This window comes from Ochotona princeps, chromosome 8 (assembly GCF_030435755.1).
Source record: "Ochotona princeps isolate mOchPri1 chromosome 8, mOchPri1.hap1, whole genome shotgun sequence".
NCBI classification, from domain to species: domain Eukaryota; kingdom Metazoa; phylum Chordata; class Mammalia; order Lagomorpha; family Ochotonidae; genus Ochotona; species Ochotona princeps.
Window position 1 is genome coordinate 29094761 of NC_080839.1, and position 72089 is coordinate 29166849.

The 72089-nt window shown below is 36.9% G+C and overlaps 1 pseudogene; it reads right to left on the minus strand.

Moving 5' to 3' along the window:
* Positions 1-12954: 12954 nt before the first annotated feature.
* LOC118760807 (U2 spliceosomal RNA) lies at positions 12955-13100 on the minus strand (annotated as a pseudogene).
* Positions 13101-72089: the final 58989 nt, after the last annotated feature.

Here is a 72089-nt window from a genome sequence, read left to right on the forward strand (position 1 = left end):
AAAGCATATGTATTTGACCAGTATTTATGGTATCTCTAAAGAGGTTTATCAATCTAATACTTTAGAAAATAAAGAATTCTTATCAGAAGCAAGCAGGCTGGTATTGTGGAACACTGGGTTAAACTGCTGTTATCACAGAGCAGAGCTCTGGTTCCAGCCCTAATTGCTCCCATTCGGATCCAGCTTCCTATAAATATGTCTAGGACGGCAACCATTACTCGGGTCCCTACCACCCAAATGGAAGACCCAGATGACATTCATAACTCCTGGCTTTGTTCTGGCCCAGTTGTGACTTTTGCTGTCTTTTTGGGCATGAACCAGCTGGCAGACAATCTCCATGTCCATCTCTGTCGCTAATTCTCTCTCTCTGTAGCTGTGCCTTTCAAATAAACATTTTGAAAAAAGGATTGGAGAAAGAGGAAAGGCAAAAAAGGAAAACAGCTACTGTTTTACTTAAAATACTTAAATATCTGTTAATGGATATAGATTTTCTCTTTAATTTCTAGGGGAATATGGATTGGCTCCTATACCAGAGGGAATAGACATTAGTGATAATTTAATGGGAAGAGAGAAATTTAGAAAGAAAATTAAACATTAGCCGGCAGCATTATGTAAAATTGTAAGACAAAATCATAAACGCAAATCTACTTTTCACATTTTATTGCCCAGGAAAAGTCATCACTGCTTATAAAAATATGACTTCACGTCAAGGCAACAGTCATTTTGAAAATAATTTGCCAATAACTTAAAGAAAAGAAGATTTAAAAAATTATAGCAGTGGCATTTCATTAGAAGTTATAGCGATGGGCATCATTTTAAGGAATAGGAAATTTTGCTCATTCTAACTTAGCCTGTTCCCATCAGTGGGAAATGACTAACTAGCCCAGCCTTAAGACTAGCTGCATGTTAAATTAAGAAACCCCTTCAATTATTACTGCTATCCATATTCTTAACACAGTTTATTAACTGCATATTTCTAAGTTCAATATCTATATTTAGTACTGCAATCTTCTTTATTAACCTTTATTTTAGTAAAGTAAATGAACATGTCACTAAACAATAGTTGTTAGGATCATCCCAGTCCATTCTCTTAAATTATTTATGAAGTGAATTTTTAGAGATGTAAGGAATGGAAAAAATCTACAAAGCTGAGGCTTGGTTAGGGCAAAAAGAAATGTAACAAAACATGGCAAACGCTGCTGCTTTAAATGAAAGCCTCCTGTTTCCTTGGAAGTCCTTGAGAATATTGCTTAGTATTACTAATTCAAAATGCTCATTAGCATTGAGAGGCTTTAATTAAATACTTAGTCCCCTGTGCTGGGCAGCACTTGAGTGTGAGATTTGGTAGGTCATAGCCTCTGAGTTACATCTAGCTGGAGAGAGCTCGTCTTGGAAGTGTCTACCTCGCAATTGTCATGCTTCACCAGCCTCTTCCTCAATCACCAATTATCTTAGAGTTCCCAAACACCTATCCTCAACCCCTGTAATTGTGAAGTACTGTTTCTAGCCTGCCATTCTTCTCTCTGCTCTTCTTCTGCTTAGCTGCTGTTCTATGTTCCCAACTCACAGCAAACAGTGTCAATGACAGGAAGCTGTACTTGACCATACCTGGGTTATCATCTCACCTTTCTGCTTAACCTCCTGCAATTTGTGTTTATTTATAACATAGCCTTTGTACTAAGATTGACTTTTTCAGTAAATTTTGTTCATATAAAACATATAATCAGCAACCACTGTAATTTATTTAATAAATAGGATCATAAATGATAACTAAGTGAAAACACTACTAACTACAAAACATGGAAATTATGCATTCCTAAACAAAATGACTAAAAGAGTCCTATTACCCTAGCAGCAAATTCACAGACAACAAATCTGTCTTCATATTTTCCCATTTAGTTTTACTATATTAGATGTTTTTATTTGTATTCCCATTAGTTATGTTATCCCTTCAAATCCTTGTTTTATAAATCTTTTCAGCAGTTATATTAACATTAGACTATACTTATGAGACCTGAAAAATCTATGTATATTTAGCACTAGTTTTTCTCTAAAACATGCAATCCTGAAGTAGCACTGTGCCCATGCCCGCAGTTGATAACACTGTCTTTACGATGCTAGTCTAGACAAATTGGGCAATTGTGTGAGAATTGGCGGGTCATCCCACATTTTCTCAAATAGTCTGTATTATGTATTATTAAGAGCAAATTTAATTTAAAATCCTAGAGTTGGGTTGTCAGGAAGCTTTGAGGCCACCTACACTAGCTAGAACAATTCCAGTCCATCTGGCAATCTGCTTCCACCTTCAAGACTGTTTTGAGTTTCATAAATCTAAAGCATAGCCTGACTCAGGGCCAAGGAAATGAAAAAGAAAACTGTGTGCACCTAAGAGACATTTGCTGGCATATTTGACACTCATCTCCCTCCCAGCTGACTTTATTTAAATTCTTCAGACAGGCTGATGCTTAATTTTATTTTTCAACCTCTACAACATCCAATAACCTGACAATTCTATTTGAACAGAAAAGAGTACATTTTTGCCTCTTGATGTCATCAACATTTTCAAAACTGGCAATGACAGTATTTGCTTAACTTTCTGTCTGTTTTTGCCCTGATGGTTTTTATTTGCTTTAGTCTTTTTAAAAAATTTGCTTATTGTTAATTGATTGAAGGAGAATCTGGTGTGTTAAATCAGTTTCCATATGGTAGATTGAAACACTAGTTTGATTTTAAGTACAAATTTGGAAATTTATTACTTAAAATAATTTTAAGTATGATGTAATTTTAATTCTAAAATAATTAAAAGGAAGCACACAATATTTTCCCTTTTAATTTCACTTTAGATCATTGAGAGTTGATTTAAAGGCTTATCATTTCACTTAGATTTTTGTCAGACACTTATAGCGTTAAGAATTATAAAATGTTAATAACATAGGCTTTTTACTGGCACAAAAAGATGCTACTTGAGTTTAATTATTCAATTAGTGCACTAATAATGCTTTGAAATATCCCAACAAATATGGCACAGGCTGCTTTTCTTCTAATTAGGTAGTAGAAAGTGGAAGTCATGGAGTCTTGGTCCATTACAAGTTTTGAGACTCTGGAAAGTCACTTAAACTATTTAAGTATTGGTTTTCTTTGGCCCGGTTCAGTGCTTGCAAACACCAGGATTTCATATAGGTGCCAGTTCATGTCCTGGCCAGCTTCCTGCTTGCGTCCTGTGGAAGCAGTGGACAGCCCAGAGCCTTGGGGTCCTGCACCCTCATGGAAGATCAGGAAGAAGCTCCTGGCTCCTGGCTTTGGATTGACTCAACTCCGGCTGCTGTGGTCACTTGGGGAATAAGGTGGCAGATAGAAGATCTTTCTGTTTCCCCTTCTCTTTGTATATATTTCCTTGCAATAGATATGAATAAATCTTTTTTAGTTTTTTTTTTAAAGTATTGGCTTTCTTCACTACAACATGGAGAAAATGACACCATGCCGGTAGAATGCTCATCTTAATTGTAACATATGAAATTCACAACAATAATTGTACCCCAGATAAACTTTGTTGGCTATGAGTTGCACTGCACAACCTTAACTGAAGTCTTTAAGAGTAGCTTGAACACAGGTTTTTATATACAATGATTATTATCACTATTGTAATATTAAAACAGTGTTAAGTGTGCATTATAAGGTTACCTGAAATATAATTGTTTTGTCATATTTTAGAAGCATTCATGAGACAGAGTTCAGAGATCTTGCACTCAGAGACTTAGGAAATTATATCCAGCATTTTAATCTTTAAAATACATCTGAAGTGATCTTCTGTTATATGGCATTCATGTACTAAAACCTATAACTGTCCCAATAGGATTAATAAAATGTGTGTTATTACATGGTGATTATCACATCTGAACCTCTGTTTGTTTTCAGGAGATTATGCGTGCTCATGAAACCATGTTGTAAACCAGTGTTTCCAGTGATGACAAATTGTAATGTGGAAACAGCAAATCACATTGTGATGGATTATTTTAAAAAATTACTACAGAATTCTTATAATGTATTGACTTGTACAATGCAAGAGCAGCATTAACTTAAAAAAAGAGACAGAGGTTTGAGTGTGTTTGGGGACTTATAAGATACATTTTTAAAGTGTATTTTAATCTAAATATGTTAGAATTCTTGTTTCTGAGACCCTGGAGGCAATCAGTTTAACAGAGGTGCCATTTGGAATAGCTAATCTGTATCTTTCACTACAGAAGTTTTTGTCACCTCATTGGGCAGAAGGGACTCAAATGAGAGAACTGCACACAATCATCCTACATTTATAGACCTTTCTATAATGAAATTCAGAAAGCAATTATCCATTAGCACATCTGCACTGGTTCTGGGAAGACTTAAACAGTTAACATTAATGAAATTTGTAAGAATTGATTAATCTTTCCTTTTGGAGTCACATTTGGTTGCAATAATTGAGAAGTTAACTGTTATCCAATTTAATAAGGGGCTCCTCCCCATGCTGGTTTTGCTGTTATTATTATTAATTTTGAAGCCCTGTTTGCACCAGCTAACTTGAGTTTCAAGTAGCTCAGCCTTCCAAAGCAATTGCAATGTAGATGTGTTCAGCTGAATGTACAATTAGCCTCTTGTGTGAAACTGCAGTGCAGAGCCTATGTTAATACAAAGAAATCTGGATGTTTCTCTCCCAATGCTCATCAAACCTTAAAGGTTAGTAGTGAGTTTAGGAAGTTTCTAACACCTTTCCTTTCTCTCCAATTAGCTGCAGTTTGAAAATATCCAAGGGGATTTACTGTATTAATTTTAAAGATATTTTAAGGGAAATGGGGATTTTTGAGACCAAACCCAGATCAGCTCTTTTCAGTCTGTGGTCAGCCAAGCAGAATGATTCAAGAGGTTGTGTTCCAGGGCTTGGTCATGCCAGGATACTACTACTGATTTTTGAACAAAGATGATATTATCTAAAAGCAATCTTTTGGGGTATCTTAAATGCACCAGTGAAACTTACTTTGAGACTGAGTGATGTGACAGTTAAGATACTACCTGTGACGCTGCATCACATTTTGAGTGACTGTGTTTAATCGCTGGCTCTGGCCCTAATTCCAGCTTCCTGCTAAAGACAAGTGAGGGAGCTCAAGTGTTGGTGTTGGTGCCATGCACATGGGGGACCTGACTGAGTTTCTGCTTCCTGGGTTCCTCCTGGCCCATCCCTGGCTCTTTTGGGCATTTGGGGAATGAACTAGAGGATGGATAATCTGTTTCTGTCTGCTTTTTTAAATAAATAAAGCAAAACAAATTCATTTTAGTAAATATTTATGTCACACTCCTCTTTTTATAGTTGGATCAAAATTAGAATCCAAAGAGACTGTATTTTGTCCATAGTTTTTTAAATATAAAACTTCCTCAGCACTGATTCTTTAATATTCCTTTTAAAATCATGCAATCACGTTAGAAAAACTTGTAAGTGGTGAAAAACCCTTTGATTATCAAAGCAATGTTTTAGGTTTCCTTCTATTCTCTGTGTAAGTTTAGTGAAAAATTATGAGGCTCTATTTGGAAATAATATGAAGGAGTTCCTCTGGGAACTTCCAAAGGCTGTAAGCGACCTTAAAATTTTTCTGAGCCCAACAATAGCCCTTGTTTTTGTGTGTTTTACATTGTCAATTTGTGTAATAGTCACATTAGCTAAATGTGCTAAAGGTAGTCATGATTAAAATATCAGCTCCAGCTGAAACTTAAAAAAAGTTTTGTTATCTAGATCAATAGTGTATGATGGTTTCAATATCACTACCTATTTACCTAAATATTTCTACTTTAGCAAAAACATAATAGCACTTAAAAAACACATTAAGACAGAGAATTCTCATTTGCTTGTTAACTGTCCAAGAGTTGCAAGAGCTGGGGCTGGGCAAGACCAGAGTCAGGAGCTGGGAACATAATCACCATCTGCCACATGAGTAGCAGGAACCCAAATATTTGAGCCATTATTTCTGCCTGTTAGTGTCTGAGTTAGCGGGAAACTAAAATAAGGAAATGGAGCTGGGAGTCAGACCCAGGCTCTCTAATACGGGCTCCCTTAACTACAAGGTTAAATATCTGCTCCAATAATTCTTTGTACTATACACAGTTTTTGTAGGATAAAATATAATCACAAGATACAATTTATAATGCATACTTAAAATTACATGAATATTTATTTGTACATGCATACAGATAAGCACATTCCAATATCTGCTAAAAGAAATCTTAAACCCAGGAATTAGAAGTTCAGGAAACAAGTCATGTGGTTTAGAAAAAAAAGGCAGGAAATGGTCTCATACAATGTAAGCATTAGAGGAAGTCTCATGTACCATGTAAGGCTGCCAAAATATTCTGATGGATGTGATGTGCCAGAGATGGGTGGCAAAGAGATACGCACAACAAAGGGAAGATATATCTGTACTTTCACATCTGTCTTTATAGTTAACTATGAAATGCACTCACAGCAATTGAAACAACAATAATAAACACCTCCATAATTTCCTAACAAGTAAATAATGGCATTTGTCATTACTGTCCTAAAAAATGAGGAATCTAGTTTTATAACCCATTTTTCCATTTTATTTCTTGGTTGGTTGATATTAAGCGACCAATCTTTTCATACCACTATAAGTCATTAAGTCATCTCATAGGTCTTCAACTCACTTTCAATTTCCATTGGAATACACATCAATAAAATTCTGTAATAGATTTCTCCATCTGTTCAACGCCCCTGCACCATGTGTTTTGTCACATCTAGAATGAAAGACATGTACATTGCCTTGACAAGCCTCTGTGGAGTAGGTAGGACTGTGCTTCTTCTCTGAGCCCATCCAATGACCTGCCACCATGCCCATGCTGATCTTATCTAAGTCAGCTTGTCCCTGTCCGTCACACTAAGCACATTCATGTTTCAAGGCTTCTACAACGGCATTCTCTTTCCTTTGACCTTGAGAGAAAACCAGTACAGAAGATAAGAGACCACATTCTGGAAGCAGGGGATCTGATTTCACATCCTGACTCTACTAGTTAGTGTTTGTCACAACTTGTGAGATGATTAAATTTCTTTAAGCCTCAGGTTTTTTTCTGTAAGTAATTCCTAATTTATAGGATTAATGGAATAGGAGTGGGGGGAATGATACACTTGGGACAGTAGCTGACATATATTAAGGATTTGATAAATAATAGCTAGCCCTTCCGTTGCTATTGCTATTAATATTATTGGCTTTTATACAAACCATATTTCCTTCTAGTCATTGATGCCTCAGCTTAAATGTCACCTTGTAATTCATATGTTCCCTTAACACCCAATTTTAAATGGACTCTGTTACTTTGCACATCTTCATAGGAATTACTACTTCCTGATATTATTTGTTAATAATTTTATTTTATTCACTCCCTACACAAAAAGGAATATATTATGATAGTAAAAATCTTGCCAACCTTGTACACTGTTGATTCTGGATGTCTTAATATCTACCCCATATGTTAATGATTCGACAAATATTTGTAGAATCAATGAACCTTGTGCATTATCTCTTCACAATGTCCATCATAAGATTTCATAAACTTGTAGGGACTAACAAAATGGATTGGGTTAAATTTAGTTTCTGCAAATTAACCACTCTTGATCCCTATAACCAGGTGATACAGACCCTATTTGCACATCTAGAGAAAAGACCATCAGCCCAGTGGCGTGGCCTAGCGACTAAGGTCCTCGCCTTGAACGTACCAGGATCCCATATGGGTGCCAGTTCTAATTCCGCAGCATCACTTCCCATCTAGCTCCCTGTTTGTGGCCTGGGAAAAGCCGTCGAGGACGGCCCAAAGCCTGGGGACTCTGCACCCATGTGGGAGGCCTGGAAGAAGTTCCTGGATCCTGGCTTCAGATCGGCATAGCACCAGCTGTTGCGGCCACTTGGGGAGTTAATCATCGGATGGAAGATCTTACTATTTCTCCTCCTCTCTGTATATCTGACTTTGTAATAAAAATAAATAATTCTTTAAAAAAATGAAAAGACCATCAACTCTTTTTGGCAATTTCTTCTGATTTCTTTTTTTTAAAATTTATTTATTTTTATTGAAGAACAGATACACTGAGAGAAGGAGACACATAAAAGATCTTCTGTATGCTGGTTCACTCACCAAGTAGCCTCAAGGGCCAGAGCTGATCTGTAGCCAAGAGCCAGGAGCTTCTTCCGGGATTCCCATGCGAGTGAAGGATCCCAAGTTTTGGGTCATCCTCTATTGTTTTCCCAGGTCACAAGTAGAAAACCAAAAGAGAAGTAGAGCAGTCAGGACATGAACCATCACCCATATGGGATCTTGGCGAATTCAAAGCAAGGATTGAGCCACTAGGCTATCGTTCTTGGCCCCTCTGGTTCCTATTGTTTCTATTTGGCATAAGAAAAAGAAGATGAATTTAAAGTGAATGAGACCTTGTGATAGCCTAGTGGCTGAAGTCCTTGCCTTCATGGAGCACAGGTCATGCTGAGCCAGGCCACTATGCCTACTGGTCTGCATGAGCCAGGGATGCTAAGCCACAGCATTTAAGGCAGAAGCCAAGACAGGTGGGGGGGGCTATGCCAAGCTGGGTCAGAGCAACCACTATGGCTGGGAACAGGCCCGGTTGGGGAGCTAAGAGGACACCCTGGCTGGGTTGGGGTTCCCACTGGTGAGTACATGGGCCAGAGTGGGGGCTGTGTTATGGTCTGGGTATGGCTGCAGTCTCCCTTGGCACAAGTGTGGACTGGGACTGGATGCACCAAGCTGGGCTAGACTCCAGCACCATCTGGTGCTCTGGAGGATCAGGGTAAATGTAGGATGGACTAGGCCAGGTCTCTTCTCCTACTGAGCCATGTGTGAGCTGTGTCTGGGTATGGACGAGAGCCTTGGCTGGGCTGAAACATGCAACAGTAAGAACCAGAATGGGTTGAAGGCCAGCCAGGGAAGGACAGGAGGTGGACTAAGTAGGGCTGTCTCATGGACCCACACATGTGCGCGAGATCTGGCATTGGGAGAGGTTCTGATGGAGGAGACTTGGCAACTCCTCTGGCAGGACACAGTCCCTGCAGGTGAGCACAAGAGCAACAATAAGGAGCAGCCCAGACCAGGCCAGGAAAAGGTACCCACTAGTATGCATTTGGCATAGGTTGGGGTGGACCAGGCTGACCAGTACATATCACCCGCTGGTGAATCCAAGCACTGGAACAGTGTGGGGCAGGCCAAGTTTGGTTGCAACACATACCAGTACACATTACTGCTGGGATTGGGTGCCTTCTGGGCTTAGCTAGACTGTAACCCTCACTAGCGTCAGCTGGAATTGGGGTTGGGCCAGGCTGGTATAGGCCACAGCTCCCACTTGCAAATGTCGAGGCGAAGGGGGCCATGCCAGACTGGGCCGTAGCCCCCAAACAGCATACGTGAGAATCAGGGAGGGGGAGGGTGAAGCTGGTAGGGGGTATGTGGAGGGCTCCCCTGCTGGAACACCATTCCCACTGGGAGAGCGTGAATTGGGATGGGGCAGACCAGAGCAGGCATAGCTACAACACCTGTGGGCGTCATGTGAGCTAGATCAGGGTAGAACCAGGTTGGTTGACTGTCCCTAATGATGCAAGCATAAATCAGAATGGGTGAGGGTTGGTTGAGCTTTGCTGCAGCATCAGCTGGCACATACTGGCATTGGGGGCTAATACTGTCAAGTTAAACTGCAGAACTATCTGAAGAGTGCATGATCCTGGAGTGGGCCCAGGAGGGAAAGAGTGGGCACCTCCCTCATGGGTTATCACTCCCAATGGAGAGCACGAAAACCAGGACTGAGGCAGACCTGGCTGGACAGAACAGCACCCAACAGCATGTGCATGGGCTGGATAGTGAACTCGTTGGGTTAAACTAGGCTTCAATGCCCATTGATATGTTGGAGAGCTGAATGGGATGTGGGACAGACTGGACTAGTATGCTGTACATACTGGCAAGCACAGGAACCAGGGCAGGGGGTGGGTCTGGTGGGGATTATTGCGGGTTGCTCTGACTAGGCTGCAGCACCTACTGGTTTATATTGGGGCCGAGTGTGTGCTTGGCAGGATCAGACTGGACTACAACACCCACTGGTTCCAGTGGAAGACAGGGCTGGAAACAGAACTGACCAGGTAATTGCAACCACCAGGTGGTTGGGGCAACGGACTGTGCCAGACCCTGTACTGGCAAAAACACACAAAAATCACGTCTGGGATCACCTGTAAGAGGAACTCTATAAGCCAGAAGAGAATGGAGTGATATATTCCAGATTTTAAAGAGGAAAAACTGTCAGCCCAGAAAAATGTACCCAGCAAAGCTTTTCTTTGACTTTGAAAATGAAATAAAATTCTTCCACAGTAAAGAAAAGCTCAAAGAATTTGCTTCTTCTAGACCTGCCTACAAAGGATACATAAAGATGTTCTCTTCACAGAGAGATAGAATATTACCTACCAAAACCAAAGGGAAACAAGGAGACTACTCCAATAAAACTCAAGACAAACTCAAACAATGAACAACCCATTGCTAAAATGACAGGACAAAATTACTACCTATCCATATCCTGAATGTAAATGGATTAAGCTCATCAATCAAACATCATAGATTAGCAGACTGGATCAAAAAAACAAAACCCATCTATCTGTTGACTACGGGAGACACATCTTACCAACAAAGATATGCTGAAACTGAAAGTGAGAGAATGGGAAAAGATATTCCAGGCTAATGGAAAGGAAAAATTAGCTGGTGTGGCCATTCTTACAGCAGATAATATGAACTTTGATGTTCATTTATATTTACCAAAGAGGTGAAAGCCACTCTAAATAGGGACTTGTTTCTTGGGTACAGATTCCTATGGAACACAGATAGATGGAAACACATTTAGAAAAGAAATTGAAAACATCCCCTTACTATGGGGGGATTCATAATATTAGGCAAATTTTTAAGAATATTTGATTCCCTTCATTATAGCAACTCTCTGCTCTAATGCAAATTCAAATATGTCACAGACATCAATATTCTGAAGTTATTCACAAACTCAGTTTATATAGGTTGATGTGAATTTCAGTAAGTCAACAATGGGACCTCAGCTCCATTTCTAGATTTTCTCTTGCCTTTTTATTTTTGTGACTGTTAGCAATAATTAAGATTATGAGTCTCTTGGTCACTATAGACTATACATACTTAAAAATAAAGACCTGAAACTTGATTTCATGTTACCAGAATGGATACTTTGTCTCACACCTTCAGATTAACTTTATAGTAGTACTCTACAAAGTGGTGGGAAGAGACAACATGTAAAGAAGTGATTTCAAAAATGTCTCCAGATTTAATTAGAAAAATTGATTGAAACATTTAAAGTACTCTATGAGCCCCAAGATATTTAAAGATAGTTATATCAAAATATTGCACATTAAAAATCTCAAAACCCATAGAGTGCTAGACAAAAAGACATGTGCTGTAATGTACCAAAACCTAGGATGGCAATAGACTTCTTGTGAAGCACAGAATTTTATAATTTGTTGGCTTCAACTTTTGGAAATTGACTATGTTGTTTTAAGACATTCATCTTGTGGGATGTTGTCGCACAACACAAATCCCAGCCAATATTCCAAAATGCACATTGGAGAAAATGTTGATTTCTAAAGCTCATCTGGCCAAGTAAAGCACCTAAATTAATTAAGACATCTTGGAACAAGAGGGATGAAGTTAGAGGAAGAATACCACCTTATTTCGTAGCTTTTCAAAGTTGTTTTCCATATCGCTGTTGTTTAGTGTATCCGTATGAAACAAGAAATTATAATCTTTACGTTCATAAAAATTAAAAAGTCTGTAGCCTTAAAAAAGAAAATAATATAAATAATTTGAAGAAGGTATTTCAAATTATGTATTTATAAAGAACATATATCTAGAATATATTTGATAGCAATCTATAGACTTTACAACGCAAACATCAACAATTTGACAGCAGACGAAAGATTTATACAAGCACTTCATCACATGCGATGTGGTGACGGCTATCAGGCACATTTAGATTGAGAGATGCTCAACATCATCAGTTATTTGAAAAATACACATTAAATCTACAACAAGATATCACTGCACATCTCTTAAGATGACTAAAATCAAGGACTAACTATTCCAAGCATTTGCAAGGCCATGAAAGAAAAAGAAATCTGACAATACTGTGTGGAAACGGCTTGAAAATCAGCTTGAACATTTCCTGAAATTAAACTTCTGCATATTGCATGATCTAAGTATCCCACTCAAATGGGGATCACAGTTTATTATTATTTTTAAATTAAATTGTTTGAAAGGTAAGAGAGGAAAGAGAGAGAGAGAGGGAGAGAGAGAGAGAGAGAGAGAGAGAGAGAGAGAGAGAGAGAACCAAAGAACTTTCATCTGTTAGATTGCGCTTCAAATGGCCACAGCAAGTCTGAGTCAGGTGGAAGAAAGGATCCAGAAATTTCATCCTCGTCTCCCACAAGCCCAAGCTCTTGCACCATCTTCTGATGCCTTTCCAGGCTCATTACAAGGAAGCTAGGATGTAAGCAAAGCAGTGAGACCTTGAACAAATATTTCAATATGGAATGCCAGTATCGCAAGTCGTGGCTTAACCTGCATATTGTAATGCCAGCCCTGGTTCGGAGTGTTTCTTTATAGTCAGTAAATTAAAATTCACATGGGTTCTAGACCTATTACATCTGTAAGTTGGTAATGCTATGAAGATAGATTTCATATCATAAATTAACCACAGTAAAAAAATGTGATATTAATGCATAAAGAACTGAAATGAAGCTGAATTTTCCTGAGATTCAGGTTCATTCATCGATGTAAACACCCACTACACATATACCAAATGTTTTCCCCAACTCAGGTTTGGTGTTAGCCTCTAAGAATAACACATCTGACAAATATGGATACAATCTTTAGCCACATTATCTTATAATAAAATAAGAAATGCAAACAATAAATACACAGATTAGGGATACTTCCTTTAACCAGATAATCATACTATGAATTCTGAAATTATACTACACTTGATCTTAGCCAAAAGGCCGAGAACCGATGAATTCTGAAATTATATCTGGAAAGTTGTTACAAAAGAAATATATTCTTTGCTATGAATGTTTAAAACAGAGACAAATTTTTATTAATCAGGGCTTTCAGGGAAGGATTTCTTGAATGAAGGGAGCTTGAGCAGAGATCTTGATAATAGAGTTAACTAGGCCAACACGGGGTGCAAGACATCTTCAGGCTGAGAAAACAGATATATGGGCACTGGAATGAGTGTGCAACAATGCAGCCTTTCCAGACTAACCTTCAGCAGTTAATGTTGGGAACAAAGATTCTAATAAGGTGTGCTGGGGCCCTTAAGGAGGAGTCATTAATTCTCTGTATCTTCTCCGAGAAAATTCCAATACGTACCCCACTTACTAAATTGCTCTTTGATATATGTATTATTAACTTATATCTTTTTCAGATACTGTGTACGGACATTTTAAAGGAAATAACATTTAATACTCTGCTAATTGCTGTGAATGGATCAATTTATCTCAAAATCCTATTCAAATTCAAAATGTTGTGATTTGATTTTCTATTTGAATATAAGTAGTCTCTATTGATTTGTTTGTTTGTGTTTATTTCCCAAACAGAATTGTAATTCCTTCCTAGGTAATTTCTGCCTTTTATTCTTTTTTTTTTTTTAAAAAATCTACCTTATAAACAATTAGGTAAAAAAGCAGATAGTCAGTAAATGTTTGCTAATTTATCAATCAAATGTCATTATCTGTCAAATAGGAATATTCTTCTCTAAATTGAATTATGGTACTTTGCACTTAAAATTTTCAAATTTGCTGGAAAAAATCACATTTGTACCTTGTAAAAATCATTTCCTATGTATATGGGCTACAAGTGAATTTTCTTGAGGTTTATGATGACAAAAATCTGCAGTTAAGATTATTTCATTAACATTTGCATTGTTAATAATTTTAATAATGTTAGTAGATTGCTAATGACATCAGTATCAGGATATGAACCCAAACAGCTGGTCATAATCACTATCTTGGAAACATTGTGGCTTTAAGTTGCATGTCTGCCTAATAATGCCTAAATTGTCTCAATCTAAAGTATTAGGAAATTTACAAAGAATTATAATGGTAAATGAGAAAGAAAATCTCCATATTTGTGACTGTACCAAAAATTTGAGGGAAAGTATCATGTTATCTTAATTATCTGATATAAATATCTAGCTACCAATTTTAGAAATACGAATCTTTTAGGAAATCTAAAGGATTTTATGTCTAATAAAAGAACAAAGCTTAGCATTAACTGATCTTTGGTAATATAATCATTTATATTGAAAAATAGAATAAGTCTTATTTTTCTTAAATTGTAGCAAAATACAGTTAAAGCTATACTACCTTAACCAAGTCCACAGATCTTGATGTGCAATTGATTTCCCGAGCTCTTTATCTTGCAAAATGAAAAAACAAAAATCTATACTCATTAAACAACTCCCTATTCTCCATTATCCCAGACTCCTGGAAAACACCAGTTTTTGAATCTGTTTTAAGTGTCTGGTTTTAGTGGAATTAGACACTTTGTATTTAGAACAAGCAGTTTTTGAGATTATTAGTGTGTCTGTACTTGGCAAAACTTTGCCTTACAGTATCTGTAAGAACAAGTTTTTAGCTTACTTTCACTAGCATAAAGATGTCAAAGGTAAAATCTACCATGACTACTATGGGGGAAAAACATATTTCTTTTCTTATGATGCTTTGCATTGACAAATTTGGTCAAGTGCATGAAAGAGTAATGAGTCATACTTACATAAGTTGGCATTGTTGGATATCTTTCAAGAGAAACTGACTCAGCCAAAAAGTTCCTTTTAAGATGCTACCCTTCTTAAATTTCTTGATACTAACACAAATATGATACCTAAAGGCATAACTGGGAATGAGCATTTGCTAAGTGGCTGCCGAATAATGTCTAACCCAAGAAAAATGTGAAGCCATCATACCTGTACACGATTATCTACCTTTTATAATAATGTAATAATTCTTCACTAATTTACCACTTCAATCAGCCAGATTCATGTGAAATTGAATCTTCAAAGAGAATACATAAGCAATCCTTTGAAAACAATCTAATACATAAACAATCCTTTCAAAAGTTTCAGGCATATAGAGGTACGTATCAATTAATAAAGCATGGGTGTTCCTTGAATTGCATTGTCAGGTAATTTTTTTTAAGATTTCTGTATTGATCTATTTGAAAGGCATGAGAGAGGGTGGAGAGGAGAGAAAATGGAAAAGAGAGAAAAAGAGAGAATGTGGATACAGGGAAAAGAATGATCTTTTAGGCCCAATAAACAAAAAAGCCAGAGCTGGTATAGGCCTTTAGCAGGCTTCAGAAACTCCACCCAGACCTCCCACATGGAGGCCCCCTACGTGTACTTAGGCCATTACCTCCTGCCTTCTCAAGCACATTAGCAGAAAACTGACTCAGAAACAGAGGGCTAGGAAAGGAGCAGATCCCTGACATGGGGTGCCGGTGTAATCTAATCCACTGAGTTATAACACCAAGTCCCGTTCAAGCAATTTTATAGTCACCGTACAAATCTCAGGGTGTACTTATACAAACCTAGGAAGTATAGCTCACTAAACATCAAAGCTATAAGGTAAACATCATCTCGTGTGTGATCTGTTGTTTAAAAATCATTCTGAGACATATGACTGTCTATACATATATAGATAGTCTATGTATAGCTATTCAATTTACAATTTTTAAACATGTGGAGGTATAAAAGTGACATGCATTTGCAGAAACTACACTGCGAGTTTTAGATTTTGTAATCTCAAACTAACAGGATACAGAACAATGCCCTGTGATTCAGGGCAGAATAGTGATCAATAGCACACGGAGAGCCCGACAAACATCAAAGTAAACAACCAATATGCAACCAGGTACTTCAGTGCTAATGTCTGATTTGGTAGGTTCAGTGTATCAATGGAAACTATATGTCATGGATTTTGATTCTTTTTTGTTAGTTTTATCCCTTCAAAACACTTTCTTCTGATTAAATTCTTCAATGACTCATAGATCATGCAGTAGCATCATTTTCTTCAAGAAGGTTCTTGATTTTCTTTCTCATTTCTTCAGCAACACATTAGTCATTCAGTGACATGTTGTTTAACTTCATGGTGTTGTTAATTTCTTTTTTCTTTCTGTTGTTGTTGGTTTTGTTTTGTGGCTTTTCATTTAAAAGGATGTATAGTAACTGTGTAATAGAGACTATCATATCCAGGATACAATGCAGTATGCATCTCTACTTCCAGACAAAGATGGACTCCCAATGAAACTGTTCACTATATCTTGACAATAGGATGCTGGACTCTCTGCCATTGTCCGTGCCCGCAATGATGGACATATGAGAGTGTATGAAGAACTATACTATAATAATGATATAGAGGAACTCAGTGAGGAGGGGAGGGAATTGGGGCTGGGATAAGGGAAATCCCAGGGCCTATGGAACTGTATCATAAAACGATAATAATAAAAACAAGCAAAATAAAAAAATAGTAGGGCTTCAAACAATATAATCTTTTTTGTTTGATCTATTTCAGGTAAATTAAAAAAAATAAAATGAATGTGTTAAAAAATTGTATACTGGATCATTTTTCAGACAAAGCAAAAGAAACACTGGAGAAGTTGGCATTGTGGTACAGGGATTAAACTGTTGCTTGCAACCTTGGTGTTCCAAATTGGAATGCTAGTTTGACTTAGCTACTTCATCTCTGAGTTAGTTTTTTGCTAATGCACATGGGCAGCAGCAGATGTCCTAAGTAATTGAGCACCTGAAACCCAGGTGCTCCTGGCTACAGGCTTTGGTCTGGCCTAGCAGATGTGACTGTTGAATCCCTTTGGGGAAGGATCCAGTTTATTGAAGACCTCTGTCTCTTTCTCTCACATACTTTCTCTTTCCTTCTCTCTCTGTTATTCTGCTATTAAAATGAAATGACAAATTTTACAAGAAAGAAAATGTAACAGAAGATTAGCCAGCCATGCCATGAGGCATATAGATCTATCCGGAAAGCTTTTTTTTTGTTTGTAAAAGGAGACACTAAAAGGTATAGTGGTTTCATACAAATCCTTAACTCTGCTTCACTCTAAACTAAAATAAAATGAACATGTGTTTGAAATCACTAGTGTCTGTGTAGGAAATTATATCAGGTACTATAGAGGAAATGCAGAGGGGGCTCAATATGTGTCATCATATTACTTACACTCTAAGTTAAAATCATGAGATCAGTGGAAGTAATGTTATATGGAAGGTATTTAATCAAGGTTCTCAGAAACTATTATTCAAAAAATGACATTACAATACATACTTATATTTAGTTGTTTTCCATAAAAGTTTATAGATTTAAAAAAATTCCAAATATAAAAATTGCTCCAGGCAAGTAGAGGGGGGAGCGAATATCTTTCCTAAGAGATCAACAATTACTGATGTTTGAACTAAGCTTGAATGTGATAGGGACAATTAGAGACCTTTTGTTAAAGTGGGGGCAGAAAAATTTTGATGGACATTTCAGACTTAGAACTGGCAAAGATTTTTAAAGATGAAAGACATATTTCAAGAATGCCAAATAGTCCCTTGGAACTAGAGATTATCCTGTATTAGGAGGTGAAGATTTAAAGGTATGTTGAACATGGTATGTTCTTGTATGAGAAGCTTGGGTATTATTTTCTAGAAAGCAGGAAATTGCTATTTTTTTTATAAATTGAAGAGTGACCTGATGCTTCCAAGCATTTGTGCATTAATAATATTTTTGATTAACTGATATATATTTCAGTATATAATTTAAATATGGTGAATATAGCAAGTAAAAGTTTAATTGATATTCTTATTTTTTAATAATAATTTTTTTTTAAGATTTATTTATTTCCATTACAAAGTCAGATATACAGAGAAGATCTTCCGTCTGATGATTCTCTCCTCAAGTGACTGCAATGGCCGGTGCTGTGCCGATCCGAAGCCAGGAACCCGGAACCTCTTCCAGTTCTCCCACGTGGATGCAGGGTCCCAAAGCTTTGGGCCGCCCTCGACTGCTTTCCCAGGCCACAAGCAGGGAGCTGGATGGGAAGTGGAGCTGCCGGGATTAGAACCGGCGCCCATATGGGATCCTGGGGTGTTCAAAGCGAGGACTTTAGCTGCTAGGCCACGCTGCCGCTGGTCCCAATATTCTTGTTTTTACCGATATAAAAGGGCCTGGCATGGTAACCTAGTAGCTAAAATCCTCTCCTTGCACGTGCTGGGGTCCCATATGGGTGCTGGTTCCAATCCCAGCCACTTCACTTCCTATCTAGCTCTCTGCCTGTAGCCTGCGAAGGCTTGGGACCCTGCATTCATGTAGGAGACCTGCAGGAGGCTCCTGGCTCCTGGGTTCAGATTGGCTCAGCTTTGACTGTTATGGTTGCTTGGGGAGTGAACCAATAGATAGAAGATCTTCCTCTCTGTCTCTTCTTCTCTCTGTATACCTGCCTTTTCAATAAAAATAAATACAAATTTATAAAAAGGCTTTAGTTTGAAAACATTTAAGAATTCTTGTTATAAATTATATATAGGTATGGCATTTAAATCTTATGGCTTCTCTGTTAGGCTTGGGACATAGAAGGATCTGTATTGTTTGAGATTCAACTAATATTTGAGACTTACAGGTCACATATAAACAGGTTATTTGACTCTTTTCTGTTTCAATCACATCATTACTTCAGTGTCAATAAAGCACATTGTTGTACTAGTGCTAACAAAACTAAGAGTTATTTCATACAGTAGTATAGTAGATATGGCCCACCTTGGAGCAGACAAGAAATGGATGTCTGCTTTGTAGAGAAAACTCAGCAAGAAACCTAACTACTGTATGATTTTTACTACCAGTTAAGTAGCACTAATTATTTAAAAAATAGCAAAAAATTATTTATTTCTCCAGACATATTTTGCTGGTCCATTATTTACAGCTTGAACTGTCCCAGCCCCCAGTCACACAGACAACAATGTGGGTCTTAGATATGCTTAAGAGCAGAGCCTCCCCAGGGGATCAACATCTAAGGCTTTGGGCAAAAATGCATCATGGTTGAATCTTTCCTACTGTTCTACTGCAGCTCCCTTACTGCCTTGCAGAAGTTCTTCCCTAGAGCACATTTGCTATGTCATGCATGTCAAATTACTGCACAACTTGTTTCTTAGGAAATTTGATATAAACAAAGTAACTTCCTCACCGTCAAACAATGGTGAGTTGCAGCTCCAGAAATCAAAATGCTTGCCAGTTTGACAACATTATACCCTAACTGCAACTTCCTAAAAGAGCTTACCTTTCTGCCTCCCTGCTCATACTCCCTGTCTCAGTTGTTTTTTGAAATGTATTTTAAGGTGTTTATTGCATTTCTGGCTCCATTAATGTGACTATCGTTAAGAATGTATTCTGTCTTTTAAAAACTGCTAGAACAGTGCTTGATACATGGTTGATGCACAATAACTGTTAATGAGCATGTGCTTAAGAAAAAGACAGACAATAAATTAAGGATCTATATTTTGAGAAGCTGGTTAGAAGTTTGGAGCCAGGGGCTAGTCCTTTGGCTCAACTGGCTAACCATCTAACTCCAAAGTGCCAGGATCCATGTAGGCACCAGTTCGTGTCCCAGCTGCTCCGCTTCCTATCCAGCTTCCTAACTTGGGATTGGCTCAGTTCTGGCCATTTGGGGAGTGAAGTAGTGAGTTGAAGATCTTTCTCTCTGTCTCTCTTTCTCTCTTAAGTATGCCTTCCATTAAAAATAAATAAATTGGTAACAACAACAACAAAGCTTGGAGCAAAATACAATGCTTTTTTCCTATTTTATTCTACACACTTTTACTTATTGCTCCTTCTTTACCAGGAAATATGTTAAGTACTGGATTGAAGATGGCAAAGGAAGCAGATCCAACACCTGCTCTGAAAAACACCATGGAACACAAGTCAGTATATTCTTTTTTTATTTTAAAGATTTATTTATTTTTATTACAAAGTCAGATATACAGAGAGGAGAGACAGGAAGATCTTCCGTCCGATGATTCACTCCCCAAGTGACCGCAACGGGCCGGTGCTGCACTGATCCGAAGCCAGGAACCTGGAACCTCTTCTGGGTCTCCCACGCGGGTGCAGGGTCCCAAAGCTTTGGGCCATCCTCGACTGCTTTCCCAGGCCACAGGCAGGGAGGGAGCTGGATGGGAAGTGGAGCTGCCGGGATTAGAACTGGCGCCCATATGGGATCCTGGGGTGTTTAAGGGGAGGACTTTAGCTGCTAGGCCACGCTGCCGCTGGGCCCAAGTCAGTATATTCTTTAAACCATATTTATGTTGAATTATTGGAATTTTGGGTGAAAATTTTACATCATTTGGGTGGGTGTCTATGGTACTTGACATCATCATTGAGGTAGCATTTAACACTGAGATTAACATTAATAAGTGCAAGTTCAGGACATAACATGAAGTGACACAGTATCTTTAGTACCCTAACCCTTACTGTAAGGATAACAGACAAGCACATATTATAATCCGTGATTACAAATCTAAGCAAAATTAGAAATTGTAAGTCACAACAGAACTTGATTCTCTGTAGATTTAAATTCAAGTTAAATTCAAGTATATTCTACCATATAGCAAAAGCATGGAAAAGTGACACTGCCCTCAACAAGCACATTTTAATGCCTGAGGAGAAGAGTTACTCCACCGAGCCAAGACCTGATGGTGCTACAGGTGGGGCCTTTGCGCTTGGCTCACCTACAACTTTCATTAACCATAACTTTGATCAGTTGGAACATGTGTTCAGAAGTTATTTTCAAAGTACACAAAAGGCAACCTCTCCAGGAAAAAGACTTGTCTGCTGTAGAAAGTAGTTCTGAAATGAATGAGATGTTTGACCCACAAACTGAGACAGCACTGTGAGCTCAGAAGAATTCATGAAAGGAAAGGGGAGTGTAGTGGGAAGAAGAGAAAAACAGCTGGACGAGCACTTTTATCAGTATTCAGATGCAAGGAATATGAGCTAAATAGATTTATTTTCTTAATCATAGTTATTATTCAGTTTGAAATAATAGCAACAGCTAAATCATATCAATATGTGATTTCAGTGCAGTTAAAATATATTACTTTCCATTTTTGTAAATTCAAAATCTACTAGATTATTTTTATGAAATGTCATATTAATAATAAACTGATAAATACCGAAATACAGTTTTTCTTATTTCAATGTGTTTACATTAATGAAAGTCATTTAACTTCAAATTTTAAGTATTTAAATTATTGTGTAAACATATAAACAGCTTCTACCATATTGGCTTATTTTTTTAATTTATATTAATAAGTGAGCAAATCATAGTGAATGAGATTGTTAACTCTGCAGCTAAACTCACTGACTTCAAATTCCATCTGGGCATTTAATAGTTCTGTTAATTTGAATGAGTTAATTCTCTTCTCTAATTTGCTCATCTACAACAGAATGTGTAATAACGATAATTTTATCTTAGACACTGCATAAGCATTCTAAAAATGCACAACTGTATGCACAGTTGCGTGTAAATCTACTATTTTGTGTCTATATATGTAAATGTGCATGCAAAAATATAAAAATAAATGTATATAAATATGTTTTAGAACATAGCACTTAAAACACATATTTTAAAACATAATTGGCACTTAGTAAATACTTTCATAGTAACACATATATATTCACAAAATATTTCACATGTATGCATGTATTTCTTAAAATAGACTGCTTGTCATATAATGCATGCTAGATATAATAACTTGCTATTTTAAAATATATATTTTTATTTTATTATGAATACAGTAATTTATATGTATCCACATATATTATGAAATACTACAGTGTATTAATCTCACATTATCGGACACCTAATTAATACTTTTATATTATTTAACAATAGTAATGAGACTAGCAATTCTGAAAAGACTCCATTTTTAAAGCATTTTTTGAAAATACAATGTAATTTGTTTTCAATATACTCAGGATTGTTCTTATACCTCCTGTCCTAGTTGATTTTAGAAACTTGCAATAGGAGAAGTTCATTTTCATGCTAATGATTTTATTTTATTTTAAATTATCTATTTGACAGCAGAGGAAGTGATCTTCTGTGCTGTTTCACTGCAATGGCCAGAGCTGGGCTAGGTTGAGAACAGAACCTTCATCCAGGTCTCACACATGGGTGAAAAGGGCCCGAACATTTGGGTCATGCCATCTGCTGCTTTCTAAGGCACATTAGCAGGGAACTGATAGGAAGTGGAGTAGCCAGGAATCAAATAGCTGTTCATATTGGATGCTGGTGTCACAGCTGGTGGTTTACCGTGCTGTGCCACAATGGCAAACATACTTATATAGCCATATCAAGCTTTCCTGAGGCATAAATATCCACCTGATTATTAGATACCTGCACAAGACGTGTGACAAACATCTCAAAATTTGTTTGTATTAAATTGAACCCTTGATTCTCTACTCTTGACAGCCCGTTCTTTGATATTTTTTGTACTTTTAATTACCACCACCAAAAATCTGGCTGATCAGGTCTGAACTATTGGCTTGTTACGGAGGCTTTTGTATGTCTAAGCCAGTCAATCATGAATAAAATTGTGTTGGCTCTACATTCAAAAGCTGGCAATGTAGCATGTAAAGCTGCCACCAGCAACACTGGCATCCCATATAGAAAGTTGTTTGCATCATCACAGATGCACTTCTGATCCAGTTTCCTCTTTGTGGCTTGCTGAAAGATGGTCCGGGTGCTTGGATTCCTGCCAGCCATGAGCAAGGCCTAGAAGAAGCTCCTGGAACTTGGCTATGCCCATTGTATCCATCTAGGGGCTAAGCAAGGAGACAGACGATCTCTCTCTCTTTCTAACTCTGACTTTAAAATAAGTAAATCTTATAGAAAAAGAACAATATATAGAAAATGCATACACCTCTCTCATCCCATTATGAGCCTGGTACATGTCACTAGCACCTACACCTGAACCTGCTGGATCACAATCACAGTATCTCCCTGTTCCCATGCATGTCTTTCTTTAGCTCCACAAGCAATTACAGTTCTCATCAGGATTTATTTTCCTGTAGCTTTAGAATTAACTAACAGTGAGCATGAAATTAACTTGTAAAAACATATCCGTAAGATGCAGTGATACATTCCCTATAGTTCACACCTTTTCCTTTAAGATTAAATGGAGAGAAATTAGTGAAAACAATGTGGATAGAAGCAATGATAATAGGAGCTGTTTTATGAATGTATCTACTACTGGAGTAAATACATTTAAGATATTTTTTCATAATTAATTAAAGTTTAAATCATTTAAATATCTGATTGTGTTGAGATTGCTAGTAATTGGGACAATTAGCCATCAACATGATCACTTTTGTAATCAACACACTGTTTGAAATGTCTTTCCATGTAGGACATATAAACGTACAGGATATCCATACAGGTTTTATAATTGGACATACAAGCTTTGATGACTGAACCTGAAAAACAAGTTGTGAAAGAGAAGGTGACAAAAAAAAAATCACATGAAACTTACAGGCCAGTAGCTTATGCACAGTTGCATAATAGAACAAAGGTGGAAAGTTAGCAAGTGTCATCACTGACTTCAGATGTTATTCTGTTTCCTTAGAAGAGAAAAAGAAACTATTATCTATTTATGTTCATATATATAATGAAATATTTGAATGATGTCACTATGAATGAAAATGATTCAAAGAGGCAATTTCATGTGCCCAGAAATAATTCAAGAGAAAGGTAAGACTGAAGCATATTTCTGCTGAAACACATAGGTGCATATAAATATTTCACACAGGAATATTTTCACCAGATACTGAATCTAATTTGAAGTATGGCACTCTTTCTTCAGAGCATGGGGTTTGCGGTGCTCAGAAGTCACTTCCCTCAAAGCGGTGACACATCACAGCCCCAGGTCATCAGACAACTTTTGTATACCCCTCTTTTCTCATTTTAAATTTTAAACTGACTCAATAAATGTCCAAGAGGTTTAAAATATTGTGATATGATCTTATATAAAAGAACTATGCAGGGATTACCAATACAATGATCATTAATGGGGATAAAATTTTTCACAGCATTTTATTGGTAAATACTGGAATCTAACACTATAAATGTTTTGCAACTCAAACGATTCTTTTGCAGATTACATGCGTGACTGTTGAGAAAATGTGTATTAAAGAAAAGCACTGAAAACAGCAAAAACTCCAAGTGTATATTTTTTGCAAAAAGGATATTTTTGTTTTCATTTGACACTATTTATGTAGCTTTTTTCTGTAAATTTTTCTTTTTATTCATACTTTGTGTTCAATGGAAATCAATCCCACAACAGGAGAACTTACTATGAATTAAATCATAAATGTAAAAACACCTATACAATCCAAAATAGATGTATAACATTTAGATAGGAGGCTAAAAGTAGTACACAGTAGCTTCAGATTTGTTCAACCTGCTTGTCAACCTGTTTCTATGTAGGTTGCAAACGATGGCATCAAAAAAAGGCAGAAACTTTGACTATCAAAACTCCTATGGCCACAATTAGATTTTGAAATGTCTAAGCATTAGTGTATGACCACGCGAACAAACCGTTTTGGCAAGTGTCTGGTTCTGAAGAGGTCTCTGTGCATTGAAAGTTGTGAAGTATCAGACTGAAGATGACTTAAACCTATTGGGTTTCAACTATCTAAAAATATTGATTGTTAACACAAAGTGTACCAAAAGAAGATATTCTAATTTTTTAGCTGCTGGATTTTTGAAGCTACTTACATAAAGACTATAAACTGTTTTTGTGTATGAATTTAATGTAACTTAGCTTCCAGCCATCACTTCCCAAATACTTGATTTTCAGTTTTGGCTCCTTCACGTATTTTCCTTTCTATTTTTGATTTCAATTTTGTTTTACTTCACCTTTAAAACATACCTTTTAAAAGACTATACAAAACACTTAGCAAAGGCAGAAATGAAGATCCAACATTTTGAAATTAGTTGAGGTCACTGCAGTTTTACTCTTTGGAATTATTTAAATTAAATGATTATGACACTCTTTTTATTTGAAAAGCAGATTTACAGAGATGGAGAGACAGAGAAATCTTTCTTCTGCTGTTTGACTTCCCAGATGGTTGCAGTAGCTAGAGCTGAGCTGATCTGTAGCCAGGAAGAAAGGATTTCTAAACTTGGGCCATCCTCCACTGCTTTCCCAGGTCATTGGCAGGGAGCTGGATTGGAAGTGGAACAGCAGGGACAAAAATCATTGTCCATGGTATCGCAGATGGAGTATTAGCCTGCCATGTCATTACGCTGGCCTCACATCTGACAGTCCTATTGATCGAAAATCCATGATGGAAAATGTCTATTATTTGACTTTATGAGGATAAGTGAGATTTAGTCAAGCTTGGTTTTTGAGGGATAGATTCCAATCCAACATTGCCCTGGTATAAGTCGAGAAATGATCAAATGCAATGAGACTTCTCCCAAGCCTCAGAAAAAAATGAAGTCAGTTCTTAAGGAAACAGTTGTAGCTACTTGAGAAGTGAATCAGCAAACTGAAGATCTCTTTCTCTCTCTAACTCTGATTTTCAAGATAAATAATTTTTTTTCAAAAAAAATTTTCTATCCTAAGAACTTAAAAAAATGTATGTTCATTATGACAAAATATGGACAATCCACAATTTTGATAAGCCTGCAGGTTGGAGGATAACAAAGATGATTAAATACATGTTGAATTGCTTCTGACTGCTAGTTATATTCGAATAAGTAATAGGGACATTTATAATTCAAAAAGTGTCACACAGTTGTCACATAAAATTAATGTCTGTCATTTTTGGAAAAATCACTATTTATATGGTAATGATCAGGATTTTTATTGGCTTTGTTCTGCCTAAAGTATGACATGAAAAATTTTTAAATTTGTGATACTATCTGGATTGTATACAATGTGAAACTTATACTATAAAATACATATTTAAAATATTGCTTCAAAATTTTATTGTTTCATGAAAACAAAAAAGCATGCTAATAATCTCAATGTCACATAACGAATATAAAGACTTTAAAATAGTTATTTAAAGATAATTCAATATTTAAATCTTACTAAATATATTTTCATATTGTATATGGAAGCAATTTCAAATTTATATCATCAGTTGCAAAGTAAAAGCAGTAAAAAATCTCATGTACTCCACACATAGAAATGTCTATTGCTGGCATTTTTCCACATTTGCTTTAGCATTTGATCTCTTATTTTCTTCTCTATGCAAATATGAATGCACACACACTGTGTTCTGAGGATATTTATGGATACATTATGCGAAATGTATCTTTACAACTGAACACCATGTTGTGGGGTAATTGCTAAAATCATTCTCTATTTCTTTTTTTTAAATTGTTATTTAGTTTTATTGTAAAGTCAGATTTACAGAGAGAAAGAGAGACAGAAGATCTTCTATCCATTGTATCACTCTCCAAAATGCTGCAACAGCTGGCGCTGAGCCAATCTAAAACCAGGAGCAGGTACCTCCTCCAGATCTCCCATATGGGTACAGGGTCCCAAGGCTTTGGGCCATCCTCTACTACTTTCCCAGGACACAAGCAGGAAGCCTGTTTGGAAGTGGAGCAGCTGGGACACGAACTGCTACCAATATGGGATTCTGGTACTTGAAGGGGAAGATTAGCCAAATGAGCTATTGCACTGGGCTCTCTATTTCTTGCATGATTTAATCTGGTAGGATTGTGTCTCTTTCTGTTTTTTAAGAGATTAGTTTTATTTGAAAGGCAGAGTTGTAAAGAGAAGGAGAGACAAAGAATGAGAGAGAAAGAGATAGAGAGTGAGAGAGAGAGAGAACTATTAGGTGATTCATTTCCTCAAATGGCTGTGGTAGCTGTAGCTCAGCTGATCCAAAGTCAGGAAGGAGCTGGAAGTTTAGTTCAGGTCTCCCATACGGGTGCCAGCAACCAAGGGCATGAGCCATCCTCCACTGCCTTCTCAGGCCATAAGCAGAAAGCTGGATAGAAAGTGAACAAATAGGGGTCCCCGCATGGGATGCCAGCACCACAGACAGAGGCTTACCATACTATGCCAAGGGGTGGGCATTAAGGCTCACTTTCTGTACTAAATTTTGTTAAGCTCTCCACGTAGTCCTAGCTGAATTTAAAAAGGAATAGTTCCCTAAATAATTATATTCTATTTGTAATTTTTTATTTTCTGTATTTTTGATTTCTTCCCCCTTTTCCCGAGTATATTAGCTAGTCATTTTTCAATTTTGTTAAACTTTTTAGGTATCAGAATTTTATGGATAAATTAAATGCTTTGATTTTTTCAGTTTTCTACCTCATATATTTCTATGCAGTTATTATCTGTCACTTTGAACATTAAGTTATCTTATTTTGTTTTTATCCATTAGAAATTTAAGTTACACTTTAATTTTACTAATATGAATTTTTAGAGATGGAGTTTCCTTTGAAGAGTGAATCTATTCTATGGTTTCTAAAATGGTATTTTAAAAAATTTCAAGTAATATTAAATATTACTTCTTACAGTGTAAAAATGAGGGTTTTATATGTTTGTGTTCATTGGAAATTTCTAGCTTCATTTTATTTTCACAGAGAAAGTTGATTGTGGCATTACTGATTCTATTTTTGTTACATTTTATTTATAATATTAGAATTATAAATATTAATGCTATATGTTTTGCTTTATACTTCCAATTTTAAATGGCTGTTACAACTTCCTGATATTCACTTTTTCCCCTTAAATTTCTTGACTGTCAATGATTATGTGTGTATACGTGTAAATACATACATTTACATGTAGGTATAAGAGCACTTTAACATAACATGTATTGGAACAGGGAAGTAAAATATGCTATTTTGGCGAAAAAAGTAAAAATCATCTACTTTTTTATAGCATTGATTTTTCATGAACTTTTCAGAGACATTTCATATATATGCATGCATATATATGCATACTAACTTTTTATTCCAGCCAACATATATCTTTTTTTAAAAAATTTATTTTTATTTTTTTAATTATTTATTATTTTTAATTCATTAATTACATTGTATTATGTGACACAGTTTCATAGGTACTTGGGTTCTCCCCACCCCTCCCCAAACCCTCCCACCATGGTGGATTCCTCCACCTTGTTGCATAACCACAGCTCGAGTTCAGTTGAGATTCCCCCATTGCAAGCGTATACCAAACATAGAGTCCAGCATCTTATTGTCCAGTCAAGTTCAACGGCTTTCTTAGGTATACCCTTTCTGGTCTGAAGACAGAGCCAGCAGAGTATCATCCCAGTCAATTGAAAGCTCCAACATACCATCAGCAAAAATTTACATCATTGTGGAATTAATTGACATAGTAATGAGTAACCAATATGTTAAAAGTAAATGCGAGTTCCTAGCCACCTTCTGTGACCACCTCATTGACATTTCAATTTTAGTTTATACACAACATATAACATTCATAACATAACATGTTATACATAACATCATATCATCTTAAATTAAGGCAAACATGTGGTATTTAACCTTTTGGGATTAGCCAACATATATCTTAATGGATGCCACATTTCCAAATATTTCAGAACTAATAAAAAAGTTAACTAATAATGTGTTGATTTAGCAAAAATAACTAGCAATAATTGATGAAAATTGTATCAAATCACAGTCTAAATTTACAGCATTATTTATTCTGGTCAGAAATAATACAATCTTCCCAACTGGGTACCTTTACAGATTACATGTTAACCTGTGTTTGAAGACCAGGAAATTTATGAACAGTATATCTACATCCAATAGAAAGGTGCATTTCCACCTATGAGACACTATGATTTATCTGTGAAGCCAGTATATGTATTGGGCATATTTGACTAATCAGTATTAGATAATATATTCAGGTAATTAGTTATAAAAGAGTTATACATTCAACATGACCCCTATAGAAAAATTTAAAGGAGCAAGGAAAGAAAAAGCAAATTAGTGAACTGACCCATGAAACTGAGAGGCTGGTGTTGTGGCACACTGAATTTGGCTGCTGGCTGGGAGCCAGCAACCCTTATGTATAGCAGTTCACTTTGCGGCTGCCCAGCTTCCAATCCAGTTGCCTGCTAATGCATGTGAGAGAGCCGTAGGAGATGGCCCAAGTATGCGGGCCCTTTTTTAAAGGATGCAGACCCTGATGAAGCTCCTGTAAGGAGTGAACCAGCAGATGAAAGATCTCACACTCTCCCTTCTCTTTCTGTTAACTTAGACTTTCAAATAAACACATGTTTAAAACAAATTTAAACATTGTATTTATTTTGAGTTGTATACAATCACAAAAGTAATACTTAAATACATTCACCTAAAAATATATGTAGATTTAAGAACGCATATTCACTATAAATCCCACTCTTCCAGAACTTGCCTAAATACTGAATTAGAAATTACAAATATGTAATGTTATTCAGTTTACAGCTACATGAGCTAAATGACAACATTTAAATCAATAATTGCATTATAACTTAATTATGTCATGATTACATACTTTATTTGCTTTCTTTTTTTCCCTTTTATAATCAGTATTATAATCAAAATGTTCTTGCTTTTGCTTTAAGGGCTGTCCAGGCTTATGCTCTCTTATAGAAATATCCTATATATAGAAATGCTGAATAAACTTGCAGGTGCACTTTAAAAGCTTTTACTATATAATCATATGACCAAAGTCATTATTGATGCATTCACAAAATATTGATTGAGCACTTCCTTCAGAAATTGTGTGCAGCATTCAGGATACAGTTATAGCAGAAATATAGTCCAAAGCCTTACAAAGCTTAAAATCTAGCTGGGATATATAGATATTAATTGGATAATAGTAGATATAAAAAATCATGGTGTAAATTTATCTATCTTTGCCTCCTCTTGGGATTAATCTGGGCATTTTACACATATAAATAATTACTAATTTTCACAGAAACCTCATGAAATAGAGTAATTCTATTTTTACAGTTGAATAACTAACACAGGGAGAGGATAAATAAATGTGCAACTTGGCAGAATTGGTAAACTGAAGAAAAAAAGCCCAAATTCATTTGCAAAGTTTGTGTTTTTACTAGAAAACATAGAGAAAATTATAAATTTAAAAGGGAAAACAGAAAAACGCTAAGAAAGCAAAAAACTATAAAATAATCATTTAGTGATTGCAAGTCACTCAGTTAATTTCTAAGGGCTTAAATATGCATATGTTGGGCCCAGCGGCAGCGTGGCCTAGCGGCTAAAGTCCTCGCCTTGAACGCCCTGGGATCCCAAATGGGCGCCGGTTCTAATCCCGGCAGCTCCACTTCCCATCCAGCTCCCTGCTTGTGGCCTGGGAAAGCAGTCGAGGACGGCCCAAAGCCTTGGGACCCTGCACCCGCATGGGAGACCTGGAAGACGTTCCTGGTTCCCGGCATCGGATCGGCGCGGACCGCACCGGCCCGTTGCGGCTCACTTGGGGAGTGAATCATCTGATGGAAGATCTGCCTCTCTGTCTCTCCTCCTCTCTGTATATCCGGCTTTCCAATAATAATAAAATCTTTAAAAAATATGCATATGTTTCTTGCATCAGAAATCCTGAATGGGAAATCATAAAGAAGTCTTTTAATAAACACAACTCAACTATTTATAATTGGATTATTCTGCTTGATGAGTATAGATTCAGCTGAAACACTTCACCTGTTCTGTCTGTGTCATCAAGCCAGCCAAACTCTTAACAGTCCTCTATTGGAATGGACCAAACACTTTATTGCTTCATCAGATAACTTTGCACACATAATTGTAGGTCATGCTCTGTAAAGTGGATGGATTTTCATAGTGCACATTAATCAACAATCATTATTGCCTTGAGGAATAGTAAACCAGATGGAAGCAGTAATCATACAAGAGAATGACTTTGCCTCAACAGTCTGGGTGGATGCCCAATCAAGGAAATTAGTTTATTGTGATGATGATTCATTTGAACTCACAAATGCTGTCTCCATCTACTAATCTAAGAAAGAAGAACTTTGAAACATCCTTAGAATTTTTCACTCAATTGCTATTGCAAAAATGGCATCTTTAGTTTACATTTTTAAACAACAAATACTTTAACTTTCTAGACTATGTCTCATTGGCATTAAGTTTCCAACTGCTTTGTGGGTATACATTATAATTCTCCTAGATGTCATTTGTCTATAAGCATGCTTTAGTAACCATCACTGCTGTGTCTCCAATTACTCTTTAATCTGAGTCTATGTTCAGTTCATCTCCTGTATTATCCTAAACAACTATTTTTAATTCAGTTCAGTTTAAATATTAGCTGTGAAAAAGCATCACGTTTATATTTTCTCTTTCAATGTCTTATTGTTTGGAAATTAACTAAAGCAAAACAAAACCTACTCTAGTTTAAATGTGTGACCAGACTACTTTCCTTAGGTATACCTGTTGCTTCACATTGAGATGACTTCAAGGGAAAAACAAACATATGGAGAGAGAGAGAAAGAAAGAGAGAGAGAGAGAAAAAGAGAGAGAGAGAGAGAGAAGGAAAACAGAGGGAGAGAGATTGAGAGAGTGAGCTATAATAAAATCCAAATAGAAAAAGTCAAAGTTGTCACCTGTATTAAAAAAAAAAGAAATAAAGACAATGACACTAGGTTTGTAAGACTCATAGCAATCAAGATAGATTTTCTGCCCAGAAGATGAAATAACATTGTCAGCAAATACCTCAGAAATGAGAGGTCCATAGTTACACAAAGGAAGATTTTTAGCAGTAAACATAATCACAGTCTCTTAAATGTTACTAACTTCATAGGACTTCTGTCCTTGGAATCTTCAAAAATAGATTTGATGTGGTGTTTTCAGAATTGATATCCAAGTGTGCAGGTGAACAGACCAGATGGACCTTGGTTCCATCCAATTACATAATTCTATGGTCCTGGAAGTGTCCAAATCCCACTCTTATCTTGGCATCTTTGATTGGTTTTTGACAGGAAAGCAGCTGGTGTTTGGAGTTGTGTAATGGAACTTCAATCGCCAATTGTGCTAATTGTAGCAAAATATGAAGGAAAGCATTCTGGTAGGGTGATTTTCCTTTAACCAGTCCCCTTGGATGTTTATACCTCTTTGAGTTGGATTGTAGATCTCTTCTTGTAACCCAGTCAGAACACATCAACAAAATCTGGGGCACCATACACAGACTGGGTAGAGAAGGGCAGAATGTATGTGTACGGAGTCTTGCTCTGGCAGAAGTGAAATCCAGAAAATCTTGTCATCTTAGACTAGGTCGCTAATATAGAGGAAGAGTGTATATTCTAACATAAAAGTAAAACAACAGCAACAACAGAATAAGAAGAGCGATTATCTGAGAAGCTGTGAACAGAAAATCCAATTGGATAACTCAGGCGAAGGTCATTCTGTAGGCAAATTATAGGGAATGAGACATTGATACATTGGTATATGAGCTTTGATAAAGAAGAACTGCATGACAGAGACTTAGACTTCATTTTATCAAAGTCATGGCTGAGAGACCAAGAATGTGACTGGCACAGGCAATGAGTCATAAACCCATTTTCCAAGAGTAGGCCCTCGTGTGTGCAGTAACACTCTGTTACAGAGTGAAAACTCACTATTCAAGGGGTAATTTTCAGGGTAAGAAGAAGGTATTTTTGTGGAGTCCCTTAAATCGCTTAATTTTCCTTGCCTGACTTTATTATTAGTCCTGGGAATTGAAATTGGCCTAGACTACAGGTGAAACGCCAAGACAATTCAGTGTAGAGGAAATTTTGGTACATGGCAGTGTCCAATAACAGTCAGCTAGAGACCTGAGGTCACCCTAGGCACACCCACTCACACAGTGGCAGTGCTACCGCACACGGGGAAGATGAGAAGCTTTGAACCAGAATAACAACTAAGATTATGATTCCTGTCTCAGCTGGGACTGCCAGATACAAGAAATATGGACTCATTTGAGTGCAGTGGGATAGAGAGAGTACAGGATTAATTTATCTCCAGTTTATTTCACATCTTTGGTAGAGAGAAATGTGTACTATGACAGAAGCGGCCACTGGTGTTAGCGGAGGAGTCTTTACAAGCTGTTCTATGAAACATTTCAATATGTGGACATAAGCTCCAATATCAGGATCAGTGAGTATTTTTAGAACTATATTCTCCCCTCTGAGCTTAATGATTGTTTTAAATTATTACTTTGCAAATAAATTCCATAAAGACAGTAAAAAGCCCATGATAATGACATGCCCCAGGAATTAAAGAGAAGTATTTTCATTGACACTGGTTATGATGGAGTTCTCCTTGCAGATGGTTGTACCGTGCAGCTACACCATTCCTTACACGGATTAACTAATAAACCCAAATGAATATTGATTTGCATTATACAGATCTTTCATGTGTAATTTTTTCTCATTGGAAGCAGAGCAAAACATTTTGTAACAAACCATCTTCTACTGAAGTATTATTTTTTCTCAGTTTGGTTTATTATTATCACACAATGAAATGTATGTTTTTTAAGATTCTATTTATTTTTATTACAAAGTCAGATATACAGAGGAGGAGAGACAGAGAGGAAGATCTTCTGTCCGATGATTCACTCCCCAAGTGAGCCGCAACGGCCGGTGCTGCGCCAATCCGAAGCCGGGAACCAGGAACCTCTTCCGGGTCTCCCACGCGGGTGCAGGATCCCAAAGCTTTGGGCTGTCCTGGACTGCTTTCCCAGGCCACAGGCAGGGAGGGAGCTGGATGGGAAGTGGAGCTGCCGGGACTAGAACCAGCGCCCATATGGGATCCCGGGGCATTCAAGGTGAGGACTTTAGCTGTTAGGCCACGCTGCCGGGCCCAGAAATATATGTTTTTAAGAAAAACAGTAAATATAATGGAAAGCCATTTGATATTTTCCTATTTGTAAGATTTTCCTATTTTTCATACATATTCTCCAAATCAATAATTATTTATGTGCAATAAACTGAAGATTGAAATCCCTGGGTATAGTTGTGATATTTAGTTGCACCAAAGTAAAATATAGTACTATACACAATGCAAAAAAAAGTCAATAATTTGTTACTTTTTCAATCTAAAAAAGTCTACTTAGTCAAGCTCATTGAAACTATTAAAAATAGTACTATTAGACATTTTAAGTATTTGATAATATTTAAAGGAATTATGGGTCCAGTGCAGTAGCCTAGTGGCTAAAGTTCTCACCTTGCATTTGTCAGGGTCCCATATGGGCGCAGGTTCTAATCCCAGCAGCCCTGCTTCCCATCCCTACTTGTGGCCTGGGAAAGCAGTCAAGGACAGCCCAAAGTCTTGGGACCCTGCACCCATGTGGGAGACCCAGAGGAGGCTCCAGGCTCCAGGTTCCAGGCTTCAGATTGGTGTAACTCTGGCCATTGCAGCCGCTTGGGGAGTGAATCATTGGACGGCAGATCTTCCTCTCTGTCTTTCTTCCTCTTTGTATGTCTGACTTTACAATAAAATTAAATAAATCTTTTTTAAAAACAAATCGTTTTAAATAATTTCTGTAATTCTATTTATGCAAAAGGCACACATAAAAACTTACAGAAGAGGAGAGAGAGACAGAGAGATTTCAGTTAACTGGTTCATTCCCCAAATACGACAGTAAGAGAATGGGATCAGACTGAAGCTGGGATCCAGGAACTCAGCCTAGCTCTCTTGTGCACACTTGTTGCCTCCAAGATACGCATTATCATGAGTTTTGAATTGGGCATGTGGCTGGATATCAGCAGCCAGGCACTGTAATGTGGAGAGGGAAGAGGGACAGGCCAAGTATCATCAAACCACTGCACATATGCCTGTCCCATGTTTCATAGCAACACTACAATGAGGATTAATTTGAGTGTAATAGATGCTTCTAAACTAGAAACATTCATTTTTCTTTAGAATTAACTATATAGTCACTTTATAAAGATTAAAATAATAAAGAGATAACCCTTACGATGCTGCAAATGAATGAGATCACTTAGAGGATAAGAATTTTTAATGAAATATGTGTCTGTATATACATAAATAGATTCCTATATTTGTATGTTTTCACATTGCAGGTTTTGAGATTTTTGGAGAATTTTTTTAAAGGTTTGCAATATTTTCAGAAGACACATGAATATTACGTGACCTAGGACAAAATGATAAGGATGCAGTGTTTAAGCATGTCTAATATTTAGGTTAATAATCTATCATTAGATTAATGAACAATTGAGAGAACATTACTGTTGTTTTATCAGAGTCTTGTTATAAATGTGGTAAATCTGATTTTAAAGACATACTGGAGATGACAGTGTTTAGTACTACATAGAAACTTTGACTTTCTGCTCATTAGTAAGACTTCCTTTGGAAATTTACTCCCACACATTGAAAATGTGTTTTCAGATGTTCTGGACTGCATGTTATAGTTTCAATTATTCTGAATTCTGAATAAGGCCTCTGAAAGCACATAGATTTCGAAATCAAAAACCACTAAAATGGAAGACACTCCCTAGATTTTTCAGCCACGGTGCTCTGTTAGAATGGTTTCTGAAAGACTTTTATTCATTCAGTGGAATTTTCAGTGGCTTGGAGAGTTCCTGTATATCTATTTTTTTAGTTAAAAGAGGAGCTCATTCTAAACAAACACGGAGGCTTATGGTTCTGCTTGTGTGACAACATTTCACTTTGCCAATCATTATTGTTTGGTGTGTCATTAGAGGTCTGGTAGGAAACGACTCAACAATATAAAAGGAGAGAATTGCAATTTAGTCTGCAGTAATTAAATGACTTGATAGCCAGTGAGGTTGGACTGGAACAAGAAATGAATGTTTTTTAGAAGCTACAATACAGCTTCTACAATGTTAGTTCAGCTGTCAGCACACACTGTTTGAATAAATCAGGTATCCCTGGGCCTCCGCACTGCAGAAAAGCAAATAATCTCAGTGTGTTTGACAGAAAAATGCCCTACAAGAAAAATATGGTCTTGATCTAATGTGCTCAAAATGCATGCAAATAAAATTAAGTCAGTTTTCTTTTTTGAACAAAATTAGGAAACATTAAATATGTAACTGTGAGAACCAATATTTGAACATGTTTCTCAGAATTGGCGGTTGTCCCTCTTGTCCCACTAAACTTTCATGATATTGAAGGTTCGGAGGAGTCATCGTTTATGTTCTTTTGTAGTGCTATTAAGATAGTAAAGTGTGTCTGTTTGAACAGTGTAAACTTTTTGCCTCCCCTCTTCAGACACAAACTGTCCCATAAAACAAATGATCTGAACTTATCAGTTCTCTGTGGCTTTCCTTCTCTGTAACTTTTTTCATTGCTTTGTGTTTGTTGCTCTAGTTCTAACTTTAAACTCTGTGACCTTGTCAGAATGTCAGAATTTCAGGGTCAATGGAGGAAACTTCTGCTGTCTCTCCTAGAAGCCCTGTAAAATGACTGGATCTGTACCCTTGGCTTCTTACTCGCCACAGTGCTCCAAAAGAATTTAACTTAAATGAGTTCAGCTTGGGTATCAGAAGGACAAATAACAAAAAGAATTTGTAGAAGTAGGAAAAAGACAGTTGAAAAAACATTAACAACATCAATAACAACAATATTACTGCTTGCTTTCATAGGAAAGCCACTTGTTTGTCAAACATATGTATAGTAACTGAAGCAGAAAATAAAGGAACACAATAAAAAATTCTGTCAAGCTACGTAACAAAAACATACCAAAGCAATACAGCAAGAGAAGAAACGGGAAAGCTTTTCTGGATGGAGAAGCAGGAAGAAGTGCAGTATTTACATACAGGCCTCAGTTAAACCTCTGGAACCACGAGAGAGATGAGATAATTGAGGGTAAGAGTAAAGGTAATTTTGAGATCTCACATAATGAAAGCTGAGATAACTTGTTAATTACTTTCAGTTACTGGGCTATTTTTCCAGAAGTGAATGTAATTGCACACAAGAACTACGCCACCATCCATCTTGTCTTCTATTCACCTGTGTGAATTTCTTCCATTGGCAAGATTTCTGGAATGTTCTCAGTTGCTTGTATTTTAGTTTCCTGGAAGTCCTTCATTCTACCAATTGTCTTGGTTTGGCCAATCCTATCTGTGTTAACTGAGAAACTCCCGTACCATTCCTTACTGTTGTTCTTCCACAAAACACCATTCCTCAGCCATGGGTACTCTCTTCCCAACATTCTTTCCTATGCCTAAGTCATCGAGACAGGATATGGAAGGTAAAACAAAGTATTTGTTTCTTTTTTGGTCCAGGATATAATCAGTTTTGTTTTGTTAATTGTGTGGGTACTATTTTTATTCATTCTCTGTTACACTGTTTTTATGAATTAATGAAAGCTTACACTGCCGTTTTATTATAGCACAGATTCTGAATGTCCACGTCTTAATTGGGAAGTTTGCCAAAGAGGGAATTCATGGAAACTAGAAAGGAAAAATTCTGAGCATTTTATTTATCTGTTTATTCTGGCTATTTTAATAATTTTCTATGACTTCTAAGATTTTTTTCTGATTCAATTGTCACAGAACATTCAAAAGATTTCTGTTTCACCATTTTGCTCCTACTAAGAAAAATCTAGAAAATCATCTGTGAATAAAGTCCCAGGAAAAATATTCACATTTAAATTTGGTTGTTGCATATGAGATCAAATAATTTCATGTTTATTTTACATTGTTTCTCAAAATACGGTGCACTAAACAGGATTTTGCATGCTAAGATATGAAAGACTTATGACCATTACTTTGATCTTAGACTTTTCAACACATTTCTTAATTCTCTCAAGCATGAACAAAATTTTGAGTAAGTATAATGATGGATACCATTCTAACAAGATAAGTTCCATATTTAATTATTATTAAGATACCACTGACTTTGTAGTACAACACACTAATGAAGTTCAGATTTAATTTTCTGTCACCCTATCACATAGTATATTTTCATATTAACTTTCTTCATAACAGTCATAATTTGTTTTTCTCAGAATAGAATTGTTCAGTGCCCTTACAGCTTATGATTTTTATGTTTTTATGTACACAAAAGTTATTCACCAACATGCACCTCTTAGAATTGAATAATAAATAAGAAAAACGTTTATGTAATTTCCCGGAGGTTTCTTTCAGTTCAATTGGCATCAGATATTTGGGTAATCTAGTGTTCAACTTTGTAATGTAACCTTTTTCCTTCTTTATTTGTTACTGAATATGATTAATATGCCACAAGAGATATTTTGAAAACTCCAAAGTCATTTGAGACTTTGAGAAACAGAGGAGCCCGTGGGAAAGGAGGATGATGGAGAGGAGAGGATCTCTTCGGCTTCCAACATTTACGGGTTGCATAAATCCTAGTTCATCATTGAACACACACTTGGTGTTGAGGGAGAAATGGAGATTTTATGTACCTGAATGATACAATTTTATCTATTAAAAGGTTGTCAATATATAGACAGGAACCAACCTAATCCGTTTTTTTTTTCAATCAACATAGAACTAGCTTAGTAGAATAAATATCTTTTCAAGAAAATTAACCAACAAATAAACAATTCCATCTGTTTCTGGAGAGGTGTGAGCACTTGGTACAATTTACTTTCTCACAACTATAAAATAGTTTATTGTTCTGTCAATGTTAGTGACCACTCACTCCCACATTCACCTCCTGTGTTCCAAGGAGGGCTGTTTGGTTCAGAGCCTTCTGGGCCAGCTCTATCCTGAAACCCATTAGCCACACGGGTCAGTAAATTTTTAGTGTTTAAATTATCAAATCACTTTTGGTTTGGCTTCATCTATTTTGCATTGGAAAAGTTCCTAATTCATATTAAGAGAAATAACCACAACTCCACTGTAGAGGAAGCATCTCCTTTCTTCTCTCATTCTGTGCACAAATACAACAGTATTCTAACTCTTTTTAAGCAGTGACTTTCAAACAATTTTCAAGCTTTGCCATTAAACAAGTTCCCCCAAGAAAGGGGAAGAGAAGCAGCAGAGTCATAGAGGTTTAGAAAACCAGGACCATCAAGCAATATTTTTTTCTCTCCTGTAAACATTTAAAGGTTAAATTCTATACCTGGAGCTTAACTGGACGCCACCAGTTTGTGTGTGTGTGTGTGTGTGTGTGTGTGTGTGTGTGTTTGCTATTTTTAAAAAGTTACTTTATTTACATAAGGTGAACAAATTTCATGCATTTCATGGGTTTCACAATACATACTTAGGAGCACAGTGACACTTACCGCCCTACAATCCCTCCTGTCCGCCAGCATCAACCTCCTCACTAATTCTTTTTCTTCAAATTTTACAATGAGGGCCTGGCGTGGCCTAGCAGCTAAAGTCCTCACTTTGAACGTGCCAGGATCCAATATGGGCACCAGTTCTAATCCCAGCAGCCCTGCTTCCCATCCAGCTCCCTGCTTGTGGCCTGGGAAAGCAGTCGAGGACAGTCCCAAAACTTTGGGACCCTGTGCCCGCATGGGAGAGCAGGAAGAGCTCCTGGCTCCTGGCTCCTGGCTTCGGATAGGCACAGCACTGGCAGTTGCGCTCACTTGGGGAGTGAATCATTGGTCGGAAGATCTTTCTCTCTGTCTCTCCTTCTCTCTGTATATCTGACTTTGCAATAAAATAAATAAATCTTTTAAAAAAATTTTACAATAAAAAACTTTCAGTTTCATTTCATACCTAATGGCTTAACAATCGATTAGGTAAAGACTTCAACAATAACAAGTGAAACAGCAAACAACAACCACCAAAATTCACACTTTCTCTAGAGTATAGAAAAGGCTGAAAAATATAAAATTTCAAAATGTCAACATCGCTCATGTTGATTACATTTTTGTACTCTGTGGGTTAGTTATCATAGATCAGAAAAAACATATTTGACTTTTTGGGATTGGCTTTTTCATCAAGCCAAATAGTTTACTGTTGCATCCATTTTGTCGCAAAAGACAGGATTTCATGCGTTTTCTTTTTCCTGAGTAGTATTCCATAGTGTATCTATACCAAATTTTCTTTTTTAAAGATTTAGTTATTTATTTATTACTGGAAATGAAGATTTACAGACAGACAAATAGAAAGGTCTTGTGGCCACTGGTTCATTTTCCAAGTGGCTCCAATGATCTGAAGCCAGGAGCCAGCAGCTACTTCTGGGTCTCCCACATGGGTGCAGAGTGCCATTCACAAGCAGGGAGCTGTATGGGAAGTGGAGCAGCCAGGACATGAACCAGTGCCCACATGGGATCCTGACAAATGCAAGGTGAAGCTTTAATCACTAGGCTATTGCACTAGGCTCTCAAATTTTCTTTTCCCAGTCATTGGTTGATGAACATCTAGGTTGGTTATGTATCTTGGCTATTAGTTTGAACTCAAGGGCTATAAACATGGAAGGGCAGATAACTCTGGCAAAACCAGTACTAAAGGTGATTATATAACTCAGTTTTAAATACTTGAAGTCTACCAATACTATATAACTAGTAGTTTATTTATAATGTCACCCATTATGGATACAGCAGTTACATGGGGATTTACTATCAGAGGTATGCCAGCTTTCTGATAAAGCACAGCCTGGGAGGGAACAGGTGATGATGACTGAAATACTTACGCTATGACTACCCTCATGAGATACTCACGACTACCCTCATGAGAAGTCCTGAATCCCAGCTTCCTTCCAGCCCAGACCAAATATTGCAGGTTACCAGAGAGTGAATTAATAGTTGAGAGATCTCTGTTCGTTTCTGTTTCTGTCATTCTACCTTTAAAATAAATAATTTTCTATGTTTAGTATGAATGGCATTATTCAGTGGCAATGAATAATTCCAGCGTTTGGGAGATCATTTAACTTAATCATTTATGTGTCACTCTTTTCACTCAGTTACTAAAAAAATTGATGTTATCATTTACATAATTCTAGTATACATGATAAAGCACATTTCTTTAACTCATGTTTCACTAAGTAAGCAAAATTGGATATTAATATTTATTTGGTGGTACTTTTTCTTAAAAGACTGCACCAAATATCTCAACATCCTGTGAAAATTTACTTCAGCTAAAAATCATTACTTATTAATGTAGTCAAATTTGCCATTAAGTTCCATATAGTCTTCAATAAGACAACTGTTGTGAAAAAAAGGATAGCATATACAAATGTGATTGTGCATTTAAAAAAAGTATTTTTTTAGTGCTAGGTACACATCACTTCTCAATATCAGGTTTACTACCATAATCATTAAAATAAATGTATGATTGAAATCATGATTTTCATACCTTAAATCCTTTCCGGATTAATCATTCAGTGAATCTATAAGTAATAAAGATTACTATCAATTTGTAAATAATATAGATTCACACTAACATGAATTCTCAAGTTACTTTAGAATCAAAAATTTCATTTGAAACAATTTTGACCTTACAGAAAAATTGCAAAGATTATACAAAGGACTTTCACATACTGTTTACTCAGCACCTTGAGTTCAGATAAATGATGTAAATAATTTTGTCATCACTATTCAAAGTCCATAAATCTTATCGCTATCTCTATGAAATAAATCTTTTCTAGACATTCCTCTTTTTTGACATGCAAATTCTTTTTCTAATGGAACAGTAGCCTTAAGCATAAACAACATGTAAATAAATAGTTGTTATTTCATGACAAGGCATTATAATAACTGGACATTGTCTATAAGTCTGAATAATCATGAATTAGAGTTAGAAAATTTCCTATAGTAGGATTTTTCAGGGGTAATGTTAGCTTATTTACTTATGTCCCACCTATTTCTAATTAATTTTAATATAACTAACTATAACATTAATAATTAGGAGAAAAAGAGGAAGAAATCTACAATGTAGAAATGGAATCTTGGATAAGTTTAATATTTTCATAACCTAGTTTTTAAAATTCTGGAGTGTATTGTCATTGAATATGGTAAAAACTGCCCCTTTCTGTTAATGAATGTACCCTGTTTTTGGGAGGTCTAAAATGCATAGCAGGTTGAAAGGCCAGATTCAGAGTTCTCTGAATTCTCAAAAACATTGAAATTCTCGAGGTGTGTTCATTGTTCAGGATACACAAAGACTAAGGGGTCACTCCTTAGATTTCAACATTAGGAAGCATTCCTAAGTGTACCCTCTTGATTCTGTATGTACTAATTATTTATTGAATATAGATTTGATTCATTTCCTGTTTGTTCACAGTAGCCACAGCAACACTTGTCTGGACATCTGTCCATGAGGAATTGGCTTGAAATGACTAACTCATTTCACAAAGAGTAACAACAGCTCTTTGATTGAATACTCTTCACTCCCCATGGACTCAGGCCAAATGAAACTCTCTTTACATCTCTTCCAGCATAAAATGTCCAAACACCATCTTAAAAATTGAAGTGTATCTTCAGTTTTTAATCCTCTCTTGGAACATTTCTCCAATGGTAAACTGTCACATGACTTTTATGGCAATGAATACTATGAGAGAGAATAAAAGTTACTAAGAAGAAAGGAGACACAGGAGTGGAAACATGAATTTCCCCGTTTTCTACCGCACTCCCTATCCAACTTGGACTCCCCCTCTCTCTCTTTCTCTCTCTCTCTCTCTCCACACACACACACACACACACACACACACACCTGCATCTGACTTAACAACATGAGTCTGCATTGTTGAGAACTTTCATGTGAAGGCATTTGATTCTGACATTGCAGATATTCATAAACTCTACTTTAAAAACTTATTTCTAGGTTACCAAAACCTTCTATGAAAGCAATTATCCCTAACTTATACAGAACCCTAGATTATTTTATTCATCATATGTCTCTAAAACATGAACATATCTCAATCTTCAATGCATTATGGTATACAATCTTCGTATTTCAGAGAAGTACTATTCAAGATACAGTTCAAATGACTTTCATTACATCACTGACAAATTTGAATTAATTCATTCCATTTCAAGATTGCACTACATCTTTGTAAAAGGAAAAAATATAACTAAAGAAACAGCAAAGGTCTAGCATAGAAATAACTAAATAAGTTACAATATATTAGTTTACATTTTACAGTCAGCAAAATAATATTTACAGAAGCGTGCAGCTGCATAAAAATACTTATGACAACATTAAATGTATATATCATTGAATACATATATGTGACCTTAATAAACCCTTTGAAAGACAAAAATAATTTGAAAATGTGCTGGTAGGGCGAAGAGAAATTTTTGTGATCTTTTTGTGTTGAAATTGCACTTGAGTATATTTCCTCATGAGTTTCTGTGTTTTTTCTACAATGCACATATGAATTTTGATAAACATGAAATATTTTGTCATTAATAATAAAATAAAGAAAAACTGTACTGATAGAAAACTAATAATTATTTTACAACTGAGAGCAAGCTATATAATTTTATCAAAATATTTTAGGTACCTTCATATGGTTTTTGGAAAATGTGTGTTAGAAAAAAAATCACACAGATGTCATTTTTTAAACCAAAATTATGTTATCTTTTAATTTCATTTTCCATGAACTCTGAATTACTCTAGTTGTTATTTTAAAAATTGCCTCTAAAAATACATATAAAATACAGAATGTGTTCAGGTATGTTCTACCTCTGCTCTAAGACCAAATTCAAATTCCAGTGCCTTCAGCAAATCTTTCTAAACCATTTCAGTCTTCATTGAAATGACCTTTTTACTAATTCAGAGATTTAATATTTATCTATATAGACTAGTACTGGATTACATATGTCCTGTGTGTTTATGCCTCTGGGAAAGGGCCAAATGCATTATCACTCCAAAACGTACTTTTGCATCTATTCATACTGCCATCAGTGTGCTGTCCACTGCCGGAGTGTTAATCAGAAATGGATTCTGGTTAGCACCACTTCTGATCATGATTGGCTGCCACTATCTATTCATTTTTAAAATGATCTCATCCCGATTTGGATGATTGCTTCAACTTCAACTTCATATTTTTTTAACCTTGCAAGGATGTTCAATGTTGGGCCCGGTGGTGTGGCCTAGCAGCTAAAGTCCTCACCTTGAACATGTCAGGATTCCATATGGGCGCCGGTTCTAATCCTGGCAGCTCCACTTCCCATCCAGCTCCCTGCTTGTGGCCTGGGAAAGCCGTCGAGGACGGCCCGAAGCCTTGGGACCCTGCACCCGCGTGGGAGACCTGGAGGAAGTTCCTGGCTCCTGGCTTTGGATCGGCATAGCACCGGCCGTTGCGGCTCACTTGGGGAGTGAATCATCGGTCAGAAGATCTTTCTCTCTGTCTGTCCTCCTCTATGTATATCTGACATTCCCATAAAAATAAAAAATAAATATTAAAAAAAAAAGATGTTCAGTGTTATAGTCTACTTGGTACAAAGGTTATATATACATGAATGAAACACAGTTTATGTTATACAAGATGTAGTTATCACTGCTGAAAAACAATAAAATAAAAGCAACTTAAAAATACAGCATTTTTTTCTCTGATAGGTCTATGGTTAGAGCTTATGAGCTTACATGTTTCTTTCCCACCCCGCCCCATGTCCGAAATCCCACCATCTTCTATCTGTTGTCTCACTTCTAAGCAGTTTACCAATATTGTCACATACAGGCGGCAAAATGCATGAAATTAAAAAGGGGGGGGGGACAGGGCATTCCTTTCAAGCATAAAATATATAAACAGAATATATCATCTAAGACAAGTTCTTATTGACAAAATTTGACAAAGACTTGGTATAACACAAAATACAAAGTATGTCATTCATATTATATGTGGGTTACATGCAATGCTGACAGAAATAAGCAAGAGGAGAGTGCGTGGGAATGAAGGCAAGAGGGAGGGTAGGTGGGAACTATCTGTATCTTCCTAAACATGTATCATGAAATACGTAAGACGTGCTCATCTTATATAACTAAAGAATAAATCTTTAAAATTATTTATACTTTTGTCTTTTGACCCATTTAAAAATATGTCTACAAGAATTTTTAAATTACATGCACAGTTTGTATTATATTTACTGGAATATAATGGTTCATATATTTGTGATATGACAAAACAGTTCTATGATATTTGGGAAAATATGGAATTTATTTTGGAAATAATTATATCCTGAGAGCTAAGAAGTCTGTCACAATGACAGGAATGTAATATTGGAGAGTGGAGACAAATAACAACATTTTTCTGGAGAGAATTTCCTTTCCAGGAACATGGATTAATCAAAAAGAATCAATACATTTCTATTTTAGAATAGGAATTAGTGTGAGAAATTTCTTCTATTGCAGAAGAGGAATTAATGGAATAAGAACTGAAATTGTAAAATACTTTGTATTTCTACACTTTGGTAACCAAGACACCAAATTCTGAGCTATCCTTTCAAAGATGTTTCTACAATGGATTAATTGGAAGGATAGAATGTTTTGCTTAATAGTAAAGGACAGGAAGGAATGCCTCTGCCCACTTTAAAAGTAAAATTGGGGGGTAGGTATTTGGCTTGCTGGTTAAGTTGCCAGATGGGATGCTGCATCCCATATTAAGGTATTTTGGTTTGAGTCTGCTCCCAATTAGAGCTTTCTACTACTGCATACATCAGGAGGCAGCAGGCAATGAATCAAGTAGTTGGGACTCTGCCACACATGCGGGAGATCTGGATCAACTTCCTGGCTTCTACCTTCAGCTCAGCTGAGCTCTAGGCAGTGAAGCAACAGCTCCCTTACAGCAATAAACAGAATTTAAAAAGTCAGTTTTCCTAAGCTGCATGTTTTATCCACTACAGTAAAACCCATTACAAGCACAGGTACCATTTAGCCCTCTTCATATGAATCTGTGGAACTTAGTGTTCAGAAAATCCCATGAAAATGGTTTGTAATATTGTGATATAGTGATTAATGCCACTGGTGTGAATAAATGCTCTGTATCACAGAATAAATGTCTTGAGTCATCTAATAGCATCTATGAAAGTGTGGAAATCTTTATAGAAGCTTGCCTTGCTAGCCTGCAAGTGGGTAAATTGAGCCTCCAAACGATTTATCCATAAATTGTTCATAAATTGCTGATTGTAGATTATGTGACTTCAACAAAAACGTCTAATAATGGTATAAAAATTGGCTGAAACCAAGAGCTCAGAGCTCATTATGGATGTCAAGCGCTAGGGATCTGACAACCTGAATGGTTGCAAGCCAGCTCTCAGGATGTGCTTTAACAGGAAGCCGAATGAGAAGAAGAGGCGCTACTTAAATCCAGGTGGTATATTATCGGATATAGGCTCTGCAAGTGGAGTTGAACCCACTGTGCCACAGCGGCAGCATGGAAGCTAGGCAATGATAATACACATGCACAGGTTTTGATATTGCAAAGCTAATTTGACTTCTCTCTACTCCAATTTCCCCTTGCCCCCCAACAAAATCCTACTTTTCATTCTGATCACATGCATTATATGAAATAAATATGTAAAGTATTTGAAGAGTGCCAGCCACATTGTTTCCACTCAATAAACATGATCACAACCAATTAGGTGAGGAATTATACCTAAATGCAATAAATACAAAATTGCATTGAGCGAAACTGACAGCAGTTTGCTTTATATGGTTAATCACATTTGGCTGGCATAGTACAAGAAATGTTTTAAATGGATATAGTGATATTATTGCTTTTGAGTGTGACACATGGCCCTGGAAATTCACATAAGGCCAAAGATTGGATGTTTCTAATTATATTCAAGAGGAGTTTCTTTGTAATGTTAAGCTTCCTTTAAGAAATTCTGTGAATCAACTACGGAGGGTTAAAGATCAGGAGAAAAGGAGGAAGCAGTGCACCATTTCTTGCCAGTAAGATAGCCAAGGTGACCTGTTTTTGTCTCCTTCTTCCCCCATGTCTTGAGTTTTCTATATATCACACCTGTGTAGAATTCCACTCAACATGGATACAGTGGAGGCTCATGGATGGTTGGCTCTCTCATATTTGAACTAGTGTTGTATCATCATATGGTTAATGCTCTTGATAGGATTCCTTGAACAATTTTTCACTAATGATTCAGAAATTGATGAGACACAATATATCAGGTGAAAGAAATGTAATTAGGTAGGCATTTGGTGTGAGATGTCATGTTTATATCGCCAAGAATTAGGCTGGTTTAATGTTTTATGGAGTGTGAGGACTTTTATGCCCTTGTTGTTTCTTTCCTCTGTTGTATTTGTTTTCCTAGGGGCTCCTTCTGAAACCAAATCAGTGTTTACAATTCTTTCACCTATAATTCCTTTTCGAATTTCTTGCTATGCAGAAACCTGATTAATACGACAGTAAGGACAAGTGCTCTAAAGTTCTATGAATTGATTCTTGTCTTTTAGTAAGCCTGTACATCAAGGCTGTGACATTTTAAGAGTTTTAGACTTTTTCATCCATAGAGAAAAGGCTGGAATGGGCTTATAGCTGGGTTGCCTCCCATTAGAGGCTCTGTTACAACACAACTTCATTATATTTGAGAAATAGTTTTGTTTGGGAACAAAATTATTTATTACAGGAAAATAGAAGATATGGCGTGAAAGCCTAGTGGTTAAAACCTCACCTTTCATGAGCTGGGATTCTATGTGGGTGCCAGTTCGTGTCCTGGCTGCTTCACTTCCCATCCAGCTCCCTGCTTGTGCTCTGGGAGGGCAGTGGAGGACGGCCAACACCTTGGGACCCTGAACCCATGTGGGAGACCTGGAAGAAGGTACCTGCTCTTGGCTTCAGATAGGTGCTTTGGCTGTTGTGGCCACTTGGGGAGTGAAGCAGCTGATGGAAGTTCTTTCTCTCTGTAGCTATTTCTCTCTGTAAATCTGCCTTTCCAATAAACAAATCTTAAAAAAAAAAACCCAAAACTAGAATTCCTAAGTTAATATTTCTACATAGTTAATTTAGCCAACTCTGCCGGAAGCAAAGATTTCATTTTTTTTCTCTCTTCTGCACCTGAAGATATGATTTGGCTCCTGAAGGTAAAAATGTTGGGTAATCCCTAAAGGTAGCCCCTACAGTTTTTAATCCTAAGATGGTATTTACCAAGACTCCACCAATTCACTGAGACCCGCTTTGACTTTCCTCCAGTAGTGAGCCTCTCTTACTGACTACTTTCTAATAAATTGTGTATCTCAAGGCTTGTCTGTCCAATTTGACAAGGCCAGCTTGTCCTGTGACACACATCCTTTGGTGGATATAAAAGGAGTTACTGATTTTTCATTTGCACAGTTTTTTTTCGTATGAGGTTGGAAATGGCGCTTCGCAATTTCTTCACATGTTGGTCCAGAAATTATAAGTCTGAATTTTTTATGGGGGTCATTTATCTATCTATACAACCATCTTATATGATATTTTATATGATGCTCCTCTTAGATTGTGATTTGAATGTGACTAAACAAAGTTTCTGTAGGAATTTCATGTTTGGGAAATGACTATCATCTCAAGGAACATACACTTTTCTTGGAAAGATTGCATTTTCCCTATTTCTTTGCATATTTAGCTGTGTGACCAAATTGTAATACAAAGGAAAGTGAGCAACAAGTGACTTGGCTCAAAAACAAATTCTACAACAATTGTTACTCTCTCACTTTGTAAGTGTGATGGGAAAGACTATGAATATTCAGAGGGGTACAGAGCCATGAAAAGGAAGAAACTAGGGTACCTCACTGGCTCTATATAACCACATGTATCCATTTCTCCCTCCTGTATAGTAACTTATACAGAACTTTAACATGGACAGGAACTAAACTTTTCACAAGGTGAAATTCTGGGTGGTATCATTTTTTTATGGCCATCCACCATGACCACTTCAGGGAGGAGAAAAAGGACACAAAAAAGCATAGCTGCAATCATGTAAACTGTTTGGTTGAGGTTTGGGTATATTGCGATAAACAGCACAGAATAAATTCACGGTGAGACTATGCTACAATGCTACCTGCTGCTCCCATGCACAATTGCCTACACATGCTGGACACCCAAATATAAATGTTGAGCTCATGAGCCATTTGAACCTCTATAAATTGGTGCACAAATGTTATGCCCTGTGCAAGATAGAGTTTAGATTCTGGCACTAGAACTGGTGAATTTCCTTATTTATTTGAACAAGTAAGATACATAGACCAAGATTTTCTGTTCATTGGTTCACTCTGCAGATGCTGCAACAGGCAAGGCGAGACTGGGCTGAAGCTGACAGTCATGAATTCAGTCTCTCATGTGAATGGCTAGAACTTGACTACTTGAATAATCACCTGCTGTCTCCCTTAGACACACTGCCGGAAAGTCAGGAGTATAGCCAGGACTTGAAGCTAGCATTCTGATGTTGGGTGCAGTTATTCTAAGTAGCATCTTAATCACTACACCCCGTCCTCCTCTTCAGAGAATTTCTTATAGCTCTTCATTCAATGTATTATTGTGTATACTGCTCACTTAATCATATTATTTCCCCTACCTTGAATATCTTTATATCCTTTCACCTTCCTATGCCTTTTCTTCATTCATTCTTCAAGAGTCAGTATGGTTGTCTCTTATAAAAAGTCCTCTGCAGTCCTCATAAGTCCAAGTTAGAACATATATAAATATTTCTAGAACTGCACAGGGTAAAAATCACTTTGCTGTGATGTGGAGGAAAAACTTTAAACATGCGTACATTCAGAAATTACATGTCCTGTGACTGGGACATTGAGAACAGTGCCTGGCAGCTTGCACATGATCAACGCTAAGCATCTGTTTTATGCCTAGGAATACTTTTCACATAATACAGACTTGAGAAGTGGTGACACACTTTCTGCCTAACAAAAGGTTTCTATCTGGATTGAAGAGATAAGCCTGAGTAACTAACCAGTGATTCTTGGAATTAGATGCAACAAAATCACCTGTTCAAAATGTAGATTGCTGGGTGATTTTCATTCAAGTACTTTGCAGACTTGAATCTCAAATACTGTCTGTGATTATCCTGAATGACAAGCAATCACTGGCACCTAGTTTAATGTTGGCAGGCATTCAACCAATGTACATGAATGTGAGTGAAATGAGACAATTAGGCCATGAGAGAAAAATAGATACTACAGAGAATTGACCTGCATAAACTACAGACTTGTAGGATTTCACATGGAAGATACTGGTATGAGCCAGCACAGTAAAGAAGGCATTAAAAAATTAGAATTTGATCTGAGTATCAGAATAACACGCAGAAAACTCTAGACTTTAATGTCAGATCCATCATGCCACAGCTACTGAACTACTCACAGCCTCTATTTCTTGATCTACAAATGGAAGACCTTATAACAAATATGTTATATATCTATTTTGAATATGAAGTGCATAGCAGAGTACATGACTGCATTTGCTCATTCTGTGTCAACCATCTTTCTTCAAAGAATGAACTGTATTTGTATAGAGTTATATATTAGGTTGAAAATGCTGTATTAGTTTAGACATCATCTTTTCCAACTAGTGATCTAAATCTGGACTATTTATTGTTCAAACTGTCCACTTAATTGTGTTTTATAAGTAACTATGGTTAAATAGGGACACTCCAGATCACAAGGAAATTGTAGAAGCAGAATTTTACTGTAAACAAATAAGGAAGAAATATTAAAACTAAATATTTATATAAATTTTAGTTTGTATTTACTTATTTTCTTTTAATTTAAAAGCCACCAGAAGTGGATGGAAATGTTCCATCTGCTGGGACACCCTCCAAATATCCACAACAGCTGGAGATTGGTCAGGCCAAGGCCAGGACTCATTACTCAGGGCACCCACTTATCTGAGTCATCATCTGTTGCTTCCCAGGGTGCATAGTACCAAGACTCCTGATCATACTATTAGAATCAGAAACAGAGAAGCTGAGACCAGAACTTAGGCACCTGAAAGTGGGATGGATACAGGCATCCCAGGTGGTGACTAGGTGACTGAACCCATCACCTATCTTGTATATTTTTATTGCCTTAGAAGAAAATGAGCCTCAGTATGTCCTGCAATTGATAAAGGATATTGGTACTTAGATGCTGGAATTTATTTCATCTGTGTCCTAAAATGGAATCTACTTTACATAAAGAAAAGAGACAGCTAAGATTAGCATTCCCTGGAGGTTTGGATCATATTTTCATAGATTCTTAACTAAAAGCTTTGCTTTGCTATCAGAATTAACAATAAGCAAAACAAGGAAAAAACCACCTGTGTCCTTCAAAAATATATATTCAAGCCATGTTTCAGAGGCAGGTTCAATTCTACTAGAATAATGGCTGGAACATAATGAGGTGCAGCACTTTTAGGAGGAAGGTCTCCCCTGACTAGCAGGAGGCATCTCTTCAGGAGCTTGGCCTGTGGAACAGATCATCACAGATTTCTTTAAGATGGTCTAAGACAATAGCAGTGGTTAAGAACCCTCTTCATTTCTCTGGGCTACACAGTTCTTGATTGTTTTGCTAGGACTGCAACTAGATAAGCACTGATGTATGGACCACAAGGTCCTTGAGGTCTCCAACATTTCTTTTTCCTGGTCCATGCTTTTTAACCATTTAGGTAACTGTTTTTGTTTCCTGGGCTCTGTCCTTTTGCTTACGAATTAAGTTACAATTAGTTTCCAGGAAAAACTAACTTCTGCATTTAACCAATTGATAGCTAACTGAATGTAGTTTTTTTTGTCTACATAGAGGGTAAATAAAAACACGTTGACTAAACTAATGTGCAACAACAAAATGAAGATATTTACTACTGTTGTTTACCATATCTCTATTTTCCATAAATAAATTTAAGATTTTAAGAATCCAATTTGTATTGCTCATGATTTTAAAGATCATACATATTTTAAACTTACATTTTTCTAATTTTAATGTATTTAAAACAATGCAGATATAAAAAAGTGTTAGCTCACATAGATTTAATATATTCACTTAATATGTAAATATTATATGCTTGTACACATATATTGTTTTAAAAATAAGTATAAACTAATATATTACATGTGATATTAACACAAAGAATAATAAAGATCACACAATGAGGAAATAAATCTATATTATTATGTAAGGATTGTGATTCAGTGAAAACAGTACTGGTAAGTATCTATAAGCTGAAAAATATAACATAGACATACATGAAAATGAACAGATGACAGGAAATGTGGTATCTGTCTCTCTGTGTCTGGTTTGTGTTTTTAAAGAATTAGTTTGTTTTCATTTTCATTGCATATAAAAGCGTGTTTACACTAATTTTGGAAATTAAAGCTATTGTCAGTTTAATGATTGCCACATCCTTTACACTTAATATTTTCTTAATCTACTCAAACTTAAAATAAATATTTTACATTTTGCATATTTTTAAAAGTTTTCAGGACCGGTGGTCTGGCCTAGCAGCTAAAGTCCTTGCTTTGAACGCGTCAGGATCCCATTTGGGTGCCAGTTCTAATCCCGGTAGCTTCACTTCCCATACAGCTACCTGCCTGTGGTCTGGGAAAGCAGTTGAGGAAAGGCCAAAGCCTTGGGACTCTGTGCCTGTGTGGGAGACCTGGAGGAAGTTCCTGGCTCCTGGCTTTGGATCGGCACAGCACCGGCCGTTGCGCTCACTTGGGGAGTGAATCATTGGACAGAAGATCTTTCTGTCTCTTCTCCTCTCTGTATATCTGACTTTCCAATAAAAATAAATAAATCTTTAAAAAAAAGTTTTCTTTTCCCCTAAGAGACTTCTCCAAGGTAAGTTAGTCTTGCATGTTTGATAATACCTTGATCTCTCTTTCACATTGATGACAATTTTGATCAGTTTGGACCTTATGCTCGAAAGCATAAGCTTTCCTATCTTCTTATATCTAAGAGTTTGATGAATGATCTTGTTTTATATTTCTTTATTTTTATGGTAAGCCAAAGTGTTCTCATTGGTTTATTGCAGGTGTTTCTTTCACTTTACAGATGTAGTTTGTGGGTTGTAGTGGATTTTCTTCTTGTACTCTGTCTTAATTCTTCAACTGAAGGAGGATTCATTCTGTTATTTCTCTGTGCTCTGGTTGTCTTCCATCAGCTTTGTTGTCCTGACGGAACACCTCGTCGGTGTTAGTGAACTTGATAAGTCCTGCTGCATGTGTCCTGACTTATGGATTTCTCATTTTACTTCTCAGTTCAGGCAGAACTTTCACAGCTTTGGTCATGGTTTACTGATTCTCTTTTCTACGGTCCTTTGGCTCTGAGTTTGTCAAGTTTTTACGTACTGATGCAATTTCCTCAGCTTTGGTAGTCAGAGCTTTTATTCCAAGTCAAAAAGAAAATGAAAGTTTTGCATTCTGTAGTTTTATTTTTGTCAAGTTAGTGACTCAATTATCTGTGAAAAGTAAATAGAGCTAGAACTGGAGTAGATTACACAATATGGAGCAGCACTGGGAAAACAGGCCATCTTTAATATTTTAGCTCTTGCAACATAAATACCTAGTATACTGCACTGCTGCCTCTGACTGGTATTATTAGTCTATGTTGAAATTTTAATTTACAGTCTACATCTCTTTTGTAAGAATCTATTTGTTGTTAGCATGAAGGCAACAGAAATCATGCGTTTCATAAATATAATCCTAAATAAAATACCTATATTTTTCTCTCTCCCACAATTCTCCCTCCTCCCTTTCTATTTATTTTCTTTAATTTTTTCCAGAATATACCTTTAATTTTCTCCTTAATCACAGCCCTGGTGCAGAACAAACCATAATGCAAAAGTAAGTGGCTATAAACAATCATCAAATCAGAATATATCAGTTTCATTCTTATACAGGAATTTTTGTATTTATACTAACTATGACATATTGGATGAAACATGATATGAGCTTTTTGGGGACTGGTTTACAATGGTCTCTAATTGCATCCATTTTTATTGCAAAAAACAGGATTTCATTTCCTTTAAGGAGAGTTGGTTATTGATTTGTGGACAAATTTGGGGGTTTCTGTTCTGTTTCATTGACTTGTAAATCTATTTTTGTGTCAGTTCCATGCTGTTTTGATGATAACTTCCTTGTAATATGTCCTGAAATCTGGTATTGTGATGCCTCCAGATTTGTTCCTGTTATTTAGAACTGATGTAGCTTTTGGGGGGCATCTCTTGTGTTTTCATATGAATTTTAGAATCTTTATTCCTGTATCTGAGAAAAAGTATCTGGTATTTTGATTAGAATAGTATTAAATGTGTAAATTGGCTTGGATAGAATGCACATTTGATCACTATTAATTCTTCCAGGTCCCGGCGGCGTGGCCTAGCGGCTAAAGTCCTCGCCTTGAACGCCCCGGGATCCCATATTGGGCGCCGATTCTAATCCCAGCAGCTCCACTTCCCATCCAGCTCCTTGCTTGTGGCCTGGGAAAGCAGTTGAGGACGGCCCAAAGATTTGGGGCCCTGCACCCGTGTGGGAGACCCGGAAGAGGTTCCTGGTTCCCGGCTTCGGATCGGCACACATCGGCCCGTTGCGGTTCACTTGGGGAGTGAATCATCGGACGGAAGATCTTCCTCTCTGTCTCTCCTCCTCTGCGTATATCTGGCTGTAATAAAAATGAGTAAATCTTTAAAAAAAATAATTCATCCAATGAACATGAGAAATTTTTCCATGTTCTGGTGTGTCTTCAAAAAAAATTACTATGAATTGAAACTCCTTGTCTCTGAATATCCCGGTGTGAATGATGTGACCATTTCAGAGCAAATCGCTATGATCAGAGGATGCAAGTTTTGCTTTTCTACATCTATTTCTCTTTCAAGAAATTAGCCATTAATCCAAAGGGAAACTCTTTCACTTTTATCAGAGGAAACGTGTGTATGCATAAAAAGTGGGGTATAAACATTCAAGATGAGAAAGGGATAAACCAAGAAAATATTTATCTCGAACTAATCCTGCATTGTGTGCTTTTTTCCTTGCTTTAAATATGCTGTAGCCTTTTCTCTAATAATCTGTTTTATAATTTTTGCTAAGTTTCTGTATGCATCTCTCCAATATTAGGGGCACAACACATAATATTACAGAAAGAGGACCTGGGAAAATGTATAAATACAGTTTGTCTATCCCACATGATATGATATTAATATAGCTATATTTTTGTATATGTATACAGTGTTTACACATGATGTGAACATGTTAAAATGGCAAAGCTTGCTAAAACATTAAAAATTTCCTAATATTTCCTTGTATTATTTGAAATAATTCAAAAGAATAAAAAATTAAAAATTAAATGTTAAAATATTTGAATGGTGATGTATAATTATTTTATTACTTAAAATATATGTTACTAGGATAATACAAAATCAGTACAGTTTCAACAACACAGATAAAGTAAACATTCAAGCTGCATTAGCGTCATTAGTAACTATAAATAGGCACAGTGCTATGTTTTCCATTAGCACACACATCCCTATAAACTTGATTTTGCTGAGTTGAACTAAGCACTTGCATTATAATATTTATCTAGTTAAATATTTCAGTCGTTGTATTGCCTGAAGCACTACAAATGCTTGCTTAGTGACGGGAGTCTCGGCAGTATAGTAGAATGGCTTTGTGCTTTTTTTCAGCAAATGTACCCAAAAGCATATTTTAGTGTTGGTCAGGCATGGAGGACTACTCCATAGAATTGAGAATGTCTTAACAAGTACTTTCTTTGAGCCACATTTATTAAAATATACAGTTGCCATGAGCACTTTCAATATGATTCTGGTGGACATTTATGCACTTACTATCTTTTTACAATTGTGACTCTGTGGTTTTTGAATCTGTAAAATCTGTTCTGAAAACCACTAAGGCAGTGAATTCAACATATGAAAATGTCTTCTACTGAAGAGAAAATAGTAGAAGCATCCATGTTTTTGCAAAGTGAAAAGAACAATACTTAAACTGATAGCATGAAACTGAGGATTCAAAGGGAGTGAAATGTTCCTAAGTCAGCATTTGTTATTTTGATTTTATGCAAAGTGAAACCATGAACATCAAAATATTTACATTAACATAAGCAGTAAGTGAATTTTACCTTATAAAATAATTCCTCATTGTTGTAAATACAAGTTATCTGGATTCATTATTTATATGTTGTAACTAATGCAGATTCACGACACCAAGAATGGTACACTGATTGTAAAAGCTTGGAAGGAACAAACGAAAATCCTAGGTTCTTAGCAGATTGCTGCTTAAAGCAGAAACACGAGGTTGACAGTGGAGAGAAGAAAGGGAAGGTTAGTAGAAAGTGAGAAGGTGCTACCTGAGGTGACTCAGATTGCCATCCTACCTCTATCTTCAGGTCAAAACTTGAGAGATTATATTCCCTGCACTTTAGAGAAACAGGATGACACAGAGGAAAGGATAAACTAAGCAAAGAGGTGCCATTTTCATAACTTGGAACACAATGCTATTCCTTTCATTTGGTTGTATCCCTGTCAAAAAGCTTATGAAAAAGACTGGAAATGTAAAGGTTACTTAACCACTGCTTATGGATTTTAATTGACAGATACTATTTCTGTAAAATGCAGACTTTAAATGCCTTATTACCGTGATTTTTAATCTGCATACACACACCTGTATTTATACATGTACTAAAACTAAATTCAACTAGCATAGTTTCATTTCATAGAAATGTCAGCCTTAGAAACATTTCAATTCAATAATGATTTATTAAGGCCCTATTACATGTCAGGTCTGTTGTGGAGTCTGTATTACATCTAGATGAGTAACAGAGACAGCTGAGTAAATACCAAAAGTAAATAAACCATGTGCAAGCATACATTATGTAAGAGTAGAGGTGAATAAAACATACGGAATAGAGAGCATGGAGAATGAAAACTGTGAAGAAACTACACCAGAATGAAAACCTTTCAGAATATGCTAGAAAGAACTTAAGTTCCCTTATCTCTGTCAAACAAAAGAAAAACACTGAAATTCAGTTAGCACAAATGACATGTCAGTGGCTAAAATATTGAGTTATTTCCAGCAAAGGATGACACGGCTCCTTGGATATCTAGCATCCACTCTAGCTTTCCTTCCATGTGACTATGGATAATGCATATCAAATTCTTTTTATGTGCCCAGTATTGTTGCACAGTCCAAATTTATCCTCCCAACAATTCTATGAAGTTTTTGTATTTGCTTTTAAATAACATGAAATATAATGAGCCTTAATTTGTCTTGCTACAAAGAAAATGCACAAACTGTTAACTCAGGTATGTCTTATTCTATAGCACTAAGAAGAGGTCAACAGGTAACAAAATATTTGGGTAGATGGATATTCACTAAGCAAAGAATATCATCTATGACAAAGAAGGAAGAAGTGAGTGGAGAGGAAAAGTAATATATTAGTTATCTGTCATATAACCATGACCAAACCACACAAGCCTAAAACAGAACCTCATTTTGCTCAGAAGTCTTTGGATCAGCTTGTCAGGACAAGGCTATACTGATCTATGGTGACCTTTTCTAACCGGCAGTTGTGTAGCTATCAGCCAGGGAACAGAGGTGACTGGCCCACAAATCTTGTTTGACCATGTTGTGCTGACAGATTTCAAATATTCAGAGTGGAAGCATGCAAGACATTTCGGGCACTGAGTTTGGACTGCATATAATATAAATTCTGCTACATTCTATCAGCCAAATCAAGTCACATGATAGTAGGAAAACAAAGCATGCCTTTCTTTGGGAGGTACTGAAGAAAGCTGTTGCCACTTTTGCAATATTACAGATTGTGAGAAATAAAGAGATCACCTGGAAAGAAAAGAGGAAACAGTAAAGTAACAACAGAAAAGTACACAATTTTGTTCCTAAAATCACAAATAATTGAGGACAAATAAAATGAAAGTTTGGAGTGAAGTTCTTGACAACTTTTTAAAAAAAAGATTTATTTATTTGAATGGCAGAGTTTCAGAGAGAGAGGAAGATACGGGAGAGTGAGTGGGAGAGAGAGAGAGACAATCTTCCATCTGTTGGTTCACTCCCCAAATGACTGTAGCAGCTGGATCTCAGCAAGTCTGAAGTCAGAATCCAGGAGCTTCTTCCAGGTCTCCTACAAGGGTGTAGGGGCCAATGCCTTGCGCCATTCTCTGCTGATTTCCCAGGCACAGTATTAGGAAGCAGTTAGGACTTAAAACAGTACCCATATGGGACACTGACTGCGCATTATGACACTGCCAGCCCAGAAAATATGCTTTTATTTTTTTTGTTTAAGTGATTGAAGGTTCAAATTTTTCGTAAGATGTGTTTGGAGCACTTCTAAAGTTTGTCACACATGAAAATTAGCTTTGATTTTGAAAAACTTTAGTTACAGATTATTCACACTTTTTGTATGAGAAAATTAAAAGACGAGCAATTTTGCAAATATAAGTTACAAGATAAAACAGCATTACAGTTTGAACAACAGGACATATTTTAAAAAGTAAAGTTTTATCTGTTTTTCATACCTCAGTATGTCCCCTGGCTCTTCTCTATAGTCAGTTCTTCATCGAGCACCTTCTATGTGTGAACCTTGCACCAGGTCAGGATAAAAAATAATGAATTAAAAAACATGTCACTGTTTCACATGGCTGATACTCAGAGCCTGTTTTGTCTTATTTAGAATCTCAGTATTTTCTCAAAATCTTCAGAGATTTCAGTGCTTGAGGGGGCAATCACATTTTGATAAATATCTGTGGGACTATAAGCAGCAGTAATCCTGCTCTCTGCCTGGGGAGTAAGAGAGAAATTCTTTTTATCTTAATTAGAGCATAGGTTGGGTGTGAAAAATGAAGAATTGAAGAAGCAATAAAAAGTCCACATTGCTGTTTATTATTTATCCTCTATGTGTGGCTTTCATTGTGTTAATCTTCCACACTAAATTATGAATTCCTTAAAGGACAAAGACCATATCAGCTTTGATTATCACAATATCTAGCATATAGGTAGCATCATTAAGTTCTGTATAATTAATTCCTAACCAACCTAGCTTGTGAATATAACTATCTTAAATTACCTTGGGTAGAAGGCCTTTTTTTTTTAATGAAGCTGTAATATATTTGCTCTATCAACTACTATTTATATATAGAGGAAATAGAATTTGCATTGAATTTTGTAATGGTGATACATGTTATTAACTACATTAAAATAAATAAAGTTTTGTACTATGAGTCCCAATTTTTTAGTCTCTGCAATGTGATATTATTGTACAGTGCTATATTTGGATTTTATATCACATCATATCTACATTAGTGGTTAAATTTGATAACTACTTATTATTTTTTATTGTGAAAAAATGAAACATATGTAAATATGTACAAAAACGTGCAATTCAACCAATTTTTCACAAAGTTCTCATCAAAACACTATCAATAGTGTGTTAATTGGCCTGGTACATTCATCACTTTATTCTGTATATCATTTTGAGGAAACTGTGTAATACCATTAAGTAGATAGATAGATAGATAGATAGATAGATAGATAGATATAAATATTTTTTAAGTGAAAGAAAAGGATAATTTTCCAGGGCAAAAAACCCCCAAAAACCAAAAAACAAAATAACAAAAAAAACCAGAAGAGTATTATCATTACCCACAGAAATTTCTTTTTGCTATTCTGTGTAGTTATGATAATTAATATTAATGCTTTACTTTTGCAGGGTAGTAATAGATCACAATTTAGTTATCCACTTTTCTGTTGATGGACACTGCACTGAAATCTCTTTGCTCTGTAAACTAAGAACATGCATGCCTTTATGACAAACACACCACACATAATATGTATACACTGTATGGAAACATACTGTCTTGTGAAGACTGATGTCATTGTCATAGCGTATGCAAACCTACAAATTTAATAGGTAATTCAAACTGATTTCCAGATTTAAGATTTACATGCCTAAGTCCAGAGCAGTGGCATAGGAAATAGGAAGCTAAGCCTCCATCTGAGACACCGGCATCCCATATGGGCAATGGTTTGAGCTGAGGCAACTCCACTTCTTATCCACTTTTTTTCTTATGCCCTGGGAAAGCAATGGAGGATGGACCAGGTCCTTGGACTCCTGCATCCCTGTGGGAGACCTAGAAGAAGCTCTTGGCTCCTGGCTTCAGACTGGTCCAACTCTGGCCACTGAGGTCATTTAGGGAGAGAACGAGCAGAAGGAAGATTTCTCTCTGTCTCTCTGTCTCTCTCTCTCTCTCTCTCTCTCTCTCTCTCTCTCTCTCTCTCTTTTTCTCTCTGTAATTCTGCCTTTCCAAACAAACAACCAACCAAATAAATAAAGAAATCTTTTAAAAAATAAAAGAATTTACATTCTCATCACTTTTTTGTTGCTATGTTTCTTTATCTTATCCACTACTATCAGTTCACTCATAAGTGCTATCTACAAGTTTAATTTGAATGTCCTTATAATTAGTAACATTGAGGAAGTTTTTCCACACATATATTGGTTCTTCTGATGTTGTTTTGGGCAAGCAGATCCATTCAGGTTTGTTGCTTCTTAGTTACTATGATAGTTTGAGTAGGAAATGACTACCAAATTCATTCAGATCACCAAAGCACAATGTCTTACATTAAAGGTACAACAGGATGGAAAATTAGCCTAACCATGATACTTAAAGGTTAGGCCTTTGTTAGAAATGGTTAGATTTCATTATGTTATAGGGTAGAAGAGATGACTGAATAAAGTTTTGTAAGGCTTTGTAAGGAGGGACATGGCTTTTAAGGAGGGATAGGACTTATGTTTTTTCTTCCCATGCTATGCTTGATGCCAGCTGGTGCCTCAGCTAGCAAGAATACCATCACCAAATGCTAAATGAGCAACACTGCCTGTGCTTGGATTGTGAGCTTCCAGAATCACGTGAAGTAAAACTCCTCCCTTCATGAACAGCATATCTTAGTTGTGTTGGTGCAGAGCTGAAAAGTCAATACAAGTACAAAAAAAGGTTTAATATATTTACCTGTTACAGTTTAAAAGTTAAAGGACATATGTTTATTTACAAAAGTAGTCTATTATTTTGCTTTTTTGTGATGTCTCTGCTTCAAGATTCTATTGACAAGAGAAGATACATTAGAAAGTCTGCTATTATTTGGAAGAATGACATCCTATTGGATATATGTCTTCCTGAAATTCTTGGTAGAATACATCATTGATAGCATGCAAGATCTAGAGTTCTGCTCTGAAGAAGGTTTATACTTATGGATTTGATTTATTTTATAGCCTGAATTTATCTCATTTTAAAAATCTTTTCTTATATCATTATTGGTGGGTTGAGCCTGGAAATTTATTTACTCATATAGAATTTGAACATACAGAATTGGCAATTGTTAAACATTATCTTTATGTTTTGATCAGTCTAATCAAACTTACATACATAGATCAATTCAAATAAGTTTTATAAAGGAGTCAACTTTTACTTTTGTTGATTTCATGAACTACTCTTAGATAATTTTCTTTATTGGTTTTATTTTTCTTTTCCTCATTATTTAAATGTATCACTGAATTTCAATCTATCTTACTTTCGAGTATAAACAAGAGAATCGAAAAATAACCCTTCTAAGCACATTTCTAGCTGCACAAAAATTGATATTCAATATTTTATTGAATACATTACTCTATTTTATTAAATATATTATTTTATTTTAAAATATATATTTATATATCTGTATAAATGTAAATATATACTTTTATATTTATATAAATATACTCTTAAAATATATATACTTTATTTTATTAAATATGTTACTCAATTTTATTAAATCTGTATTACTTAATTTTTTCTTAAGATTCTGCTTTGTACTGCTGGTTTACTACAAAGCATGGTAGCCTAGTAGCTAAAGTCCTTGCCTTACATGAACTGGGATCCCATATAGGTGTTGGTTTTAACCCTGGCAGCCCCATTTCCCATCTAGCTCACTGCTTGTGGCCTTGGAAAGCAGTCAGGGACAGCTCAAAGCCTTGGGACCCTGCACTTGCATGGGAGACGTGGAAGAAGCTCCTGCCTGGCTCTTGGCATTGGATCAACTCAGCTCCAGTCACTGCAGTCGCTTGGAGAGTGAATCAGCAGATGGGAGATCTTCCTCTCTGTCTCTCCTTCTCTCTCTGTACATCTGACTTTCCAATAAAAATAAACACAATCTTAAAAAAAATGAATATTATCTATTTGAAATTTTCCAGGTAGAGTAAGTAATTGTGGTAGTGGTTAAGCCTGGACTTCAGATGTGCACACCCATATGAGTATGTCTGGGTTATAGTTCCAGTTCTGCTGTTAATTTTATCTTTCTTCTAGTGTACACCATGGAAGGCAGCAGGAAATAGCTCAGTTAACTGGGTGCCTGACTCTAAGATGGGAGACTGAGGTTGAGTTCCTAGATCTTGCTTTTATGAAGAGGGGAGGCTGGGATTAGAACCGGTGCCCATATGGGATCCTGGATGTAACTGTTACGCTATCACGCTGGGCCCACAAATACTATTTTCTGTTAAAAGCCACTAGATTATGCTTCATTATTAAAATTTATAAGCTTTCTATGTTCTTATTGATTCATTTTTTTCTGCATTTATATCACAAGTCAGATACAGAAAATTATCCATTGCCAGTATGTATATTCTATCCTCCCTATAGTTAAAATAATTTTAATTTATAATTGTAGGTCATATTTTAATTGTATATTTAGTGCTCATGTGTTTTCTGGCTATTTTGTCAATTTTGTTTTAACAAAATTAATCTTTTCATCTTTGAAATGTTTTCAGTCTTACAGTATAATTGAATACATATTAGTCTGACACATTCGTTTTTCATTATTGTTAACATGCTAAGCATTTTTACCATTTTAATTTCAACTTTTTTATATACCTTATTATGATGATTTTATTATAATTACAAATAGAGTTAGACTTTAACTTTTTTCAATGAAATGTGAAAATACTTATCTTTCAAGTGTATCATTCAGTGCACTTATATTTAATGCAAATATTGATGCATTTTGATTTTAGTAAAATAATTTTTAAAAAGATTCATTTGGGCCCAGCAGTGTGGCCTAGCAGCTAAAGTCCTCACCTTGAACGTGCCAGGATCCCATATGGGTGCCGGTTCTAATCCTGGAAGCTCCACTTCCCATCCAGCTCCCTGCTTGTGGTCTGGGAAAGCAGTTGAGCACAGCCCAAAGCCTTAGGACACTGCACCTGCATGGGAGACCTGGAAGAAGTTCCTGGCTCCTGGCTTTGGATTGGCGTAGCACTGGCCATTGGGCTCACTTGGGGGATGAATCATTGAATGGAAGATCTTCCTCTCTGTCTCTCCTCCTCTCTGTGAATCTGACTTTCCAATAAAAATAAATAAATCTAAAAAAAAAAAAATAACCCAAGACATCAAGGTACTTGCACTTAGGTAACTAGACATTTGAAAAAGACAATTTTACAGCTAGACTCGCCTGAAATAATTTTGTGTAACACTTAATTGTCTTATGCTAAAAGCATAAGGCTGACACAGCTAAAAAAGATTCGAGATGCCTATTAAATTCTTTTATTAAGTGTAATATATGTGTAATATATTCTCCAAATACTTCATTAGCCTAATTTCACATAAAATTCCTAAATTCCTAAATTCCTAAGAATATTACAGCTCTGTGGCTTCTCTGACCACTCCCCCACAGCAACAGTAACAGTAACAGTATTGTGTGGTTCCCATCTAGCTGCTCTGAGTATTCCTGAAATCCCACAACGCCCCTGGTGAGGACAGGGTGTGGGTCCTTTTCTTCACGTTCCTAGATGTTTTCAGAGAGTAGAAGCATCTGGTACATGGTGTTTGGTATTCAACCAGCTTCTCCATTGAAGAGTACTCCCCAGGAATAAATGAGGCAATTAGCAGAATCATTAACTATTCCAAGTCCAAATGGTAACATTTAGCACATGAATGTAATAATGAGCAAATTAGTAGTAAAGCAATTGGGAATGTTCCAGAAAGTAAGGCTTCTCATTCTGTAGATCCTACTGATTTAATCCAATGGAGACTCTATTAATGCCTCAGGATTGACTGGAGGCAGAGAACTAAACAGAAGTAGCAATCATCTACATATTTAAACCATATTGTATTCATGAAGTTTAAAGCTCTACCTTTGCCATGACATGTTCCCCATCATCACATGATAGCTAATCAAGATGCAGACGTTCCAAGACAGTGAAGCTCTAATGAATTCTGCACCTATGCAAATACCTAGCTCCACTTCCTATTGTCAGCAAAATAATCACAGAGCCCCTTTTATCAATCTATAATCAAAAGTTCTAAGATAAAGGGTGGGTGTGTAATTTTTATAGACCTAACACATTAAGGAGGTTACAGAACTCTTTGATTCTACCTCCACACGGCTGCTATCAGGTGCTGTGGCACATGTGAAAGCAAATAGGGAAATGTTGGTCATGTCAGAGGTGTTCCAGAAACACTACTTGAATCTCAAGCCATCATTATTAAATGTTTCTCAACCTCAGTGTAAATTAAAATGGACAGTTTTCTTTACCTACCTTACAGTATTCCGACACTGGCAAGGAGAATGGCAGCTTGAGAGTATTTTATACAATTTAGATTAATACGCATGTTTGTTTCCCTGTGACACACATGCTCTATGGGTCAGTGTTTTCAGGTCTTACATTTATTGTAGACTTGATATGTGTAAAGAAATTGGGACCATTTCCAGTGTTTGCTAAGTCCTTAACAAATGGTATAATATATCATCATTGTTATCAATGCTGATGTTTTCAGAAATTGTTCTATGCTTTCTCCTACTACGTTGGTTTGAATCATGATCTGAAAAAGTAGTTTAAAAAGTACCTGAGGTGCAGCTGAAACCACGGCTCAACATGCTAATACTCCACCCTATGCAGGCACTAGTTCATGTCCCGACTGCTCCACTTTCTATCCATCTCCCGCTTCCGGCCTGGGGAAGCAGTGGAAGATGGCACAAGTGCTTGGGATCCTTCTCCTGTATGGTGCAGCAGGGAGGAGAGAGACCTATAACTGCAAGACCACTTAAAGTGATGACAAGGAAGTAAACAAATATAGCTGTATCTCTGATTAGCTGAAATAATGCACAGGCCAGCATAAACCCAAGAAGAAAGAACACACTGCAAAGATGAATACTGGAATAAAGTGTGATTTCCACCCCCCCCCAGATCTCTTAATTTGAAAGACAGAGTGACCAAGAATGAAAAGACAGATAGATGTGTGAGGGTCTGTGTGTGTGTGTGTGTGTGTGTGTGTGTGTGTGTCTGTGTCTGTAAGAGAGACAGAGAGACAAAGAGGCAGAGAGACAAAGAGAGAGACAGAGAAAGACACACACACACACACACACACAGATGTATTTTCCATCTGGTTCATTCCCAAATGTTCATGACAGCCAGGAGCCAGGAACTCCTTCGCGTTATTCCATGTGGGTGACAGGAACCCAAGTGCATCATCCCTCATCTACTCTCTCCCAGAACATTAGCAGGAACCTGAAACAGAAGAGTGGAGTAGCCAGAGCCAGGACTCGCTGAGTGAACGTCTTCTACTACCACGAATAATCCTTTTAAACCATTCACCACATCTGAGTTGGCTAGCATGATACATGGGACTGAGTGTGTGATCATGTTGAGAAGCACAGTTAAGTGTACACATTTGTACATGGAAAAGCGAAACATTTTTACCAGAAACACAGTTTTCTGTAACAATTTCTATAAATTCAAAGACATGAGAATTACTTTTCCTTCCAAGTTTAGAGTCATGCCTGGCATCAGTTAATAATTCAGTTATACCTGTTTAATTAATTAATCAGCTTATGAGACAATCTAAATTTATTTCCCTGTGACAGAGAAAATTATAGAACACATTTTAAACCTGTTTCCCTGAAAGTTTATTCAGGGACTTACAGGGGTGCATTGAGCCCCTGCACCCCTGTGGGAGACCTGGAGGAAGTTCCTGGCTTCTAGTTGCAGGTCAACTCAGCCTTGGCCCCTGGAGCTTTTGGATGAGTGAACCAGCAGATGCAAGACCTTCTTTCCTTATCTTTTTTCTCTCTGTTCTCTATACTTCTGCCTTTCAAATAAAATTACATTGATCTTTAACAGAAAAATGTATTCATATTATTTCACAACATGTTTTCTCTTTTTATTTTTATTTTTAACATTGTTTATATAATTGAGAGGGATGTACACTCATGTGAGGCACCAATTAGAGTGGGAAGAGACAAGGTACAGAGGAAGTTGTATGGGACAAATGGTTCAATTCTTTTTTTATTCTCCTGGTCGGTTGAGGGGATGGGGTGGTGGATTGGCAAGGGGACAACTCCTTGCTGTCAAACGATACCAGTCCCCACCCCATCTCAGCTCCCTTGCCTGCCTGTGAGTGCAGTGGCCAAGTGTGAGGAAGCCTGCAGAAGTCATTCCTCCCTTGTCAAACATGTGCTCAGCTGCTCCCTCTCCAACACGCTCCCAGACCCCTTTTCCTGAGCAATCTGCAGGCCCTCACATAGGGCCCAGGGCGACATGACCAAGTCTGGTGTTCCCTACCTTCCTCACATATCTTTAAAGAAACACAATAAGCAACTATGCTGGCATACTGGTATAGTTAACCCAAATGTGGCATTAACCAGCCCAGAATGCCTTCCAGCTATTGATTGTTTTATCCCTAACAGTGTAACACTTGCTAGTATAAGGCAACCTACGCAATTGCCTACAACTGGGGCAACTTTTTTTTGTAATTATACATATTATTTTGTTGAACTTAATGTATTTTCAGTGATCCATCTTAATTTCTTATTTTAAGCCCTACCAGTGCTCATTTATGGGTTTTACTTTCATTCATTTTATAATATCCAACCTTTACGCTCCTTCATTTTCTCTAAATTTATTTTCTAATATCATTCTCAAATTTGTACTAAAGGAATTTAAAGAATCTATTTCTATTAAATTAGCTCTCATTTCATGTTTTCTCACAGTTTCAGGTAAGTTTATTTTCATTTCCACTCTTCTTTGTATTATTTTATTAAGATGCTAATGACTCATGATGAGTTGCATGTTTTATGCTCAAAGAATAGAAATCATAGAAAATAGTAAGTGCGGAAAAGGGTGTTAGCCATTGCCTTCTATGATTATTGAATCCTGCAAACAAATTAGTTCACACTTTCCTGTTCTAATACAAAGTTTTTTTTAATCATGTTTATTTCTTAGAATCACAAATGCAAGCATAGACTACATTATTATTCTTACCAAGGCTTATTTATTTTTACTTGAAATGCAGATTTGAAAGGCAGACTAAGAGAAGGAGAGACTCAGAGAGAGGTTTAGATCATCCATCCATTTGTTTATTCCCAAAAAGGCTGCAATGGTCAGAGCACAGCCAATCCGAAGCCAAAAGCCAGGCACTTCTTCCAGGTTTCCCTTGTGGGTGCAGGGATCCTAGTACTTGAACCATTTTCTGTTGCTTTTCCTGCTCATTGTTGCCACTTGGGGAGTGAACCAACATATGGAAGATCTTTCTCTCTGCCCTTTCTTCTCTCTGGATCAGAAGTGGAACAGCAGGGATTCAAACCATCACCCCTAGGAGATGCTGGCACCACTGTGTTTGATTAGCACCACACCAGTCCCACGGACTACAGTGTTTAAACTGAGAAATATACAAAGTGGAAAAAAAGGTCAAAGGATAATTCTATGCAAGTCACTTCTATCTCAATATTTATCTTTTGACTTTTGTTACAATTCACTGGAGTTGAGATGGGAGAGCCCTTATGATTCAATCTTCCATTTGAAGTTTGCTGCTTTGCAGTGACAGAGATAGCCAGTGTTGAAAACAGGTGGAAAATGTCTTTTTCCCATTAATATAGAAATGCATTTGAAGCTGTATGTGTAATAGACATTTCCACCTCTCGTTTCTGTGGAACAAATGTCAGCGAGAAGTGTGAGCTAGAAGGCAGTATAGATCCGAGAGTTCACTGATCATTGCCAGTGCATGAGGGAATGGATGAGGGCAAAATTTTGTGGTCTACTTCAATCATTTCCTCAACAAATTAGAGGAATTCATCCTCACAAAACACCAAGTCTCTTCTAATAACTCAGCAGCCTTCTTCACACACCACTGAACACAGATATTCAATGATAAAGGGATCAAAATACTTTTTTCAAGTTTTTCATGAAGATACTTTTTAAGGTTTACTTGGAGACTCTATTCTGTTTTACCAGTTCTAACCTGTTGCATATTAAAAACCTTCCCTGGATGGATGACTGAAGGTGTGGGAAGGTATCAGTAGCTTGTGCATAGAATACAGAACTGGGGTCTGATAAAGAGGAGACAGCAGAACTCTTGTAAGAGCAGAGATCTCAAGTTCATAACAAAATGTATATCATGAAATATTGCTTATTAACTATTGACACATCTATAGTAAGTGGTAATGTGGTAAATGCCAATGATATGCTGTTCAGTAAGAAAGAATATATTTAAAATTGTTTAGTAATAACACAAGAAATAAAATAAGACAAAAAATAGAGAAGACACACTCTGTTTGGTGCAAAATATTATGCCTCTTCTATATGTAGAACTATCTCTTTATAGCTGGGAAAAAAGAAGTAGAACCCAGAGCAACGGCTTAACTGGCTAAGTCCTCATCTTGTGGATCTAAAGATCCATAAGTGCCAGGATCTCATTTGGGTTCCAGTTCAGTTTGCAGCTGTTCCACTTCTGGTCCTACTCTGTTTTTGGACTAGGAAAGTAGCCGAGGATGGTCTAAGGTCTTAGGACCCTGCACCTGTGTGGGAGACCCAGAAGAATCTCCTGGCTCCAGGCTTCAGATCGGTTTGGCTCTGCTCATTGTTGCCACTTGGGGAGGGAACCAACATATGGAAGATCTTTCTCTCTGTCCTTTCTTCTCTCTGTAAAATCTGCCTTACCAATAAAAATAAATAAATCTTTTTTAAAATTTAAAAATGTAAAGGAGTTGGTGCTTATTTTTTCCTTTTAAATTTATTGAAGACACACACACACACACACACACACACACACAAGAGACCGAGATCCCACATACTGGTTTACTCTCCCCAGTTGTCCATATGAGTTAGAATTGAACCTGGATATAGCTGTGAGTCAGGAACACAACAGATCTTCAACATGGATGTCAGAAATCCAACTGCCTAATGCATCACCACTGCCCATCAGGATCTGTACTATAAGAAAGCTGGAGTCAGGACGCTAAGCCATGAATATGGGAGATGCAGGTGTCTTAACTGGCATCTTACCCAGTAGGGTAGACACTTTCCCTTGTATTTGTTCTCTTACTTCCTCTGCACTTTTACTTTAAAAAATTATTTATTTGAAAGGCAGAGCTACAAAATGAGACAGGGAAAGACAGAGTAATAGGTATTGGCTTGTTTACTCCTCCGAATACCACCAACTATCAGGGTTGAGCTTGGCAGAAGCTAGGAGCCAGGAGTTTCTTTTAGATCTTCCTAATTGGTGCAAGACCCCAAGTTCTTGAATTGTCCTCTACTGCTTTCCCAGTCACATTGGCAGGAAGCCAGATTAGATGTGGCACTTCTGGGACTTGCACCTGTGCCCGTAAGACAAGTTGGCATTGCAGGCATTGGCTTTAACAGTTATGCTACAAAGCTGGTTGTGTGTGTGTGTGTGTTTCATTTTAAGACCATTTATTTTATTTTTGGCCCAGTGCCATAGTATAATGGTTAAATCCTTGCCTTGCATGCACCAGCATTCCATATGAGCGCAAGTTAGTGATCTGGCTGCTCCACTTCCCATCCAGCTCCCTGCTTTGTGGCCTGGGAGGGGAGTGGAGGACTTCCTAAAGCGTTGGGACCCTGTAGCTGTGTAGGAGACTTGGAAGAAGCTCCTGGTTCCTGGCTTTAGATTGGCTCAGCTCTGGCTGGCACATCCATTTCAGGAGTGAGTTAGCAAATGAGCTTTCTCTGTGTCTCTCCTCTTTGTAAATCTGCCTTTCCAATAAAAATTTAAATAAATTAATTTGAAAAATAAAAATATTCATATTATTTATTTGAAAAGCAAAATGATATCCAGAGGGAGATACACACACACACACACACACACACACACACACAAACACACTAAAAGAGAAAGAAAATCTTTCATCTGCTGTCTCACTCCTGAAATTGCCACAACAGAGAGGACGACAGCAGGAAGAATCCAGGAGTCCGAAAGTCCATCTAGGTCTCTCATGTGAGTAGCACAGGCTCACATATTTGGGCCACCCTTCACTGCCTTCCCAGACACATTAGCCTGAAGTTGGACAGGAAGTGGAGCAACCAGGACTTGAAACAGTGCTCCAAAATGGGTTACCAAAGTCCCAACTGGTGGCTTATCCTGAAGCACCGAAGGACCAACCCTTACGGTTACTTTTTATGGTAGAAACACTGTTTAGATGAGTATTGTTATTTCAAAGGTCTCCCTAGAAGAAATGAAAGAAATCTTAATCATATATACAAAAAGTAAATACGTTTTGAATAACAAGATGGACTTTCTTTATTCCAACACAGTTCATTGTTTTAGTGCATACAAAGAACTATTACATGTAATGAATAAGCTTTTTAGATGTGCCACACATAATACATAAGAGAGCACGCAGGAGCAGGTGGGTAGCCTAGAAGTTAAGGCATCTGTGTCTCATGTTGGAGTATCTGGAATTGATGGTTAAATATGATTCCTAATTGTGTTTTTCTGGTAATTCATACTTCAGAAGCAATAGTGTTTGATCAAATAGTTGCGTTTCTGCCACCACAGTAAACATCAATTGACTACTCAATTCCTGACTTCAGCTCTAGCTACATCCAGGCACTGTGGGCATTTTGGTACAGAACTAAAGATGAAAATCTCTCTCTTTAAACAAAAGGAAACATTATTAATTACACTACTTTCCCCCTCAAACTCTTCCTATGTTCACAGATGATACTGAGACACCCCTTTAAACCTTGCTACTGTGTTAAGCAATGACATAATTGGGAACTGGTATTATGCCCTGGCAGGTAAGTCATGGCTTGCGATGCCATTTTCCCATATCCAAATTCCAGTTCAAGTCCCAGCTGCTCTGTTTCTAATCCCTCCTCATGCTAATGGGCCTGGGAAGCAGCAGATGATAGCACAGGTACTTGGGCCCATGCCATCCATGTGGAAGACACAGTTAGTAGCTCCTGGTTTTGACCTTGTCCAAGCCCAGGCTGATGAAACAATTTAGAGAATGAAAGATGGATGATTTATCTCTTTCTCTCTCTCTCTGTGTGTTTTCTATGGCATATAGTTTAGGTAAGATAATTCATGGTTTTCATTTTCCCTTGCTGTCAACCACTCCCTGTCACGGCTGGTCTAGAAAATAAACCTCAAATGACAGTGTGGCGGCTGTGGGGGGTGCCCCTGCTGGGTCGGACCCAATGCTGGGGGCTCACGCCAATGACACTGCCGCAAGGCAGTGAACGAGTCCTCGGCCTCCCCCAGGACCCAAGAGAGCTCTTTCCTCAGGGTAAGTGCGCCATGAGGGAACTTGGGAACTGGGTTAAAATTCCTAGCTCCACCCAGCTGCTAATATCTTGTGGCTGGATGAGTTTGGGAGGGGTGTGGGCCTTGGAGATGGGGGCAAGTAATGCTCCTCACAGTGTGGCGGCTGTGGGGGGTGCCCCTGCCTGGTCGGACCCAATGCTGGGAGCTCACGCCAAAGACACTGCCGCAAGGCAGTGAACGAGTCCTCGGCCTCATGTGATGCCAGGCTCTGCCTGCTGGCCGCCCGGCCAGGGAGCTCTGGGGTATTGGTTGTCTGAATCGCTTTTAAGGTAGCTCCAGGTTGATCCCACTGTGCTTCTGGGATCTCAGTCAATCCTTAACACTCCCAATGGCGGTAACTCTTCCTTTGAAGAAATTGGTAACGGAACAGAATGTACTGGGCAGGACTGAGCAAACCTTAGCTTACAAGCAAAACTAGAAACCAGCATAGAGCACAGGTCATGCGGAGCCATGCTCTGGCACCTACTGGGCTATTTGAGTCAAGGACACTAAGCCACACAGTCTAAGGCAGAGGCCAGGACAAGTGAGGGACTGAGACAAGCTGA